This window comes from Orbicella franksi, chromosome 12, assembly GCF_964199315.1.
Source record: "Orbicella franksi chromosome 12, jaOrbFran1.1, whole genome shotgun sequence".
Taxonomy (NCBI): domain Eukaryota; kingdom Metazoa; phylum Cnidaria; class Anthozoa; order Scleractinia; family Merulinidae; genus Orbicella; species Orbicella franksi.
This window is the reverse complement of record NC_138156.1, coordinates 8,367,180-8,437,353: the sequence shown is the minus strand read 5'-3', so window position 1 is coordinate 8,437,353 and position 70,174 is coordinate 8,367,180. Positions and strand designations below refer to the sequence as shown.

The 70,174-nt window shown below is 39.3% G+C and overlaps 7 protein-coding genes across 7 annotated transcripts in view; 1 reads left to right on the top strand and 6 right to left on the bottom strand.

Moving 5' to 3' along the window:
- The window catches only part of LOC145462803 (peroxisomal acyl-coenzyme A oxidase 3-like), a 21,916-nt gene extending 16,619 nt beyond the window's left edge, over nt 1-5,297 (top strand). The window contains exon 17 of the mRNA XM_081446420.1: nt 3,703-5,297. The gene's annotated coding sequence lies outside the window, so the exon portion shown is untranslated. The remainder of the gene's footprint in view (nt 1-3,702) is intronic.
- Nucleotides 222-3,553, bottom strand: LOC145462812 (uncharacterized). The gene is made up of 2 exons (XM_081446433.1): nt 3,515-3,553; nt 222-1,162 (listed from the first exon to the last, which is right to left on the bottom strand). Exon 2 carries the CDS (start codon nt 1,131-1,133, stop codon nt 324-326), a length of 810 nt encoding a protein of 269 aa, XP_081302559.1. The 5' UTR covers nt 1,134-1,162; nt 3,515-3,553; the 3' UTR covers nt 222-323.
- A 102-nt stretch (nt 5,298-5,399) lies between the features above and the next one.
- Nucleotides 5,400-16,333, bottom strand: LOC145462804 (TNF receptor-associated factor 4-like). Its single transcript, XM_081446421.1, has 9 exons — nt 15,819-16,333; nt 12,308-12,362; nt 10,717-10,821; nt 9,802-9,963; nt 9,389-9,565; nt 8,534-8,977; nt 8,187-8,264; nt 7,665-7,742; nt 5,400-7,329 (listed from the first exon to the last, which is right to left on the bottom strand). Exons 1-9 carry the CDS (start codon nt 15,968-15,970, stop codon nt 6,712-6,714), a joined length of 1,869 nt encoding a protein of 622 aa, XP_081302547.1. The 5' UTR covers nt 15,971-16,333; the 3' UTR covers nt 5,400-6,711.
- A 5,301-nt stretch (nt 16,334-21,634) lies between these two features.
- Nucleotides 21,635-32,694, bottom strand: LOC145462806 (TNF receptor-associated factor 4-like). The gene is made up of 9 exons (XM_081446427.1): nt 32,337-32,694; nt 29,886-30,130; nt 28,958-29,006; nt 27,922-28,026; nt 25,581-25,745; nt 24,762-24,845; nt 24,344-24,421; nt 23,295-23,670; nt 21,635-22,835 (listed from the first exon to the last, which is right to left on the bottom strand). The coding sequence occupies exons 1-9, from the start codon at nt 32,436-32,438 to the stop codon at nt 22,549-22,551; spliced, it is 1,491 nt and encodes a 496-aa protein (XP_081302553.1). The 5' UTR covers nt 32,439-32,694; the 3' UTR covers nt 21,635-22,548.
- Nucleotides 32,695-35,871: 3,177 nt separating this feature from the next.
- On the bottom strand, nt 35,872-44,731 carry LOC145463850 (TNF receptor-associated factor 4-like). Its single transcript, XM_081447643.1, has 9 exons — nt 44,666-44,731; nt 43,494-43,732; nt 43,136-43,184; nt 42,312-42,416; nt 41,890-42,051; nt 41,586-41,666; nt 41,057-41,134; nt 38,810-39,185; nt 35,872-36,532 (listed from the first exon to the last, which is right to left on the bottom strand). Exons 1-9 carry the CDS (start codon nt 44,729-44,731, stop codon nt 36,246-36,248), a joined length of 1,443 nt encoding a protein of 480 aa, XP_081303769.1. The 3' UTR covers nt 35,872-36,245.
- Nucleotides 44,732-46,457: 1,726 nt separating this feature from the next.
- LOC145462813 (uncharacterized) lies at nt 46,458-51,871 on the bottom strand. Its single transcript, XM_081446434.1, has 3 exons — nt 51,360-51,871; nt 48,421-48,720; nt 46,458-47,726 (listed from the first exon to the last, which is right to left on the bottom strand). Exons 1-3 carry the CDS (start codon nt 51,486-51,488, stop codon nt 47,316-47,318), a joined length of 840 nt encoding a protein of 279 aa, XP_081302560.1. The 5' UTR covers nt 51,489-51,871; the 3' UTR covers nt 46,458-47,315.
- Nucleotides 51,872-55,924: 4,053 nt separating this feature from the next.
- Nucleotides 55,925-69,873, bottom strand: LOC145462810 (branched-chain alpha-ketoacid dehydrogenase kinase-like). The gene is made up of 10 exons (XM_081446430.1): nt 67,729-69,873; nt 67,454-67,522; nt 65,055-65,165; nt 62,974-63,021; nt 62,429-62,548; nt 60,980-61,075; nt 59,965-60,038; nt 59,063-59,191; nt 58,441-58,530; nt 55,925-57,732 (listed from the first exon to the last, which is right to left on the bottom strand). The coding sequence occupies exons 1-10, from the start codon at nt 67,897-67,899 to the stop codon at nt 57,414-57,416; spliced, it is 1,227 nt and encodes a 408-aa protein (XP_081302556.1). The 5' UTR covers nt 67,900-69,873; the 3' UTR covers nt 55,925-57,413.
- Nucleotides 69,874-70,174: the final 301 nt, after the last annotated feature.

Below are 70,174 nucleotides of genomic sequence, written 5' to 3'. Positions count from 1 at the left end.
GCTTTTTGATCTTTTAGGTATGAAAATATACTCCTCCTCTTGATTTGATCTCTGATTCCCCGAACGTTCAATGATAAGACGTCAAATTTGGACAAACTACCCGTATTCATATTACACGATAGAAAAGAAAAAAAGGAATTAAATTACGAGAAAAAAAAATACAAAAACTCACGAAAGTATAAACAATCCAGACAACGAACACAGACAAATACACACAACAATACAAAGGAGAACAACTAAACCTTTTTGCAAGTAGGGTAAAGAGATAAGTCACAGTTCCAAACAGAGTCCGTCCCCTCTCCCAAAATAATTCTAAAAGCAGGCTACAGATTCTCGAGGTCCTCTAATTCGATGATTTTGAAGGGTTTCCCGTTCGGCGAAGTCTTCACGTAAATTGTTCCGTCCATCGACCATGCGCTCAATAGCTCGCCATCTCTACGTTTCTCGTTAGCTCTCGACATGATGCGGCGACGATAGGAAGTTAAATTTTCGTTGATGAAGATCCTTGTCGACTGTACTTTCGTTGCGTAAGAGGAGTCGGGGAAGAGGTCGGCCAGTTTGACGTGTTTAAGTTTTGTTCTAGCTCTGTAGAGATTCGTCTTGGCTTTGTGACTAATAAATTTTGCAATTATTGCTTTGTTGCCCCGAGTATTTAATTTATGGGAAATTTCAATGTCATCGGAGTTGACAGGAACCTCTAGCGCTTCTGCTACTTTTAGGATGGCCTCTTCTGTGGAGTTGTACGCGCTTTCTGGAATTCCATGGAATTCAAGAGAGTTTTTCCTGGTATACTGTTCTAAACGGTCTTGGAGGTCGTAAAGCTCTGCTATTTCCTCTTGTTGTTCATTTATTCGTTTCTTCGCATCGTCGAGCTCTTTCTCCGTAGCTGCAAACTGTGTCCTGGCTTTAGTGAGTTGTTTCTTGAGGTCCACAATCTCACTTTGCTGTTTGTTTACAGTGGATTTTAGTTCTTTTACGTCTTCGCTGATTTTCTTGTTTTCCAATAGAATATTATTGACTGTGATTTGTATATCTACCAACATCTCTCTTAAGTCCGTTAGACTGGGTTCTTTGTTGTGGTTTTCGGTGGTTGGAGGTTCTGTTGCGAAGGTTTCGCCTTCGACAGCCGCCATGTTGGTTCGCTTGGAATCTGACTGTCCTTCTTCAACCAGTCCGGGATCGTTATCAGATTTGATAACCTCGACCAAAACAAACCATTAACCAATCGCTGCGCAAGTTTTCGTTCACGTGACATTATTTGGTAGCAACAGTGTATAATTCAATATGGCGGTCGACGGGGCGCTGCGATGAAAGGAGTTACTTTTTTCACAACATTACAATGCAATTTCATTTAATTGTAATTGTATGTTTTCGCAATAGGTTACTGGATTATGGAATACAAACAGAGACGTATGGAAGAAAACTGTCTTTGTCCAAAAGCTACAGCGAAAAGTTTCATTTTCAGATAGACACCGTATAATATTTGTTCCGAGTAAAAACACACGAAGGTAGACAACAGTTATTCTGTTCACAAAAGCGTTGTTTATTGATACTAATATGATAGCTTCTATTTTCACTCAGGTTTCATTTTCTTGGTAGTTGGCGAAGCTGGCTGTTCAACAGTCTGTATAAAATATAAACGAAACACTAACGGTAAATACATCTTGAGTTCACAAATTGACACTGAACAAGTTGCTTCTATATTCCAAGCGGAGAGCTGTAACTGAATTCCGTTCAATTTGCATGAGCGAAGCGTGGTTAGGACCGAAACATCTCCTACTATGATTCATTACTATGAAATGAAAATAACAGTATCGAAACAGTTCGCGACCCTCCCTCTGTCGACTCTCTGTCCAGATATACTGAAGATAGAATAGCTTACCTCGATGACCATATCCCATCCCACGCCTAATTCCATTTCTGCGATTGCTAATTCAATCCCCTTTGCCGTATTGTACATTTCGTTTCCATCTTTGATGCACTGGAGTTCTCTTTGTCGTTGTGGGCTCGCCTGATATGGTTCTGGCACAACAACAAAAATATAGCAGGTATATTTACTTTAATTCGTGATACACCTCCGTTCAGTGGAATGGGTACATGCAACACTTTATGTCGTGAGATGTGACAGTAAACTTGAAAGTCTTGGCATTTCCGGAAAAAAATTGTTTTAGTTGTAGATCAGTAGTCTTTTGTTGTGTATTCGGTGATATGGAAAAACGCTTTAAATGACCGATTCATATAAAAGAAACTATAATTCAAGTAATATGTTTTCGTACCATAGTTCACTCGCTAAATCCAACAATAAGCTTCATTATATAACGACTGGTGTGCCAGTAAACTGACCTAGTTTGGCCGGCATTTCCGGAAAATATTTCAGGACCGCGAATTGTTGAAATTGACTCTAAAATATAGGAAACTTACCCTTTAACGTGATTGTCGATTTTCCCGCAGTCCGAAAGGTGTTTTAGTTCCCTGTTTATGAAGTATTGCACCCGGCCTATCTGTCTTCCAGCAACTTCTCTCAAAGTGTAATTTTTCTTAGCGCTCTTGGATACCAGACTGTGGCACGTCTAGAAGTGTCTCGGGTATTTCTCTAATTTCCGGCAAAACAAAACGAAGTACGAACGAGTCTTTGTTTCCAATTTTCAGGAAGGACATGAAAAGGAGTTCCTTCTGGCCCCTTGATTTTGACCTCATGGTAACCCTTCAAAAGAAAATAAACAACTAATGTTAGATTCGCAAGTGGTTTCCCGACCACCTGGACTACCGTACCATGAATCGAGCGACTCACTAAGAGCTATAATTTTTCTGGAGGGGCTTAGATGATTTATGTAAGTTACTTTTACGTACCCCTTGATTTTGCCACCAGTAATTTGAATGGTGCGTGTCTGTCAGGCCTAAAAGGAACGAAAATTTTATGCTGCAAAACTCGACAACAATAAACCTACCCTATGTAATGACCAAGCTATATCCACAAAATCGACTTAAATTTGCTATTTTGATTCTATGGGTACCAGCATCCGCCATCTCAATACCTAGGAACATATCGATTACAGCTGTTAATATGGCCGCCGTTACGAACAACACATCGCAAATCAAAATACCCCCGTGCACTTTTTTCACAGATCGTGCACAACACTGAAAACAAGTTAAATCCCAAGAATATGGCGTGAAGATTAACGACATATTTTTTGTGATTTTCGCAAAAATCTCCAGGTAACTTAAATCTAATGACAAAATGAAAAACATACCTGGTTTGGATGCAAAATTGCAAGCGCTGTTTCACTTTACGAGTAGCATTTTACATCGTTTACGCTGGTCTTCAACCGCCATCTTCAAAACACGTGAGGCTCCTTCTTTTCTGGTAATTATCGAATAGAATTATGGGTAAATTACCCGAGTATAATCGAACAAATAACGAGCAAAGCGAAGTGAATACGAAAATTCCCGGTTCTCGAAATGGCCGCCATGTTGTGACGTCACATGGTTATCAAATCTGATAACGATCCCGGACTGTCAATGGAGCCACGTTCACCACGCTTATGCTTTCGACCTCTTCCAGTCATATGATTGTATCATGGGTCATTCCCTGCTCGTTAATACTAAAAAGATTGATTACTTTCACATTGAAGGGAAAAGTATTGGGGACGTAGACTGCTGCATTAAAACGCGTGCCTCGCGCTACGTCCACGCATGCCCTAGGTTGGTTATGTTTCTTACATAATCAGTGGGAAATGTGGAACAGCCAAAACAACAGTTTAAGAAATAAAGTCACTTACTATGAATATTGCATGTGGATACCTGTGATCAGGTAATATCATCTTGAATTCGTTTCCTCTGATGAATCTGGCAGCAATTTGAAACAAAAATTAGCCAGCAATTGTTAAAGAAAACTGTACATGAAACAGTAACGGCTCAGTAAAAGCGCGCTTATTTGGGGAGACTGGGTGGAGAGACAGAATCTTCAGCTCGTTCGCTATTATTTGACATAGACAAATTTTACCTCGCAAAGGAACATAATTTGATAGTGCTACATGTAGCAAAGAATTCCAAAGTAAAATTATTCTTACCTTATCTCCCTTTCGTCGATGGCTTTTGAGAGTTGTAGTTTGCATTCTTCGCTTAAGCAAAATGTACCAACCTACACATACGTTCCGCTTTTGGCAATAGTTGCGACACCACACCTGGCATCGAAAATCTTGACCGCCAAAGCACTTTAGAACAAGTTCTGCTTCAACTACAGTTTTTCAGCTACGAGAACTTTGAAAATAAAGCACACCGAAAGACGCCAACCAAGTTTGTTTGCTGCAATGTGGTGCCAGTTGAAACGTTTTGGGAATTCGATTCTTTGTTTGAGCCATTACCATATAAGAGAAATAATACTAAATGCTCAGGGGAATACCATATTATTTAAATGAGAAAAGATCAAGGCAATGTGAATTAAAGGTTCGATGTTCTCCAAGGGGTGTTAGAAAGCGTTGTTTACCGTTTGAATGTTAGCTCGTGTTATGATTCAACCGGGCATTTAATAATGAAAAAGTGTTCATATGAACCGTTCGAAATCCTTTGTCACAAGGCTTCGCCATTGATGCACACACTTCAGATGTCTCAACCATTGCGTTCTTTTCAGCATGAAACTGTACAATTATTTATTTAAGTGTTCACTATTGGCTTTAAAAGCTAATTATTTTAGACACTCAAATAAAGTTGATCTATGTATGATATGCCTATTTGCTGGTTAATTCGTTTATTATCGGAAGAAATTCGTTTCCCGATTGTGGCACGAAAGGGACAAACGGAAGCTCCCGACCTCCCACCCTCATGGATATACCATCCCCTATTCAACGAGTGAAAAAGAGGTCGGAATTAGTGTAGTTTAGAACTTGGAATGTAGCCGGAACTTCCAGTAATTCCAGTGCTCCGTAACGTAAATGAAGATATGTTACCTTAATGAACTATGTGCCTATTGTTTTTTTTTTTTTTTTTCAAGTTTACCCTCACTCTCGTACCTCAAGCTGAATGGAAATATAAAGGGGCTGCTACCTTTCAATTTTATAATCAAATGAGAAGTGGAGACAGACTTGTACTCAGTCGCTATTTACGTGTTTTGGGGGAAGAGAAGATTGGATACTTACTATGGTGATTTAAGGCGCGCGGAGTGTCATGGGAAGGGTCGATCCAGACCGCTTTCACTTTGAAACAATCCAATCTGACCCGTAAAAAGAGACTGGCTACAAGTCCAATGTGAAGATGAAATTTGAAGTAAGTTTTAACTGCGTTTTCGATTCCTTACGTGAACCACTCGTCCCTTCAATGGGAACGTGTGCTAAATGACCGTGATTTGATCTGGTGAAATCGTTGCTCTTTCTCTGAGTTGATCACCAAACTAGCAAGCCGTCAAAGGTTCAATAAACGTTTTTATTCGTATAAATCCAACATCTCGGACATCGTAGTTTACCCGCATAGCAGTGTCCAAATTCTACATTAAATTATTAAATCTTTTTGATCAAGAAAAGCGTAGTATCTGTAAAACCATTTAGAGAGAGAGAGAGTGAAATAGAATATCATGTAGAGTAAATGTTAAACTGAGAAAAAAATTCTAAAACGTTGACACGTTGAACTTTACCTTTGATCAATCGAAACCCAGTTTCTCCTTGGAATATCGGGGTAGATAGACAATAAAGAAAGTGAAGAGAATAAAGAAAATTACCGACGTGGCCATATTGTGTTGATGTACTAAAAATTTCTTGTTACTGAACTGACTAGAATGGCAATCAGCGGTACAGTACATGTATAGTTCAACGCTTTCGCTCAAAACGTGCAATAAGTCAGTGGCGGATCGGATCTAGGGGACACCGGAACTCCTCGTTTTAACCCAAGAAATCCCCCCACTTCTTCCCCCTTTCCCTACCTTCTTCGAAGAAATTCACCTCGTCCTCCCATTTTTTAGCATCTCTGTATCCGCCACTCGACTAAGCACATTTTTAGCAGCAGCATAAATTCAAATTCAACAGAACATTAAAAAGCACTTCACAGCAATCTTAATTTCAACTTGGTGCTGTTGCAAATTCAGTGATCTCTGTTTACAGCGATTCTAAAACAGTTTTTTTTTCTAACTAATAATATAGCTAGCCGCTAGCAAATGGATCCATTTCGGATCAACATTTATCCTAAACAGCGGTTTTGTCCGAGTTGACATCTTTTTAAACCGCACTCTCCAGTGTTCACGCGACTGCTAAATTTGTCAATATTGTAATAAAAGATATTAAGGGTCTTTTTTTATCTTATTAGGGATCTGCCAAACAGGGCACTCGTTCCTTGACTATAGTTGGTTCAATTCCGTGATAAACATTCATCTTAAAAACGAGCCGGAAATATGCTTAAAAATTTGCTATGTTTAAAAATTTCTTGTCTGATATTTTGGCAAGCGCAAGCGTGAGTCTGGGTTTGTACACAAAATAAGTCCTGTGATAAAAGTTTATACCTCTGAACGATACAAACAGATTATTATAATTATATACTCCTCGATTAAAAGCATACTAAAAGAAAACAGTGTCGCAACCTAGAATTTTCAATATTTTCATGTCATATTTAAGTTCGTCCGTCCTAGAATAAGAATTTATGCAATACGATCATATCCAATAAGAATATATGCAATAAGAATTTATCCATTAAGAATTTCAGCGTTAATATTAATATTAGATGTTAATATTAAAAATCAGCGGAATATTTGCAGTCTATTGTTGCTTTGATGAACAAGCAGTTGTCCTTTACATAGTTCGTGGATTCCAAGCCTCGGTGCGACACGAATTGTGGGTAACCAAATCCAAGCGTGGAGCCATTTTTACTGGGCCTCTGAAAACTCTTCCAGTTTGGGTCCGGGCTAAATGATTGGCTTATATTTCGTTGGCCCCTGATCGGGTCTCTACTTTGATCCAAAAGCGACAAAGTGATCTCTCCTTCAAAAGGCCATTTTAGAAGCGTGTCGTACTCGCCTGGGAGTAGTCGAACGTACATTGAAAGATGCGACCCCTCGCCGCTGCCATTTCCGTAGGGAAACATCACGATTTTAAACTTGTACCCATAAGGACTGGTGTAAAATGGCGGGCTGTGCAACTCCACGCCGGTTTTGTGTTTTGCGTCTTCGAATTTCTTCCAAAAGTCGTCCACTCGCCAGTAAAGCTTACTGTCGGTAAACGGTTTGTAATGTTTAACAATTTCTCGTAGTTCGTTGATCTCTTGTTGTTGATCAATAGCGAGCTGTGACACGAGTTCAAGATGTTTCTTCATGCCATCTTCAAGATGTTGTGCAAGGCTTCGTTGCGGACACTGCGAAAAAACAGACAAGGAACTTAGAATGCTGTTTCCATAATGAAACTGCAATTACCCTCGTAACATTTTTCGAACCTTTTGTGTTTTCCAAAACGCACTTCAGAAGCAATTGTGATTGTTTCCGGGTTTTTTGGAGCTTGACGTGGTTACGTCAAGGGGCCTTATATGCGCGTTCCGCTAAAGCTAAGTTACTGGGAGGTTCGAAAATAATTTACACTGTTTGATTAGCTGAAAAATTAGATAGTTGAGAGTGGCAAATCACCTGGAAAGTTTTATGAAACTAAATTTTTATTTTCACAACTAAATCGCGTGGGAAATGAATGAAGACTTACTTGGTGTTGACAGCCAACATGCTTAAACGGACAGTGAATTAGATTTGAGCGACAGTCGTGTGAAAGATGACGATCCACCTGAAATTAAAAAAAAAACCGCTAGTTGATTAATTACTTTACAAGAGCAGTGGGGTTGAGTGGCAATGTAACGACACTGCCAGGCCACAGGTATAATGCAACCTTGTTGCCAGAGAGACCCTGGGAACGAAGTTGACCGTAATAACAGGTAGTACACCCTTTACGTATTCTCTGTATTGGACTGGAACTAGCTTGCAACTGAGGCTATGCGGGGGTCTTTTCAAATGCAAATGACATTAATCTCTTTTTAATGACATTTCCCCGCATGAGCCTCCACTGCAAGCTAGTTCCAGTCCAATACCGAGAATACGAACATGGCCTATTGACGAGCATCCCGTCAGGGAGAGTACAGTGCCAATGCTTCTAGTCTCTTCATGTTACAGAAACTGGCGCTGAGGAGTGCGTCTCTGGAACAATTTTCTATTGGAATATAACGCTGCTAACCTCTTCTCGCGGTATTTGAGATACACCACAGCTGTTTGGACAGCTCAGAGGAAATCGACGGCACACTTGAAGATGGCTCTGAAAAAATTAATGAAAAACAAACTCTAAACTTCATATTCTGGTATAACACAAAGACGGGTGAGTTGCTGGGGAGGTTAGAAAGACGTCATGGATGTTAGTCGATTAACCTCAAAGACTAAAAGCGGTTTGTTTGGAGGCCCTTTATCAACACTCCAAGGGACAAATGCTGGAATAAAAGAGCTTTTACGAAACAAAAAACTGAGGAATATCTGAGAGTATAACGTACTTTCGTAAATGAACGTTAAATAAAAATTACAACAACCTACCTGCATATCTTCAAACTTGACTTGCGCGCGGCAATACTGACATTTAGTCAATCTCCTTGGACACTCCTCTGACATGTGACTTGTGATTTGACCACGTGATATTCTCTGTCCACACGTGCACGTGAAAATGTCGGTCTCTCTTTCATCCTCCATTTGACTCGTGGTGTTCGCTCTGGTTCGCTCCGAGTCGCGATACACCACCTCGCTTGCAACTTCCTCGCGGCCAACGTAATTGAGGAAGGCTGGAAACGAGGCGGAGCGCATGGGTGGCGCGGGACTGCTGGGAGCCAGGACTTCCTGCGACGTGCTGTTGCTACGGTTACCACCGCGCAGGCCTCGTGGGTCGAAGCGGACTGAATGGGGCATGCTCTGGCGCTTCCCGCCTCTTGTTATGCCTGGTTCATCAGTTTGCGACACTGAACGCCGACAACGCCTTAAGTGTTCCTATAACAGAGAGGAACTACATTGGACCCCGCTAATTCGAACTCGATTATTTTTAATTCTCCGCTATTTCGAGCTCAAAACCATTTCCTTTGGATTTGTCTTTCAGTCATCTACTATCGGTTATTTTGAACTTCCGTTATTTCGAACCATCCTTTCGTTGCCCCTGAGAGTTCGAAATAACGGGCTTCAACTATAAACGTGTCGCCGTAAAACTAAGAATATATAAACATTGCGGCCTTCTTTGCTGAGAGAAAATTTCGACGTAAAGAAAGAATCTTAAAAAAAAATACTGTGTAAAATTTTGTTTTTCTGAGGCAATTATCAAAAATCCCATCCAGGAAATTCTAAGGCTGAAACCGTTCACGAGTGATTTAAAATTCCCCAGTGTGAGTAAGAGTATCACAAACTAACCTGTTTGTCTTTGAAGACAATCTCTACCGAGCAGTATTCGCAGTAGACCCATCGATGTAAACACTCGTTCCTCAGGTGTAGCGGCATGTCCTGTCGTTTCATTCTAGCCCCGCAACCATTGCTACACGTCACCACTTCTTGATCCGGGTTCCTCCTTGTCGCTGGACAGTTATGGTTCTAAACGTAACGTAAGTGGTTTAGTACTTTATATGACTTCGCACCTGGATTGGCACGGTAGCATCAGGCTGCCGTTTACTCTTTGTTTCAGAAGGAAAAGAGGTCAGGGAGAGGGTGGGGGGGGGGTGGGGTAAAAAAGCGGGACTTAATAAATTTCAAGTAGAAAAGCGGGGGTTGGGCTTAGTGGAGAATGGAGCCAAATAGCAGAGTTACGATTAACAAGTAATTCCTCTCACCTGCAGCTTCTCAAATGTCGTTTCCTTCTTGCAGCGAGGACATTTCATCCATCGCTTGACGCAATCTTTCTTGACATGGTCCGTGATCTTTCTTCGCTGAACTTTTTGACCACACCCCGCAATGCAATCCACCATCGCGTACTTGCAATTGGCCATGTGATCCTAAAAGATGATAGAGTAACGCAATCTTGTCGCACCCCGAGAAACTCTATCTCAGTAGCTATCATTATATAAAACGGCTTTTGACGAGTGGCTTTTCTTAACGTTAAGTCCTAAAAGATTATCCGTTCGAATTCTCTCTAATCTTCTATTCTAAACCATCCGATTGTTGATTATTACCAGTTTGGCGTTTCCGTATCGAGAATGGGTTGAAGGGATTAGGCCAACTGTCCAATTATAGCAGGAAGCTCCTTTCCCGTAGCCTGTGTAACAGTCCTAAAACGTGGAAGCGATAAGAGAGGCGACCCTTACCCGCTTAGGGGACAGAGGTGTGGTGACTTAATGCTTAGCGCGCTGGACTCCACATCGAACTGTCCGGCATCAAGCTTGGGCTGGAGTAATTTAGTTGTGTTCTTGGTCAAACTAAAACACTATGCTCTCACAGTTCCTCCCTCATCGACACGGGTAGAATGGACGAATCTAATACTGGTTGGCAACCCTACGATGCATCTCATCCAGGGGGGATTAGAAATACTCCTAGTCTCGAAATGCTAATAAGACGCCTGGGGATAACCCTGCCGCCCGGACGGGCCACCAGGCTCGAACGCGGCCTTCTACCGCTTCATTTTGAGGAGAGCGCGCTCTACGCGTACTTACGAAAGTTACGCACCTAGGCGTTGGAGGGGGGGGGGGGGGGAGGACGCTAAAGTGCTTCTCCCTGTCTAATGAAAACGTTATCAATGGTTTCTAACATACCTCCAGTTTCTTCAGCTGTCCCTTCCATTTACAACCCAGTTGGTAATGATCGCAATAAACATTCAGTGAAAATATCATCTGATTTGTCACGTCATCTGCGTAAATCTGTCACACAACACAACAAGGAATCAGACAGACGCAGTATGAAAGAAAGAAAGACATATGCTTGTCTGTAACAAGCTAACTCAAAGGAGCTCAGTCACGGTATTTTGAGTTGTTTTGGCCGTGTACAAAATTACCTTTAAATTGAAGGAAAGCTGAAAATAGTAGTTTAATACGATAAAAAAAAAACACCGAAGAGAAATAATACATTAAACCATAAAGGAACAAGGATGGTTTAGGATGGAGAAGATTAACACGGATTACAAACGACAAACTTGAAAAATTTAGGCTAAACTTATCAAGATGCGCAAACCGTGACGTGGCTCCTTTGACTTTTCTTCACAGTTTTAATATTTCCCACACACTGTCTCCACTCGTTCCCTGGGATCCGTCTTCAATGAAAGAAGAAAAAGACCCGGAGAACGACTTTGAATCCATTCTAGTCTCTACGCACGTTTGCAAGATATAAACAGAACAACACAATCTTCTAATACAAAGTTACTATTATATTTCTGCTTAAACGTATCTGCGAGTGATATATAACGCGGTCTTTCATGACAAGGATGTTTAGACCGATTTTCGTAAAACCTTGGTGGGTGGCTCGGAGCCTGCGGGGAGAATAACTAAATTTGTTCTTGATCTACACGGGTGGTGCAGCCAATTTAGCATCCCGCAAATTAAAGTTGCCATGGGGTCACGATCACATCTAGTTGGCTTGAGTCGCAGAATGCTTAACTATAGCTCTCAAATTATTGGATAGTATGCGACAAGAACTGGTAAAACGCCACTAGAAATTCCGCTTTAATCTTCAGCGGGATCAATAACCAGGGCGCCAGGGCACTAAGCCCCCATAATGTACCCCATTATAAAACCCCGCAGACAGACACAAAAGCCGATACATCATTCCATAAGGAATAAATCCAGGCGAGTTGAAGCGTCGGCAAAACGACCTCTAAAACAGTGCTGTTTTCACCACTGAGATGTTTATCGAGGCGCTAACCTTTGATGTCACAAAGAAAGCTGAATCTTGATTTGCATTTCGCTCCCTCGTTCTCACGAACAGGAAAACTATTGATACAGTTGGCCAAGCTAAAATGAAATGAAATTGCCAAAGGCGAAAATCTTGCGTCCACAATTCCTCGATTTCCTTGAACTTCATGTCCTTAGTTCTCAAGGAAGTGTATGTTGTAAGTTTATTTTTTTGTTAACAACAGCACACACACGAACGACTAATGCACGCTCACAAAGCTTTGAATGTAACAGACATGTTTGTCTGTCTCCAGGAGTCCCAGCAGTGTTGTTCACGTTTGTACTTCTCGTATATCGTTGATTTTAGCGGCATACAAGTCAAAGCGGCTATCATTTAACAATCAATGCCGCCATAAACATTCCATTTACTCTAAAAACCGTCGCAACATATGCGATTTTAGCAGGCAGTAGGAAACCATTCTAAAGCAGTATACTACTATTGAAATAAGCAAGTCCTTACCTGGGACAAATCGATGCTGGAGCTATCAACCGGACATCGCAGCCGGGCCGTTTGCCTGGAAGGTGGAACGATCCAAATATAAAGACGAGGCATTTGATTAACTACGTTTGCAAAGCGATCCGTTTGCAATTAAAGGCGAGAACTTGTCGACTACTCGCCGCTTCACCAAACATCACCATTACAGCTTCTGGCTGATAAGCAGTTGACAGGCATTTTCACTCGACGCGATATTGAAGGACTTTTCAGCATATCATTTTTCTTTTGACAAATGAAAACTGGGCGTCACCAGATAATTATGAATACTTAGAAATAAAAGCAAAGAACTCAACCGTTCACCACTGATCTAATTAGCTTATTTTGTACCGCGGGATTTTGTCCCAAACCCGATCCTTGGAATGCAACGCGAAAATTTACTTTGACAACTGTTTTCCGCAAAAATGTTTCTCAGTTTGTGTACTTCCGTCAAAAGCTGACAAAGTGCCAAGACAGCGGTATAAATGTCAGAACATTATTGTTTAAAAACGAAACAACAAACACCAGCGGCTTTGCTCGATCCAATTCGAGCACAGATTCGCTTATCTTTTCCCTGTTAACCGCAAAAAGCCTAATTTCATTTCTCTTTTAAAATATTGTGTGGTGTAAATTACCATATCAATTAGCTATCACCCTGCCGAGTGTATTGTATTTTTAGTCATAACATCACTCCCATTTCAACGAGGCTTCATCATGACTCCTTAACAGAACCTATTTATTATGCCACTTCAAGTACAAGCAAAACCAAGACAAAATATAAGCAGCATTAGCATTTAAAAAAGCAATATAAAGAGACAGAAATCCTATATCGATTCAAATACTGCACTTTGGTTTTTGAGGATAAAAATACCCAACCATGTTTTTTTTTTTTAAAGTTGTTTCCCAAGGCCTTTGCAGACATGTACAATCTTCAAATTCCCTTTTAAGTATTAAGAAATATTTCTTCTTCAAACATCCCAGGACTTCAAACGTTGTTTATTCCCGTAAGCTAAAACCACAGAGGAGAAAATTAAACATGCCAAAATTAAAATTTTCCGAGATCTCTTAATGCAAATTAGCGCGGTTTTGAAAAAAGCACTGGAGCCGACAACGTCAAAAGTAAACCATTGAGCAAACAAAGCTATGTATGATTCAAGCGAAGCGGGAATTTTCCCGAAAAGGTTTTTCTCAATTTTAACAATTCAAACCCAATTTTTGGCACACACAACAATAGATCACGCAACGAAAAGCCAAGATAACCATTATCGCGAATTCCTTAAAGGTTAATCGCAGTTTTTCAGTTTAATTGCTCACGCAAGGTAAGATTCTACGAGACGACGGCACGCAAAGAAATATGCTTAATTCCGGTTGGAAGTTTTGTATTTACTCGATGCCATTTGTTCGTTTACTCTGTAAAACGCTTGTATGTGTTGAATATTGTGTAGAACAGCTAAGCATGACATTCGCAAACTCAAAGCAAGCTTCAGTGTTGATTCAACTATTAGTTTGGCACAGACTTTGTCACCGAGATATTCAAAACAGAAAAGTTGTCAATTACAGCCACAATCAAACGTCGTATCAGGTCGATTTCACACAATGTCACGCACGTTTCTCTTTCTCTCGCTTAAGTACCTCAGGCTGTATGACTCACCGCCCAAATGAAATATGACAAGATGGCATTTCTTTGTGTAAACATTGCAAAGAATTGAGGCTTTCTTGCTAATTAAAAGTTACCTTTTTTAAAATTTGTAGGATAAGGTGTGAAATACCTCGTGGCTGCGAGAGATAATTTTCCTCTTTCCGCCCGAGTGGACAACAGGTTATTTTTTTGTGTACAATATCGTTTGGTCCGACAAACCACATTTCCAAAGCGAAGCTCGTGTAATTAACATGCATATGTTATTGTAACCGTTATTGATCTCAATAATCTTTTATATTCTAGAATGTTACAATCGCCTAACTCACTCCAAGTGCTCATCCTATGAAAATCTGGTACATGTCCATGATATCTCCTCTTAGAGTCATCAGCTTTTTTTTAAAATAAATCGGGTTTTAAAAAATCCACCTTTTCGACCTGCTGGATTAGTTCCCAAATTTTTAACACACGAGTCACCAAACACATGAATCACAAAGGCTGATCGGTCCCACAGCAGATCGGAAGCAAGGGATTTTCTGTAACCCTAGACCTAACAACAAACAAAACGAAATACGTAATTTCCTGGGCAGAGGTTTCATGAAAATCCCACTATCAAAAACCTTTCGAATTCTCGTTTCTACACCAAAAATGACAATACAAAAGTTGCCAACCAGCCTACGGTGTGGAATGTAAACTTTGGAAAAACACTAATGCAAAAAAGATTAAACAATCTAAGATATTTCCCTAGTTGGTACATTCGCGAAAGGAAATTCTTCTCGACAACTATTACTGTCATAACAACAAGTACTGTTCTGTCTGTCAGAAATATTGAATGGGTAAACCTCTTACGTATTAAAAGCTTCTCAATTTCGGTACTAATTTTGTACAAAACAGGTTAAATGGAGAGTGAGAATCTCGTGACTTTGTCGGTAACAGTTCAGCTCCTTGAAGACATAATGCTTCGAAATCGAAGTTCACTGTCAAAGTTGAAGACATGGAAAATGACTTAGCTGGCGTTTCAGTTTCAAAAATATTCTAGAAACGTAAAATTGTTTACAGAAGTCTTAAAACAATCGAGAATATTTCTCGCAGCATTCCAAATCGAGGGAATATTAAATCGATTCGAGGGGATATGCGCTTGTAAAACAACATGTGAACGGTATTGTTAAAGATCGTCCCCTGCATTAATTTAACTGCTTGAAATATTCTCTCGTATATTTAGCGGTCTTTGTAAAGCAAGTTCACTAATTTTTGGTCTCTGTCTCGAAAAATTATACACAATGAATGTTTACAAGTCGTGAATAGGTCCTTTGTATTTAACGATCGCAGCTGTAACCGTCCAAAAACTGCCGATGTTCCAAGTCAACACTCGTTCAAGAAGCCACATATTGCTACTTTTCACTTCGAACTGTCGTGCAAGAACGTTCCTCGATCATCGATTCGTGTATAAATACGGGGATGTAGTTACGTGAAAAATTAAGACAAACGAGCATGTTTTACTGGGAACCCCTCTGCGAAGCCTGAGTGATATAAAATTGCTTGTAAAAATATTTGCACATTCTATCAATTTTTTTTCAAAATTCGGTTCACGAGGAAAACACAATTTCCTGTACAATGAACGAACGGCACCGAAAGTAAAAAACAGCACACTTGGCAGAAGAAACTAAGCAAAAATATGTGCCGATCGCCAAAATAAATCTCATACAAATCGACAAATTTGCTGTCGGTGGCGACATTTCAAATCTTCCAGAAGTGTCACAAAACGAGACTTCCGATCTTGCCGCAGAAGTTCACCTGCTTAAGCCTACGTTTAGTGCATCAATGAGACAAGGATCAAAAAGAAAATTAACAGTCTTTGCTTACCTCGTGTTACTGAATGCTCCATTGAGACAAGAATCGCAAAATCGATGTCCACAAACGGACACCTGAACGGCGTTTCGCACAGGCAGATGACAAATTCGGCATAATAAATTTTCGCTCACCGCTGGAACGAAAAAGGCCCGATATCCCGGCATGTCTTTGCAGTGAATCCTCTTAAGTTTGACCAAAGACGACAGTTGGTCTGATCGTCTACTGCTACAAAACTACCTGCTCTCACGACGGCTGCACTTTGTGACTGGGCTGCGAGGAGTTTTTTTGTTGTTTGAATAAATTTTGCATGGCCGGATGGCCGCGCTTGACTGGGCATGCCCAGAACAATAGTGTAACAACAAACGTGACAGGGCAAGGCAGGGAGTTTATTTGCATGACAAGATATTTGGGATAAAACATCCCTTGTATGCTTCCGGTTAAGATTTAACCCTTCTTCAAGACAAATATAAATTGTGTGTGGGAGCTTCCAGAGCGTACATTTTTGCGGTCGAAACCTTTGAACTGCCTACGGATTGTTCAAACGGACTCTGCTATTATAATAATTGTCAGAAACCTTTTCGCTCTTGCAGGTAGCATATGCGAGTGAAAATGACTACCAGTCAGTTAGATTTAAAAATCCATTATTCTTAATTGTTTATCAGATAATCTTTTCTCATGCAAAATATTTTAAGACACTAAAACAGCTGGCCTCTCGAACAAGTGTACAAAAATCTCGTGGTCTTTTGCGAGGAAACCGCAACGATGGCATCTAATGCACTGTTTAGATATTTATAGTAATTCTAATTCCACCGCAAACCTTTGTTGTTTAGATTTCCGGAAAAAACTCTCGAGGGAGATGTTGGACTAACATGACCTTGTTACTCATACGCGCCAATGTGGTTCTGATATATCCGCTTTCAAATTTTTAACAAGATGTGCATTGTTTCAGCTTTAATGAATCATTCCCTTGCAATGGTGCCAGTGAAAACCCAGAATTTATTATATTACGTCGTTACAGAAATATTTGACCTGCTGTAGAGAATAATTGGCAGAAAATATCGGATCTGGTTTTTAACGAAACCAGTTGAAACAAAATTTAATTTCACGCCTGATTGGGTAATCTTTTTCGACGCAAAAACAACAAAGTGGTACTTACACAAAATTGTTCGAATTTTCCCTCCTTGACTTCACCTTCAAATTTTGTGTTGCTTTACTTCCTTTTGTTTTGCAAACAATTCGTTACTAAGAGTGATGGGCAACTCCTTAAATTTTTTGAAATATATTGTTTTTGTTAAACAAAGTATTGGACTGAAAACTTTCGTATTGCAATCTCCAGTTTTTTTTTATTCCCTAAAAATTCCTGGTAGATCGATCACTTTCTAGTAAAGTTCCTGCGTATATAACACGCAAACGAAAACATTTTAACCAAACGCAGCCAATTGATTTTTAGTGAGGGGAAAAGGTTTACAGTTTATTCGTGAGGTGAAGCTTTCTGAAGGTTGCGCTGACAAAACAAAGTGCGGCAAATACTTTTTTCTTTTTTAAACAAAACTGCAATGTAGGCAAATCTTGAATGGAAAATCTTAATTTAGTCTTAAGTTTCGCGGAACATGCTTCCAGCTCTTCGGTTCACGAGGTGAGGTATACAGTCGGTTATAAATAGTTCAAAACACGTGTAAGAAAGTTTTGTTTTTTGTTTTTAATAAGTGAATTTTAAATAGATAAAGATCTCCTATGGAGTTCTTGTTTTAAATGGTACAATACTGAACAAATCAGTGAAATGCAGTACCAAAATGTGTACCTGAAAGAGCACATTACTTGGAGAATGTACTTTACCAGGAGCCCATGGTCATGGGCTCCTGTCTTTTACTTTATGTCGTGTTTAGAGTTTCATGTGCGAGAACAGTGTTAGAAATACTCACGATAAAAGCCACTCTTTTCCTTAAGTTTGGGCCACTGATTTCAAGCAAAATGGAGTTTCCATCATTCCCGACTAAAGTCAGGAAAACCGTGAATTTTTTAACTTGTAAAAATTTCAGTAATGTTCGAATCGTTTCCAATGCCTTCTCGGACCGTTGAAATCCAAGATGGCAACTACTCAGGTCCAAGTTGGTAGCAAAAATATCGAGTGGGGAGAGCCATCTATCCTTCATCCATCTTTCAAACTCGTCAGCAAAAGACCAAAAAAGCGATGAAGGGCTTCAACTGCTACAGACAAATAAATTGTGTAGACTTGGGATGTTAACACAACAGTGCTAACTTGAACCAAATGATGTGCAGCTAACTCAAACTTATGGAAAAATAGTATCGAAATAATTTCATACTTCCTCGTGTTACTAGCCTGCGTAGCAAGCGTTTCTGTGATGTTCGGGAGCAAAAAATATTACAGCGCGAAAAATGGAGCGAGTAAAAGAGGGGGGAGGGGGAGGGGAAGGAAGGAAGGAAACGCTTGCAGACAAACCCCTGGATTTTGAAAACCGCCCACTTGGCCTTTCATGCCTGAGCGCGCACACTGAGATTTCGTGCTGTCATCGGCTGTCATAAATTAACCAATAAAATCTTCGGCCTTCCGTAGCGGAAGTGAACTTTGAACCAAAATAAACTTTACTTGTCAAAATATGTCTGAAACAACGAGCGCACGGTGGCAACGGAGAAATCTCGATGAATTCAATTTGGTAATTTTTAATCAAGCTACTCAATCCGTCTAAAAGGAAGGACTGCAAGGGTGAAGTTTTAGCACAAATCTGCCTGAAAGTTAAACTGTGAGAAGTATTCCAGTCGCGTTAGTAATCCTTGTGCTCGCATGATTCGAAATCTTGGATCACTGTATTCATTCGTCCAGGAATCGATACAAAGTAAAATTAGCAAGTCAACTCTCACAAAGGCAATTCAAGTAAAGAAGCGTTTGCTGGAAACGCCAAATCCGCAAATCGGTTCGAATGTTATCGCTGCAACAAAAACAAACAACGGAAAGTCTTCTCGGCAAACTTTGGAATTTGGGCAGGAGAGGCTTCAAACATCTGAGAGGAGAAATAACGATAATCTTGACCAGTATCTGAATAAAGATAATCTTCCCCTAGGCGACCGCCAAGTCAAAGTTGTTTATAAAATGTCCTCGTAAGAATTCCCCGCGACGAGACGACTAAATTTTTGGTAAGGCAAATATGTGACAAAAACTGGCATGCCGCAGCTAACACTATAACAAATCATTCAGAATTGTACCCAGAGGTTCTGAATGCTGTCAACAAAAATGCTTCTAATGAAATGTCGCAGTACCTACGACAACATGTTGCCTTGTAACAAGCCAGACGAAATCACTAAGTTTTCCCACGCAGTAGTGCTAATTTTCTGTCCCGTGGTTTATTATCTTGTCCTTGGCGCATGTGGCATTCAAGAAAGTGATGTTAAAATTAAAGGAACAGCTGTAAATTGTGTCGCGCTTGCTTCTGCAATAATGTACAGGCTTCGAAAACCCAAGGCGTCGGCATTGCATTACAGGATTTCTAACGTACTGTCGAAGCCGACGACTAAATCCTCGTTCAGCGAGAATAGTTAGAACGTTTTGTAACCAAGCTTCGAACGCGTCTTCCCATTTTGTCTGGCACTCAAAGGTATTAAAATACCTTTGATCGACACATGTCAATAACATTGGACTAGCCCAGCCAATCACGAGCTCCGTTCGCTGGCGAACGGAGGTTTTCAAAATCCAGGGGTTTGTCTGCAAGCGTTTCCTTCCTTCCCCTCTCCCACCCGCCTCCTTCTTTTCTTTGGTTCTCGCCCCATTTTCCGCGCAGACAAAACACCGAAAATCCCGTTCCTCGGTCTTTCTTTGCTACCAAACCCCACGGAAACGCTTGCTACGCAGGCTATCGTGTTACACAATTAGTACCCATCATGTACTACGATCATCAGTTGAGTAAGGGGCGACGAAAGATTGGTGACCCGGTTTTAACGTTCAACTTGTGTTGTTGTCACGGGCAACCGGCTCCGTTTCCAGTGGCAACTTGCGGGCATTGACGTAATTGGCAGCAAAGCGCGCGAAATGTCCGTGGCAACATCGTGATTTTAAGTCCAAAACTTCGTCTCCTAAGCTCGTTCGTGTCTTACTCAACTGATAATCGTAGTATTCGCAACTGTTCACTGTACTGGGGAACTCATTGCTTACATTTGTCTCGTTTGCATACGTCGGTTTTGCTTTTAACCAGATACGAATTCATATGATTCCAAAAATTTAAAGAGCTTGTAAGCTTGCATATAAACGATCCAAGATACAATTAAACCTCGATTTTCACTTGCTTAATTTACGTGTATATTTGTTGTGATACCTGGTGTGACTGTCACGCCTCAAATTGTAGCTAATTGTGCCACGCCCTTTCAATATTCAAAACTCATATTTTTGTGGTTTGATTAGTGGCTGAAGCATTTTTGTCGATCACACCCTTTTTGCGATAAACGTTCTGTATAACTCTCATTACATAGGGTTTCTCTGGCGGGAATTAAACTTCCTCTACCCCGCCCAAGTGTAACACTCCACAGTGTGCTTATCACAACCGTTACGTCTTTGATATAAGATAAGCCACGTGTCTTTAGAAAGTATCAACAACTAAACTAGTTTACTGAATCAAGCTCATCAAGACTCGAAGTTTTCATTTAAAAACGTTTATCTTTATTTACAATTAAGTGCTGGAAACTTGCACGATAAAAGGTAGTTTGCTACCCTTGAAAATATCTCAAAATCTAATGAGCTAAGACTACGAAAATTAAAATGTTGTTACTTTTGAAGTCCACTGTTTTCCGTGGTGTGTAAGCAAATGAATGTACAATAAGTTACGTTTTCGCACAGATAGAAAATTAAAGTTCACATGTCTAATGAGCGTGCAGTTGCTTACCAACACTTATAGAGTTCGTCACAAGTTTCAGAAGTTTAGCCTTCTACAATGACGTACATTCGGTCTGTTTTACAATTAAGTGCTGGAAACTTGCACGGTAAAAGGTAGTTTGCTACCCTTGAAAATATCTCAAAATCTAATGAGCTAAGACTACGAAAATTGAAATGTTGTTACTTTTGAAATCCACCGTTTTCCGTGGTGTGTAAGCAGATGGATGCACAATAAGTTACGTTTTCGCACAGATAGAAAATTAAAGTTAACATGTCTAATGAGCGTGCGGTTGCTTACCAACACTTATAGAGTTCGTCACAAGTTTCAGAAGTTTAGCCTTCTACAAGGACGTACATTCGGTCTGTCACGCGTTCTTTCCTCTTGAGGGAGGAAAGATTACGTGAAGAGCCTAAAGATGCACCATAGGCTTAATTGTACTGGCTAAAAGTAATGATGCTATCTCTTAATTTTGACAGTCGAACCTTGTAGTTTTGTCAAGCTAAGCTGGGTGCTCCAGTGCAGCATGTGTCAATATATAACAGTAATTTGACTGCAGACTTAAATCTGGGGTCTTTCTCTTCTAATCTATAAATAAAGAAGTGGTTGCCTAAAGGAGGTTTGATTGTATATCAATTCAAGTTGTTCCCTGGGGTGGACTTAAAGTAGTTAACTATGTGCGTGTCTATTCATAGGTTCGATTACCAGCCGCTGTTTAGGAAAGGAGCCCGCGCTCTCCCCCGAAGACACTCCTCGGCCTCTTTATCAGGGAGAAAGAGGAGGAACATGGACTGGACTTGAGATAGCGGCGGAAATCGAGAATAGTTTATCCATTATTAGAAGCTTATCGATTATCTAAGATTATTTACTTCTTGTAGCCTATTCTTGGCTATTCATTATTTAAATTTCTGTGACAGGTTTTCAAGATTTCCCTGTTAACCCACCCCCCCCCCTCCCCTGAACTATTTAGTATTTCCAAATTATCCAATACCGTAACACTGCCTTAAAAGGTTTAAATCTAAAATCTTTGAAAGCAGATACATTTAATTGGTTATTTTAAGTGTAGCATGATATACTTTAAGCTATGAATTGCCTTAAGCGCCCGGCGAAAAACATCCCTTGTAATTGTAAACTGACCGTGAGGGGATTCATCCACGGTAAAAAAGCAACTGTCTCCAAATATTTTCTAAAAACCACACTGCTGCTTCTTGGGGACAACACCATTTTTCCTGGCCTCCGTAAAAACGGATACATGACTTCAATAATTTAAAACAAGCTCGTAGTGTTTGCACAACAAACTACTTATCTATGTCCCGCACACTGCCATTACTTCCTCGCACAGCGAGAAAGTTCTCTTATTCATAAGTGCCTTACATTGAAAGTGGAATGCATTTCGTAATACACACTGATAAAGGTACCTCCGCCCCACTCCGAGGCATAGTTTTCAAAAAAAAAAAATTTAGCAGTTAAAGATGATGATTTTAAACAACACGGATTAATACCTTAATACCGTATTAGGAACCATACAATAATTTGCGGGGGAACTGACTTGGAAAATGAAAACTTGAGTAAGGTCAAGTAACTTGCCTTCTTCTCGGCTTACTGAAATAAGTTTCCATCATTTCTGCCAAAAGTTCAACGGGTTTATCCAGTCTCCCTAAAAGCTATTGGATAATCTTAAGCGTAATTGGTCCTTCCAACAACCTGAGCTATAGGGGTTCTCTGATAATCCCTGAAACTCGTGGCAGGCTTCTTAAATTTTCGACCGCTGCGCCGCACAGTTGACTGAAAGGTACACTGCTGTATAAAGTGGCACTACACTATGGATTGTCATGCGCGGTTCTGTACTGACATTAATGCATTCTCTACGGCTCACTCAATCCGTCACAATCAACAGATATCTTGAGGAAGATCGTATCGTCCTTGCAGTAGTTTCTGGTCTCGATTTCCTCGTGTTTAGCGAACTTTGCTCCTCCGAAGCTAGCATTCTTTTCGAGCTTGGGTCGGCCAAGGAATGGTTCATTCTCTGGACACGGGTTCGGCTTGATACTGAATTTGATGTGCTTCCGTTGCGCGTGATCTTCGTCTTGATCCAGAAGGTAGAAGGTGACGCGGTAGTCAAATGGCCACTTGAGCAAACTGTCGAACGCACCTGAAACAGCACGAAAATTGTTGATATGGGTAGGTCAACCTATAGGTTTCTGGTTCAAAGATTTGGAAATCTGTACCCCTCAACCCCTCAGAATTGGGTGTTTGCCCAACAATATAAATATACCACTTTCTGAATAACGAATTTTGAGTTTGGTGCTGCATATTTTGCTCCTTGATTTTGTTGCTGTATAAGTGTGAATATGGTGTATGTATGTTGTAATGTAGTGCCGTGTGTGTAGGTCAAGCTTAGCTGAATTTTTTTCCTGCCATTTACTTGACCATGGCGGTGTCCAACCAGAAAGCTCTTGCTACTTTGGTCACCGCTCACATATAAATTTCATTTCTTTTAAAATGGCTTTTGGTTTTGCTTCTAGGACACTCAAATTGATTGAGATTGAGACTGAAAACCGCTCTAAATCCAGTCTAATATCGAGAATACATAAGACGTTCTATTTATTACCTTTTAGCACGCTGATAAACACAGACATATGCGTCCCTTTTCCTTTCCCATCGCCGTTCAAACACACCGATGCGCACAAGCGATACCCGTGTTTGCTCGTGGTAAATGTCGGACTAAACAGTGTGTCTCCATTACCCGCCTTTGCTTCCTTCATTTTGCGCGAGTAGTCTTCGATGCGCCAGATGAGCTGACTGTTGGCGATCTTCTCCAGATCTCCAACACGTTTGTCCTGGGCTTTGATGAGGTCGGCTTGTTCTTTGAGTGTGGATTCGTGTTTGCTTAGTGTCTGGTCCAGCTCTGTTATCTTCGTAAAGATCGACTTCACATGTTCGATCATGTTGCTTTTGTAATGCTTTGGCATTTTTTCTCGGCTGCACTGTAAAAGAAAGTAAAGTTCATAAGTTCAAATTACATTAAAGGAGCTCAGTTATGCCGGCATTTTGAGTTATTTTGACCGCGTACAAAATTACCTTAAAATTGAAAGAAAGATGAAAATAGTAGTTTACTAACATAGAAAAACAACAAAGAGATAATAATAAACCATTAAGGAACAAGAATGGTTAAGGATGGAGAAGATTGAAACAGACTAAAAACGACAAACTTGAACAACTTTTCAAGTTGCGCAAATCGTGATGTATAGCTCCTTTAAATGCAAAGTTTATTTGGCGAGAAAAAGAATTTCAGAATTTTCTTATTTCTCTCTATCAGGAAGCGCGCTTACAAAGTCGTCCGTGGTTGGAAATGTGAGAAAAGTTCGTTCACCGATTGGTTAAGTGTTGAGAGTAAAATCAATAACGTCACATGAAAAAGGCGGGAAATAGAGTTCCGCTCTTCAAAAGTGCGCATTAGAAATTATCAGTGATTGGACATCTCGGAAAACTTCGCGTCAGTTCTTGTTTTGCGCTTTGAGAGTAAAATTATATCACTGACAAATTTACATGGGGGAACATAGGGTTTCAGAATTTTCCTGCCATTGAAACTGACATACCCTCCTCGATTGAGGCATTTGAATAAAAAAAATCGTCAGCAACAAGGTTGTATAGACTTACCCTGTGCGTGCAACCAATGCATTCAAATTCACAGATCATCTTCGTCTTCGGACAAACCTCTTCGATATGTTGGTCCAACTGTGGAAAAGGAAAGAGTATGATTGAATCAAAGACCGCATTTATGTACGCAAGTTAAAATAGAGCCAGGAAATTATTCAGGTTTGAACGGGAATCGAGGCCTCTACCTCTGCGATACCGGTGCAGCGTTATACCAACTGAGCTATCAGGCCAACTGGGAGCTGGTCTCGTGGTGAGTTCCTAAGTATATCCGTAAATGGCGTGCACGAAGACATGCAAGTGAATATAGCACGATTGAGTCTCCACTTTAAGCATATAGGTGTCCATTTTAAGCTTGAAGGGCCTGTTAGTGGAAGTGTGTCTAACGAAGAAACTGACATGATACCATATTAAAGTTTACCTCGTCTCGAGGAATCTCCAGCTTCTTATCGCATTTGTTGGGACATGGCAGCGGCAGTTTGGGACACTCATCTGCCAGATGTGCCTGGAAAACAAATTGCATCAAACAGTCAAAAGTATTTCTTACCTCTCTCAAAAAGAGAGAGCCCGGCCCCATAAGCTTACAGCTTTAATCACTACCGTAGATAATAAAGTTTTATTGGATTTTGGTATTCAGTATTTTCACAATACTATGTGCGAAAGACGGTTTTTACTGCAAATGTTTGACAACAGTAATTCATATCACCTAACATTATTTGCCCTCAGGGCTCTAAACCTTTATACAAATTTATCCTGTTTCTTTTAACAGCACAGTTTTGGCCGAAATCTGTCAAGAAAAGCAAGAATTGAGCGATCGTGAATGATTGGTAGGTTGGCAAAATGTATCTCTACCTTTGCAACATTCCTCGCTTTACGTCTTTGATATGCTCTAGAGTCGAACAATTATTGGGCTATTAGGCGGACATCCCATAATTAAGCGGCCAGATATCGAAGTCCCGAAATCATTGCGTCTAAAATACTGTAAATAAAACCCCTAAAGGATATAATATTTCCGTGACAAGGGAATAAAAAAAAAAACAGTGACATGTAGCCTTCATCACGTGCACCAGTTTTCACAAGCCTTCATGCATTTTTGTAATTGAATAAATTGACGTTTCATCTAAGTTTTGTGCTAAATCCTAACAAACCCTACTAAGTGGCCAACCCCTGTTAAACGGCCACCTCTCATTTCCCCGGGGATGGCCGCTTAATGGGATCTAATCTGCTCTAATTTCTTTACCTTCTTGTCCTCTCTAAGATGTCTGTCATCACAGTACGGGCAAGCGATTATCTTTTTCGGACAATCTTTGTCGAGATGTTTCTGCAGAAATCTCTTCTGAAATTTAGCTCCGCAGTCGTTCATACACAGGATTTCCGCGTACTCACAATTCGAGTTTACGTGATCCTGAAACGCAAACAGAGCATTTCTGATGTCAAATATCGATCAAGACCTATTACTTCAAGGCCAAAGTAAAGTCTGCGTCGAGCCAAGTGGCCAATCAGTCTGAAGCTTATCCCGGTTTTGTGGAATAAAGCGACTAGGAGTATTTATACTTCCTCCCTCCCCGGATGAAATGCTAGTCCATCACAGGGTTGCCCCCAGCATTAAGTTGGCCGGTACCCATTTATACACCTGGGTGGAGAGAGGTACTATGAGAGTAATGTTTCTTGGCCAAGAACGCAACACAGTGTCCCCGGCCAGGGCTCGAACCCGCACCGCTCGATCTGGAGTCGACCGCAGTAACCATGAGACCACCGCACCTCTCTTTTTTACTGTAATTGTTGGTAACTGAAGGATGTGAGGGACACAAACACAAGACTGTTTTTTAAGAGGCGACATTGATATTGTTGCTTAGCAACCTCGCCAGATGTGGCCAGAGCGACAGCTGGAAACAGAAACTGCAGGCCTTTTAGGACCAACAGTCTCCGATCTCCATCACTGACTCGGTAGGAGGTGAAGGGAGGCTTAAGCTGGTGATCAGCTCCCTTGTCATCAAAGTAAACTGTCAGGTGATTATTAAACTCTGTGTACATTAAATATCAAGCAACCATGCGAGCAAAAATACTGGGATTTAAAGATACGGTAATTTCAAAAGTGTTCAAAGCCTCAAATATTAAGTTCTACCTCGGCTTTCGTAGTTTAAGTGTTAAATTACAGAAAATATTCCGGAGGAAGAGGAGAAGAGGGAGAATCTGTTATTCCTAAATGAAACCCTACATTGTGCACGCTATACTTGCCTACATTTTGAACGCCGTTATCCTGTCAAGAGCGGTATGGAATAAGAAAGTAAAGACCTTCTTTTCAAGCGTTTTAGCCGAGTAATTGTACTTGTTCTTAAAGTAAATGGCACAGAATGTAGTTTTTGAGTTTGAAAACATGTTTCTACTTTACTTTCTTTGATTGCTCTTTTGAGAATTGATGGATATTTAATTTTTCGCTCAGTCCCCCACGAATTCGCTTTTTCATTAAGCAAAATAAAGCTAAAAACATAAAAAAACGATAGCTATATATTTAGACAATGTTTTCCGGAACCGTAGAAATAAATGGCACAGAATGTAGTTTTTGAGTTTGAAAACATGTTTCTACTTTACTTTCTTTGTTTGCTCTTTTGAGAATTGATGGGTACTTGATTTTTCGCTCAGTTCCCCACGAATTCGCTTTTTCATTAAGCAAAATTAAGCTAAAAACATAAAAAAAAAACATAGCTATATATTTAGACAATGTTTTCCGGAGCCGTAGAAATAAGAGTTATGCTAAAAATACAAGCGGAGGAAAATTCTGAAAAACTTTCTATTTATAACTAACAAAAACAAAAACCTCTTCCGCCATTGCCAGTTATTTTCATAATATTTTCAATATTCCTCCTGATTTCACGGCTTCAACTGCCGAAATTTAATTGCCATCGCCGGCGCTTAGCGGCGTTCTCCGCCATTTTAAGAAAACAAAGTGTAATTTATAAATTTGGAACAATAAGAAATGAAAACCGAAAATGAAGATTATATTACAGGCTAAGTGAGTTATTTTCTTGCGAGAACAGGTGCCAGCTTTGACTTGTTTTCGTTTGGGAAAGTAGGAATCAATTTTTGTATTTCTGTAAATCTCTTTTTATCTCAGTTTTATTGGAACTGGAGAAAACAAAAAAATAGAAAATAAAAAATCGAGAGATTCGTTTCAAGATTATACAGAGAATCTCTTTTCATTCATAGGTGTTTTCTCGAACACCCCGTTGACATCTGCTATCTGCTGTTTCTAACTCACAAAGGCCCTATTTTCGTTAGTATGATAACATTTTTCTTCAGCGACGCGTCCAATCATCCCACTTTACATCATTAGGAAGGAAGCTCTCTTCAACACTTAATAAAACTCGCGAATGCTGAAACGCCGCTAGAGAGCAAGACAAACAAATCACTGTTTTTGAACAGCAAATGACAATTTACCACGCATGCAGAAAGCACTTAAATAAACGTCAACAAGACGCGTTGATTAAAACTCTTAGCCAGTGTTTATAACAAAGGCGATTCCTTGCCTTAAAATTATTTTTATTAGCTAAAATTAGTAAAACACAATCTGCATAGCTTACCTGGTAATTCTGAAATTCGCCCTCCCACTTGCAGCCCCATTCATTGTTTTTACACTTGACATCAAGAGCCAGAATCTCGTTGTTAAACGCCTTATCCACGTAGGCCTGTCAAAGTGAAGGCACAATTAACATCTGCAGTGGTAAAGTGCCAAATCAAGCTCTTTTGATCGGAAGACAGATCAAAATTTTATCTGATCGGGGGATACGTAAGGGTAGGTTTTCAGTATTTTCCATCATGAATCGCGATCCACTTTGTTTGTACACCTATTAAATCTGAAAATTCAAGCAAGAACTTCCACGTTTCACGAGGAAAGTTCCCAATCAATCGCAGTGACCGACACCGTTTTCATTTAGCATGAAACTGACCGATTCATATCTTAAGCATTGCAGTTTTTCATAAACCATTAACTCGTAAAAGAGCTCGAAACATCGCCTGATGTAACAAGATTTAAAGCAGAATTTGAAATAAAAATGAAAACACTATTTAATTCTTGATCGATACAAATAGATCAACGTTACGTTGAATATTAGATTTCCCACTCGAACAAAAGTGATTCACATGCCAGAAGAACGCGGCTTTTTCACAATATTGAAAAATGTGAATAAGGGTGTTGATTCGTCAGCGACGTTTCCGTTCAAAACAAGATTTACTTCAGTTTCCCAACAATCAGCGAAAAACCTTTGCTCGACAAACGGTGAAAAAGCCTCGTTTGGATCTATTACTGTCAAAATTTTTCGTCATAAGGAAAGTCTTGCAGTAAATAATACGCGGGAAGATTTCCTGTCCGGTCAATACATTTACAACGAAATGTTTGCGACTATTCTATCTATATTTTTGCGTCATTTCCTTTTTCATAGATTTAGCGATAAATCGGTTCTTTGTATTGGAAACGAATACAGAACTGTACAGATTGATAATGTACTATATAACAACAGCATTAAATTCACACATTCATACCAGATATTTTTAGGAAATAATACGAATGATATAACATTGCACGATATTTCGGTAAACACACTCGCTCGTTTTACATACGTCATCTTTGTTGATCGGGATCTGGTCCACTGGGCAACGGGGTTCAACCCTGGGAGAAGAGAAAAGCACAGAATAGGTATTATATTTTAAGACAAAAATTAAACCAGCTGATTAAATGAAAGGGAAACCACAATCAAAATATAATTCAAGTTTAAGCCTTCAAAGCAAATGGATGTAAAATTGCATAAATTTGAGTTTTATTTGTTTATCGAACGTCTGAGTGTTGCACGCAGTAAAGGGAATAAATTACACATTGCATGGAAAGAAGTCAATTTCTGTCAGTTCCGTTCTGTGTATACAATATTAACAAAATATTTTCCTCCCTATCCAAAAGCAAAATCAGCTCTGATGGAAAACGAAAAGCAAGAGCGTTTTCATTTTCTCGTTATTTAAATCTTTTGAATTGTATTAATTTACCATTGAATTAGGATAACGAACGCTTATGGTTTCATTCCTTGCGGCTATAAAACCCATTTAAAAGTTCCCCATACCAAATCGAAATTAACGTGCTAAAAAGAGTCCAGTATTCCTTCCAATTGTTATAAACTCTTTCGCAATTCGCAGGGTTTTTTTTGTTTTTGTAAAAATTGACGCAAATAGAATAATCTTGTAGTTTGTCCAATCCCTTGCATTTTTAATTTCTTAAAAACTGAAACGATCGTTTAAAAAGCGGTATCTAACAATAATGGAAATATTAATTATCACAAGATTTTTTAATTCTACGGGGCAAATTCAGGCCGAAAGCGGATAAAATTTGAAAACCATTCGCCCTGCGAGCAATATCTTGCCATATGTCATCCGACAAATTTCAAATACGTGTTAAAATTTAAACCGCAGCCGTGTGGTACTTTAACAAAAAGTGCATCGCTCCTCGCGAAGCCAAAACAATAATACAGCGACGAAAACCGAAACTTAGCTACGAACTTACCTTGCTAATTCGGGAAAACATGAAGAGCACACACGATGGCCGCACTCCTTAAACTGTACTGGATAACGGAGTACGCTTTCGCAAATCGGACACTGACATTTCTTTTCCAGGGGATACACGAACAATCGTAGATCAATCTTTTCTTTTTCCTGTAAGCTCGGAGCTGGACTCCCTCTGCTACTTCCTCGCGACCTGGCGCTTCCAGTTGGACTGTGATTCTGGTTTCCACCGGTCATGTTATTTTCCTGATATTTACAAGGATCAAGATGAATCCATATTCAATTTCTTTACACTTCGATGTCGCGAAAAAGGAAAACGTCAACACTCTTAAGGGGCCGGGAAGGAGGATATAAACATTTCATGTGGTAACCGGACGCCTTTATATAAAGATCGACGGAGAGTATTCGTTAAAAAGTGGAGTTTTGCTAGTCAATCAACTGTGATAAATAATTGAATAGGGACCTTTTCAGTGAACTGATATCATTGGTTACAGACCGACAGTTGTTTCTCGAGTGTCAATCAGTATCGCATACTAAATGTAAAGCTGCGGGAGCGAAAGCCATTCAAAAGCAGAGCACTTTACTATGGAAACAACTTTACCACGCACGAGTTGTCCGCTTTGACAGTTGATATTTTTTCGCCGCAAACTAACATTTTCAAATGCATGCACGCTGCCCTGGTAACTTCACGTTCGTTTTCTCTTGCAATGACGTCCAGCCTCACTTTTCATGGTAACAAATAATCTGAAAGTCTAATGAACTTTGATCGATTGTTTAAAAACTGAATAATATTTAGCGGCGGGAAACGGACGAGTGGTAAGTGGGAGATCAGGTAATTCACTGCGGAGGTAGTTAAGGACAAAAGCTGTGAGAAATGATAACATCCTGCAGAAATCTGAATGTAGTCATGATATTTGAGTTTGCTTTTCGCTTCCCGGTTTGAGGTAAAGATATATTTTTGATGGAACCCTAAAATATTAAGCGAAAACAAAGGAATTTGCTGGAATGTTGCCAGTCATAAAATCCAAATCAACAGAGTTCGCAAAAAAAACATTGTTTTAGTTAGTGCCTTTATACTATTTTAGTTTTTGTTTTTCTGGCGTATAAAGTGCGTTGTTCCAGTAAATTAGTTTATGGCTGACTTTTGGGAAAAGTTTGCGCTTTTGTGGTTCGTTCACAAAAGGATTAAATTTTGTTTTAGACCTCGAAAGTTGTTTTCTACTCCTACTGAAGATATTGGTTATGCTGCTCTCGAACACAAATATTTTTTAAAAATAACCAAGTTTGCAAAAAGTCCAACGAGGTAACTTGGCTGGAAATCAATAACGGCGACATCTTAAAACAGGAAATCTAAAACTCAAGGAAACGAATTTAAAACTCTGCGGAAACTGGATCGTTCCCATTCACAAAGTCATTCAGTTTCGCAATACATCATGAACAGAATGTTTCCATCTCCGGAAAAACTTTCGTGTTCGCAGACATCAGTCAATAATTATTTTATTATTTTGACGTCTTCAGATCAATCCGCAGAAATGAAGCTCTTACCCTAACAGTACGCAAATTGCGCAATTTGTTCAAAGGTCGACCAAGGCTGTAATAAATTGTTATGGCGACCAGGTAACGTTTAAAAATAGTCGTAACACGGTAGCCTAACATTTCAGCAACAGTTGCAATCGCAGTGGGATTAAAATGTGCTCAAGGCGAACAGTGAAATAACTTCATCTCGTCCGTGAGATGGCTTAACGACCATCCGAGAACACACAGTATGTACCATATGACAAAAAGTCGTGTACTTTTGCAAACCGTTACAAGTTATCAACTTGCTAAAACTGTGGACCTGTTGGAGAACGGAGTGTAGTACGAGGAAACAGTCACAAATCTTACCAGTCTTACCATCATCTTGTTACAATTAAATAGGCGTCTCGCAGTATCAGTCTTAACCGCCCTAGCCTATAGAACTTATACTACTCTATCGCATTTAAAAACTGCCTTTCAGTGAACTTCCACTTAACCGTGGAAAAACCCCGCGGGGATCAAACTGGTAAATATGCAGTGTTATCGCAGAAGACCATAAAAGCAAGTCGTTGTCACTCAGTGAAATTTCCAGTATCGCAAAGATTCGGCGTGAAAATTCCAGGCCAGACCAAGTACCCGCAACAAGCTACTCAACAGCTGACACATTGCGAGTCGTTTATTTGCATCTAAGTGTAAAATATAACCGACCATTTTTAGTTGCACGGGGATTTTCAAGACTTCACTATCTTAACCTGAAGTTTCCAGTTCTACGATAAAGTTCGTTTCTTGGACTTCCCCTCGTCAAAATAACCACTTTAAACTTGAATTTGATAATGAGCTATAGTTATCGGCGTCGGCTTTAAGATCTCCATGATTTTCGCAAGGGGAAAAATTTAACTGACGATGCAATAAGTCAATGATTCGAAATATCTCTTACCTCATTGTCGGGATATTTCTCACTATTTTGGCCGGCATTTCCGTTCAACTGTGGAGTTTCTTGGGCCGTCTTTACGTTTTGGCTGGATCCAATGTCCGGCATTTTGTTAAACAACTCAAAAGATCGTAACTTCAATCGTTAGATATCCGCAAGAAGCTAACCGTGAGCGCAACTTGTATAAACCAACTTAACCGCAACAGCACCTGCTTCCAGTAAAGTTTAAAATCTGACCAATCACAGCGCTGGTACCATGCGGCATTCACCTGCCCCCGTTGAACGTCAGCGGCTCGACTAATCACGTCCAGTGTTTTATGTAGAATTATGTATTTGTTGTCATGCTGAACTGACAAAATAAACTGAGAGCAGAAATTTTTACCAGCGAATAATTTAGGTTTTAATTGATGTGTATTAAATATGATTCACCCAATCTTCTTTCTCTAGCTGTACATCGAGGATAGCATTGTGTTGTAGGCTTTTTTATTGCAGTATTTCCAATTCGTGATCACAAGCGATGCCTAGCGGAAACCCGAAGTCTTTCTTCTAAGAGATAATTTTGAAAGACCTCTAAGCCGTCCATTTTTGGGATTTGCTATAAATAGAACACTCTCGAGATATAATGAAAATTCACAAACATCTACACATCACTAACATTACATAGGTGTATATTCGCAAAACAATAAAAAACGTGCTCATGGCAACTACTGCGAAGATAATTTCAAAACTTGCCTTTAGGCAACAACCATTTATGTTTCAAGTTCAAGGTCGGTATGAGCAGTGTTCCATTCTGATTCGATGCAGGACGTTTGTTTATAGCAACCTGAAGTCTTCTGTAGTACTTCTGTGTGGCTTTCAAAATAAAGACACTTTCTCATGGGGTCTACTGAACAAGTGAAAAGGCAAAGTTCAAGCTATTTTTAAACATTTTATCCTAACGAGTATCTCCCCGTTGTAACGACAAACACAAATTAAAGATTTAGATAGGCCTAAAAGATTTTATTATCATCTTTGGAGTGTTTTTAAGTGTTTTAGCTTTGAAGGATTCAGTCTGGTATCACATTTATTCTTCGTAGTTAAGAAGAATTCTGTTTATGTCTCACATGACATAGGGGACGAGCTAAACAGATAAATCGCCATATGGGAATTATATGTACGTCATCGAGGTAAATACGTGAAGGAATGTCGACCACCACAAAGGGAGCAAATTGGATTGCTTCTCGAATCGTAGAGAAGCCTCATGCGATGATTGAAAATTATCAGGAGGCGACGTTCTCTGGCACATTGGAAAAAGTAAAGAAACCTGAGTCATGCATGTCTCATTAAGTGGCTAAGATCAGCTGACGTAGCTGATGTTTCGTGTCTAATTACAACTGGAAACGAGTCAGGTGCCTTCGGCTACGTCTCGTGTCGGACGAAGATAATCCGAACCCGAAAGAGTTTACGCTATCGTTGCAAAGGTACTTTCATGTATAATTTGTCCTTCACTGCTTGTATTTCGTCGTAGTGTCTTACATCTTCGCATGACTATTGCAATGAAACAAAAGTCCGTTATATAGTAAGTTTTGACAATTTTAAGTCATCTTGATATTATAATGGAATATTTCACCAAACACGGAAAAACTGTCATTTTTCAGCAATTAACCTCATTGTTGTAATCTTGCATATTTTGTCTACTTTCACGAAAGATAGTTAAGGCTCTTTTAACTACCAAAACAGTGTTTGGATTGCGGAAAAAAAAATTATTTCTCTTTTCAAAGAAAGATATTCAAGAAGATTTTCTGTCTCTGATATTAACCATTTTTGCGCTGCACGACAGAACTCATCAATAATTGATTCTGATTTTAAAGCTCGCCTTATTAAATGTATACTGTTATCTTAGGGTGCGTTTCTTTAAGAAAATCCAGGATTGGAAATTTTTTAAAAGAAACGCACCCTTAATTGAAAGACAGGCGTAGGGCGGAAATTTCTCTGAAAAGCCTATTTTAGTAGTGCGTCTAATTATTGCTGGCGTACTATATTTGGGAAAATTCTACACTTTTTTAAGTACGCTAATTGGCAAGGCGGGCAGTTAATCAAGTTAATCAAAATCGGTTCATTTTCATTTTAACAACAGTTTTTGTTCGCCAAAATAGGATGCGTACAAAATAAATAGAGGGTGTTGACTGAAATTTTAATGGAAAAAATGTTTAAGAGATCCATTAGCTCAGTTAACGTTTAGAAAATTATACCTTTCCGAGGTTAATTTAGACGGTATCTGACTTTTCGCAAGCTTGTCAGAGATGAGAGTATGTTTTGTGAAATATGTTCCTCCGGGAATATATTTCTTATTTAAGCACTTAGCTGACAACTGGAACTTTTCAAAATAGCTAAGTAAATATATTAGCTAACTGAGTGCATGAGGTAATACGAACATCTTGGAAGCCATTCAGTTTAGCATTTTCTTTTTCAAGAGAAGGGTGAGGGATTTAATGGCCTTATTCTCATGATGTTCTATCTCAAGTTATTTTTAGACATGGCATCCAGTTTTCCGTGGATAACGTTACCACATGCGATACGTGAAGGATTAAAACGACTGTAAAGGCGCTTGTAAGGCCTTGTGCGTCCCGTGGCACGATAAGGACGGATGATGAAAGCCGCTCGTACTGTCCACGTGAGCAAAAGTCGCTTCCCAGGATTGGCTATTACCAGACCCTCTTGGGATTTCCGAAACCGGAAGTGATCTACAAATAACTGGAGAGGAATTACTTTGGGAATAAAGTCTATATGGGGAATTAACTCTCTTACTCTTTATCCGTTTTGATCCGTATAATTGGAGCGTTTTTCATTTGAGTGTTAATAAGTAATTAGTTCTGCATCAGCTACGCAACACGATTGGCTTAAAAAAACTCGCGCATCTTTTTTATCCAATCAGAAGTAAAACCAAAACCAATCGTGACTCGCCCGCACGCGTTTTCCCGCGCTTTGCGTCAGCTACATGTCATTTTTTCCAGCTTTGACTGGTTCAATGGATTTCCTGTGTCCTATCTGTAATTGGCCAGAGTGATTACTTTGGTTTTGGTTTTACGACACTCAATTGAAAACTGCTTTTCAGCTGAATGTAATGTATGGAATTCTTGAGATAAGAATGCAGTATTTATCAAGAAAATGAACTAGTTATATTCTCTTAAGAAACGATCTTTCGGTAACAATCAGTTAAGGTTTGAGAGTGTAAAAATTCATGTTGGGATAAACATTTGCCACCCGACTTACACACAACAATGTAACTTATGGCAGGGCTCTTATAACTTGTCAAGATGGTTTCCAAAAAAATGCAAGGAGCTTAAATTAGCATTCCTTAATTCCTGATTGCTGGTGGTACATCATGAGAGTGTTTCCCTAACTGATCATTTTGTTTATTCTCATCACCTCTTGCTTGACGATATATAAATATTGTAAGGAGAATTCGAATGCTCGTCACTCTTTTGTACAGTAGGATTACACGTTACACTTGCCTCAAAGGGAAAGTCTAAATTATCTTGAATTTCTCTTTTATTGACATAGCGTTTTGGAAAGAGGGACAACTTGTTAATAGCATTTGAAACGTTGTAATTAAAACATAGAGTAAATCTTATGCCAATGATCGAAGAAAGTCCATCACTTACGCAAGCGAGTTTTCGATCAGGTTAAAACAGATGACTTCCATTGAAATTTAGGTACACCCCCTTCAGCGAGAGAGAGATCTTAAAATTCTTGATTCTTTCTTTATCTTTGAAGGAGAGTGATCCAAGGCTTGCCCGAGCTGCGAGGAGAGTGGGGAGAGGTGCTGTCGCAACCGTTTTGAACTTATCAGAGATTACCCAAACAATCCCAGAAGCCCTTGCGCCTGAGTTATAGAATGACGTAAGAAAGTTCCATTCTTCCTCTGGAAGCAGATCAAGGTTCACTCATTCCATCATTTTCCACGCAAACTTTGATAAAAATAGTGTTGTCTTTGACGTACTCTCCGTTTTCGATGTCCTCGTGCGAAGCAAATTTCCCAGAGCCAAAGCTGGGGTTTTTGTTGGTCTTGGGTCGACCAAGAAACGGCTCGTTTTCAGGACAGACGTTCGGTTTTACTGAAAACGTGATGTGTTTTCTTTTGGCAAGGTCTGCGTTCTGATCCAAAAGATAAAACGTGGTACGATAACTGAACGGCCAGGTTAAGAGCGGGTCGTATATCCCTAGGACAGGAAAGAGTTTTGCGGGTGAAAAACTGCCTTCCTTATTGGATCTCCTAGTTTCGTTTCTATGCCTTGTCTACAAAGTTCGGTCAAGAGCGCATAACAAGGAGAAGTCATGAGCCATGAATTAACAGCCTTTTTTACACAGCAAGGTTATTTTTAGGTTTGTAGCTCCTTTTAATGTAAATGATCTGAAGCGCACCGGGGAACTCATCTTAGAAATATTCGAAATTATAAAATCTACAGATAAAAACGTCATTTTGAGAAATAAGACGAGTTATTTAACCTCTTTCGCGAGATATATGTGTGCTTTCAGTTTACAACGGACATGCCAAATAAGTGAAATTCTTAGTAAAACCTGCTGTTCTGACGTATCCTGCGGACAGACTATTTTACGAGCGAAGAGAAATAGCTTGTAGATGTCTGCACGCAGCAGAAATAAACATTTATTGAACCCGGTTATCACAAAATATCATGATTTGTCAATGGCAAGCAGATCAATTATTTGCCAGAGAAGAAGGCTGAGGGAAATAATTTATCTGCGAGACACTGACAAATCACGGTATTTTGTGATAACCGAGTTCACTAATTTAATGTTTTCTCTTTCGATCACCAAGTTTGTTTTCATATTTTTAAATCACTCTCTGACAACTCAGGGTAGCGATTTGCCATTTTCTACACACGTGTGTGGTTACAATTACGCATGAACAGGTATTATTTGCAGTAAAGCACATTTAGACGGTACTGCTGGTGCGCATGAGCAGACCATCATTTGTAGGCAATTATTTGCACATCACGCGGTGGGTTCCCGGCCAATGAAAAGGAGAAGAGAAAATGCATCGAATAATAACTATATTTGTTAAAAGTGCATAAAAAGTAAAAAACTCCTTGTTTCTGCCCAGACACAAGCGAATGATAAAAGCTGTGGAAAAGCAAACCTTGAGTAGTTTCCATATACCTTCATGAGTGTTTCTAAAACACTACAGTCTGAACTCGGACAAAATGTTTTCACTTTTTTAACTTACGGGAAGCTTTGCTGTGTTTCTTTACTGTAAGCTATAGAACCTTTAAGGAGACGGGACTAAGAACCTGCGGAAGAGGACAGGGTAGCCTGCAGGCGGAGTGAACAGCCCAATTCTCCTCTCGAAGAATAGATAAATGATGATGATGATGATGATGATGATGAACCTAGGCAGAGGCAGCATCGACTGCAGAGGACAGGGTAGTCTGGAGGCAGAGAACCTACAGCCCAACACTCCACGTGGAGAATGGAGAAATGAGAATGATGATGATGACGACGACGATGATGATGAAGATGATGATGATGATGATGATGATGATGATAATGATGATGATGATGATGATAGACACGCGGCAGTGAGCTCTATTTAACAAATAAAGAAGCCTCGACTGTGCTCTGTTCTGTTGTAAAGCACGCAGGAAGCGGTAGAGCACGAAAGAAGTGTAGGGGAAAACACGAGACGAAGTCGAGTGTTTTTCCCCACTTCTTGAGTGCTCTACCGCTTCCTAAGTGCTTTACAACAGAACAGAGCACACTCGAGGCTTCTTTATTTGTTTTATGATAAAGAATCTAATAATTTCCCCACGCATTTGGCTGAATTTTCAAACCAAACTTTATTTTCCAAACGAACAAAAGTGGCGTCACCCGTCACTCCGAGCACAGAAGAGAATATCAGAGCAAGCTTTGCACTGAGCACTCGTCGGTTCACTTCGCTGAGATGACCGGAGAACGAGCGTTACTACACTGCATGTAAGTGTTGTTTGAGCAATTGAGCATTTTTACAAAAATAAAGCTTCTCATCATAAACAGAGACACTTCAATTGTTGTTTTCTATCATTGTTTTACTTCTTAAGTATAATTTCTGCCTTCGTAACAAATATAATGTCTTTTATCGAAGCACTGTTTAGGTTGAGAATTTGTTTATTTCGTTACGTGTTTTGTCGGCGGGAATCTAGCAAAACTTGTTATTTTAGTACAGTTTTAACAATGGTCTCTGTGAGCCATATTTACTACAGACAAATAGCTCGTTTCCATTGCGTTTGTCTGAATCACAGGGGATGTTTAATTTGGCGCAAATTTGTCAAAATTCCGACGCAAAAATTTGAAAGCCAACTTACCGTCATCAACCCGTGCTCTGTTCTCTGATAAAGCACGCACTTTCAGCCAATCAGAGCGCGCGTTATATGGAAACTTTATTATAATTCAACCTATCAAAGCCTTCTCTAAAATGCTATTCTGTAGTAAATACCACTCACCTTGCACCACGCTGATAAACACAGATAAATGCGTGCCCTTTCCCTTACCATCCCCGTTCAAACATGCGGAGGCCATCAGCCGGTAACCATTCCTGCTTGTATAGAACTCCGGGCTAAAAATCGTGTCCATTTCCCCGCTCTTGGCCGCTTTAAACTTCCGTTGGTAGTCGTCGATTCTCCATACCAGCTGACTGTTGGTGATTCGTTCCAAGTCCTCGATTCGCTGTTCTTGTTTACTGTTCGTGTCGGTCTGTTCTTTAAGCTTGGCCTTAATATCTTGCAGTTCTGTTTTCTGGTCCATGACCACTCCGTAGAGCAACCTCACGTGATTAATCAAATCGCTCTTGTGGTGTTTGGGCAGTTTCTCTCGACTGCACTGTACAAAACGTAAAAAATGTTTATTTTCAAGATTGCTATTAATAGTAAATTTGACTGGGTAGACGCGGTTCGCGGGAAAAAAAAGGGACAAATGTATGGAAAATTCGAAAAATTATCTGAGCGTCTTCTAGCCGAGTTACATCCTTCAAACTTGGTGAATACAATCTTCTACCTAGTATTTTAACGCTGTGATTCACAAATTGTGTAAAATTCAATTTTGGAAAAAGTTATTGCCACCGGACTCCCATACAAACACTGTAATTTCTGATTGCTTCGACTACCCGTCAAGATGGCTTCGAAAACCCTGATAAGCTAAGGTCTATTCTCCTTACCGATTTTCATACATCTATTTTGATCGTTGTTTTAAGAATTCAGTGCAACATAAAAGCAACACCCTCATCAAAATGGTTGTCTTTTTTATCTGTCGCCTATTAACCTGCGAAAACAGCCGCCTCCATCGCTCGACGATGTTTGTAAGTGTACTGCGACCAAAGCGACTGGCGAAGAAGAAAAGCAGCAAAAAAGTCGGGAAGATTTAAAACCGACACAGTTTCGTTCGGAACTTCGAAGGAAAAAACGCTTTTCGGTATAAAATGAACGCTCTAAAGTTGTTACCTTTGATTTGTTTCTTGTCCTTTTATATTCTAGCGAAACTGCAGGTGAACTTGTTCGTTTCTGAACAACAAACTCTGTAGTCTTATGGTGGCGGCTGCGTAAATAAGTAAACTCTTCTTTCATTAGACTTGCACAAGGCGTTTCTTCGGATATTCCCCTAAACCTTTCTCGTTTGTCTTAATTGCTGTAATTGTAAAGAATATAGACGACCTTAGAAGAGATTGCACAGGGAATATTTCGGGATAAAACTTTGTCTCGCCGGACGCCTGCTTGCCACCCACACCTGTTTCATTCAACTCAAGAAGTGACTAACCGCGTCTAAAATTTTGCCGCCATTTTAAACAATCACTTCGTGTATATCAAAGTGAAATGCCCACATCATCCACTCCAGTGGCGAGGTGTTAACTTTTAGAGCTGAATGAAACATGTGTGGAAAGCGAGCGATCGAGACATTTAAACTACTCCTGGCACAGTCCGCTCCTCTTAAGTCGTCTATATTCTGGAAAATTATGACCATCGAGACAGTTTAGGGGAAGACACGAAGCCTCGTGCAAGTTAAATGAAGCAACTGCAAGGCCTGTACGAGTTGGCGTCTTTACTCGGCTACCATTATCATTTGTGTTGCTCAGAATCGAGCAATCAAAGGACAAGACCCTAAAATGCAAGGTAACAAATTCTACTGAAGTGCTTAGCCTTATGCCGAAAATATGTTTCCATTCAGTGAGCGAAATGCTGCTGAATTTTGCCACTTTTAGTCTACTACAATCAGTCTTACGTTTCGTATCAAACTCTAGGCAGTTGATTTTTTAACGAAATGTATCACATTCTGTGGCTTTTTTCAGTTTCCGCAGACTACGAGCAGTCTTTTCCTAGCGTGCGAGGAGTTAAGTTTCTAGCGCGCAATCATGTGAGAGCGGTCAATATTAACCAAGTTTCAGGAACTAAAACCAACTACTCGTAGTCTATAGTTCCCGGAATATTCTGGCCATTATTTTCTTGTATTTCCGCGCTATTTTTCCGATGGTTTATGCGCCTACTGAACCGCCGGAAACTTCTGACTACCTTACACAAGACATTCTATGTGAAACCTTTATAGAGGACGCGGGAGGATGCGACAGTCAATGTATCTAAAAACATAATCTGTATCCCCATAAATTACAACTATTGGTTCTAAGAATTAGAACCTGTGAATTACAACCTGTGCTTCGCCAGACCTGTTACCCGCCAGCATTTGTTCTAAGTTTGCTCACTTACTCTGTGAGAGCAGCCAATGTCTTCGTATTGACAGGTTACCTTTGTCTTAGGACATTCTTCCGCAACGTGACGATCAAGCTGAAACATTCACAATGAAGTCATTGGTAAATTTCTACATGCACAGAAAAATTACGGCATATTAAAAAAAATCGGACGACCGGAAATCATTGTTCACAGAGACAACCGTAAATCATGGCATTTTCATGGTCATCATCATCATCACATCATAATCATTATTATCATCGTCGTCGTCGCCGTTGTCGTCAAAGTTGTAGTCATCATTGTCAAAGTCGTTGTCGTCATCATCGTTATTACCGCTATAATAGTCGTCGTCGTCATCATCATCATATCATGATAATTATCATCATCGTCGTCGTTTTTGTCATCGTAAACGTTGTTGTCGTCATCATCTTCATTACTGTCATCATCGTCGTCGACCTTGTTATCAACGTCAATTTTGTAGTCATTGTCGTTGTAGCAACAACAGTAACAACAGCAACAACAGCAATGTAGCTAAAACACTCTTCACCTGATCCCTGTTGATAACAATTTTCTTTTCACATTTGTTAGGGCAGGCCACAGGCAGTTTTGGACACTCATCATGATGAGTCTGAAATAGACATCATACATCATACAAAGGCCTAATAATACTTCGCCGGGCGAGTCCTTAAAATAACGTAGGTTAGCAAAGGAGGGCTTGGTTACCAAATCGCATTACGGCAAGGTAGCCATAATTTAATGAAGCCTGCTATATAGCCTTAAATGTTGGCTTACGTTCGTAACTTCATAGCGTCATACCTTAGGATGTTCAATTAACTTGGACAATGCCCAACCTTTCTATCCTCCCTGAGATGCCGGTCGTCGCAGTAAGGACAGATGATGATCTTCTTAGGACAGTCTTTGTTAACATGCTTTTCGAAAAACCTCTTCTGGAATTTGGCCCCGCATTCATAAGAACACAGCATGTCCACGAACTCACATTCATCTTGGTGTTCCTAAGGAGCAGGAAAAAAGTATTAATCATTGGACTTCATCATTGTCATGTGACCTCTCTCCTCCGCAACAAAGGTTCCAAACGTTCGTTATAGAAAGCCGCTGTGCGAGATGACTGCAGGCGCAAAATCGAAGTAACCCTGCGCCTGCACTCATATCGTCCAGCTGATTCTCTCCACCAGAAAAAAATCCCCTTTCGCCTTTGCGGAAGAAAGAATCATGTAACAATGTATACTGAGTTCGTCGCATTCTTCTCACTCACCTTAGCATTTTGAAATTCTCCCTCCCATTTGCAGCCCCATTCGTGATTGTTACACTTCACATCAAGTTCTAAAATCTCCCGATTAAACGCCTTGTCTACGTAAGCCTGGAAAGAGAGACGAAATCATTTTATTACGTATTGTCAACCTCGTTCCCGGTGAAAAATCGTTCCCGAGCTAATTTTTCAATTAATTCTTTGCAAAATTCAACCAAATGTTTACATGAGGACGGCGAACCCGTCTCGGGGGACGGGTGGGCGAGTTGTCTCGCCTCGGCAGGTAGCCCCCTGAGAAGCGGAACAACTTTTCTTCATATAAACGTTTTGTCTCGCCTAACTGGGACAACTCTCGGCGAGGCAAGTGTCACATAGTGTCTAGATCTAGCATTTAAAGCAAAAATTTGTATCAATGAAGTAAAATTTAACTCGGCAAAACCCACTGTGATCGAATGACTGAGGGAAACTCAAAGAAAGAGGGATATTTGCACATTTGATTATTCAATAAGGGTTATGAATAATTATGCAAGATCAACTTTGACCCGGCCTAGAAGGGCAATGTTTTCGGAGTGCAAACGAAAAATTAACGATAAATCAGCCTGCCCTCAGCCAATCACAGTGAAGTAATTTAATTCATGATAAAACTAAGGAATTGCAGTTTGAAACTCAACAACTGTCATTGCATAAACTGAGACCTTCTATAACTACCTATACCTCCTATTAGCTTCGAAAGCATTAACGTACCTAAGAAACGCATCATTCAGTACTTTGATTAGAGTACCGTTCGGGTCTAACACTAAGGATATATGAAACTCAATTATATAACTCACAGCTTCTTTGTTAATCTGAATCTGATCGATTGGGCATCGCGGTTCAACTCTGTAAGCAAAACAGCAATGAAAAATAGATTGAGCATCGAAGCCAGTTGCATGTGGGCACGTATTCGACACCTGTATATCCCCCAGTTACCCAACGCTTTTGTTTGGTGTACCATGTAACATCCCACAAGTCACTCGTATTTTCTCGGTATAGATATAGCAATAGTATAGTAAAGTGGATCAAAATTGTCCCTTAACCCCTAATCGAAGTTATATTCCTGCTAGCATTGCTATTTCCGTCTCTGAAAGCACACCCTCCAACTTTCTATGTAGGTCAGCAAAGAGAATTACAAACGTGAAATAACCTCACCTCAGCAGCGAAGGAAAACATGACGAACAAACTCTGTGACCGCACTCTTCAAACTGCACGGGGTATCGGAGCACGTCTTTGCATACGGGACATTGGTATATCTCAGCCAATGGAAACACGAACGTCGCCTTTATCTTCTCTCTCGGTTGTACCTGGGCAAGAGAGGAAGGACTGGCACCATCGCGACCGCTGGTTGGACGAGAGCCAATGGGACTGTGTGCTCCTCTAGCTTTGAACTCCTACAAGTATGGCATTTTAATGTTAAAACACGTGTTTAACTGAGCCATGATCGAAAGTGCTCGTGGAATTGACTGCTCTTCCCAGCCACAACAACGATAGCAGCAGCAGCAGTAACGACAACAATAACAACAGCAACAACAACAGGGTGCAAGGAGTTGCACTGAACGGTTAAAATGGGAAACGGGAGACCCCGTTGTACAACCAAACAAGTTTTCGCATCTAACTTTCTTTTCTTTCAGTGTGGATAAACAAAAATCAATATGGAATGTTTAACAACAACAACAACAACAATCTCGCGTATTCTCTTTCTCATTTCTCTCGTTTGCTTTTCGACCTTAAAAGAAAGAGTTGGACTTCTTTAGTAATACCGACGCAAAATCTTGACGTCATGTTGTAACAAGTACATCAGATTGTTATCCAAATAAAAGTGGTTCAGATCAAAGACTTCACAATAGGACGACGTGTAAATAATTCATAGCGATATTTTTATCTTGTCGATGAAGGAGTTCTTTCAATTAGTTTCTACTTGGTGTTGTGAGGTAGTTATGTCAAGAAAGGTTCAAAAAATCCAGGTCGAGTCAAGAAGAAACAAAAAGTCGATCATTTTAGTTGAAGTTGTTCTCAGGAAGTCCCTTGTAGATATAATTGTTGACCTGGCGACTGAAAAAATAACACTAAATAGGCACTAATTGAGTAAGAAAATCACTGTTTCAAAACTGTAATAATCAGAACAAATTTCAACTACATTCTTGTTTACAAGAAGAGTGGTGGTTCAACTTAAGGTTTTTGAACGTATCTATTACCTTCACGCTAAACTTAAGACGCTTGCACTTGTAATGAGCGAACGAATCTAAGCCTCTTTTAATAAACACTTTTTAGCATTTGTTTGAAAACGTTTTGGGAAATCTTTTCAATGAAACGAAAATTCTTACCTCCTTAGTTTTTAGCTGAGTGATAATTTCATTCACCAAAATTTGCCCTTCGCTTTTACGTTCCATTTGAAATTCAAGCACAGAATGTAATCAAACACTCTCAAACGAACATAATAAGCAAAACATCGCTGAAAAAGGTACACTAATTTGACTTCTTCATCACCAGCCAATCAGAATTACTCTAGTTTTAATTATCGCGCCACCTGCCGCCCGCAGAGCTTGGCTGTTGACCAATCAACGCCTTCGACATAAATAGGATAATTGGTACTTTTTTGACGTTCACAGAATCATATTGAAGACAATGAGTACGATGAATGCTAGAAATAATGAACACTTCCAGAACAGGAATTTCTTTTCCGTGTAATTAATTGCCGATTTACAACGTGTACAAAACCGCAATCAAAGTACCTGTTAAGTTGTCTTACCCAAAAGGGTTATTTAAGGGGGTCATTTAATCTCTAAGAGTGATAAGCTTGTTATTCATAGTAAACAATCCAAGCAAGCAGGTGGCGCTAGACTCAGTCTAACTTCAGCCATCTAGTTGATTCCAACACTCCTTTTGGGAGTCTAGGAATCGATAGAAGACTAAAATTCAGGCTACTAAACTCCCAGGGCGGGCATCAAAATAACTGTAAAACAATCAGTCAAGAACTGGAAGAAATACCGTAAAGTTCCGATGGTAAGTCTTTCTCTCGCCCACCCCTACGAAAATAAGGCCGTGAGCTTATATTCAGATTTATCTTTTGAAGGATATCACTTTCGATTATAAGCTCGCCTAGATGGGCTTGGCCGTGATGTCTCTACTTGAAAGACGAAACAACCTAGCCCTTTTCTTTTTTAAAGTACCTATATTTTGGCTAATTATCCCAGATTTCATTTCTTTGAATATTGACAGACTCAGAGGCAGTTCCACATAGAAGTATTGCTCGATAGCTTTCATTAAAAGGTCAAGACTTGACCACACCACCTTGAACCACATTGTACATACTAGTTATGCAACGCTTTGGAGTGGTATACCATGAAATATCCCACGAGTCACTTGTGTTTTCTAGGCATACAAACGACCCTTTACGCGACTTTCCCCGCGGCGCATGATGGGAGGGTTGGATGTAATAATGTCGAATATACAACAGCCTTCTGATTGGCTGTATTTTCTATGGCATGGTATAAAGTATAATATACCAGTTCCACATAAAAGAACAGTGATTGATGGCTTTCATTCGAACGGCTGTATTACTCGATAGCTTTCAGTTTAGAAGGCTACTCACAAGAGTTTGGTTCCTAGAATGAAAGATTGAACTGAAAACCACATTAAATGACCGATGCACACGGATTCTAAGAGTAACAAGAGATAATCGAGCCAGATATTAGATTCCTAAACAAAAACGGTAAATTTAAAACAATTTTATTGTTTAATGTGAAAGAAGGAAACTGAAAAAAACACTAACAAGTTAACCAAACAGGGGACTTGAGACAACGGTATAGTTTCAACAACTGTTTCACTTTATTCACCATGTTAAAGTTTGCTCGAAACGAGACGCGTTTTGCAAACGTTTTAAAAAACGCGAACGAATTCAAACATCGACCAGTGGTTTGTTGGCAATGATTATCACGACTGTAGACGACTGGAGCCGAGTGCCACTCGACGATACGACGAATACAAATCGGTAATATTCGGTTGTTGTGATTTGTCGGCAGCTCTGAAGTAAAAATGCGTCGAACGCGTTGCTTTCCGGCAGTTTTTTGGCCACTGGGTTGTTAAGAGGCAAATTGTTCAAAATATTCTCAAGTGTTTTGTTAGAATAGTGGATAAACTGTTTACTTCCAAACTTGCTCATACAAATTCTACTACTATTCTCACTGAGGCCCCGTCTACACCTTTTCAAAGAAATTTGAAAACGCAGCTTAATTTCTACGGTTAGGCCTACCGTCCACACTAATCCGTTACGAAAACAGAGCTTTTCGAAAGGCTCTTCAAACCGGAAGAATTTGAAAACACCGGCTTTGCGTTTTAGCGTGGACGGAAAACATTTTGAAAACGGGGCTTTTCGAAAAGAGTGAAATCACGATAACCATGCGATTTCCCTACTCGAGTTTTCCTGAAACATAAATCCAAAATGACCGGTGATTGTTACGTTTTCAAAATTTCTCCAGCGTAGTGTGGACGGAGAACATTTGATGCGTTTTCAGAGTGAAAACCCCGTTTTCAAATTTCTCCGGCGTAGTGTGGACGGGGCGCGAGTGGATTATGTTTTGAGTCGGTATTCAGATCAAACCATCAAATATATTATAAGCAGTCTACCGGTAAGGTCAGTCCACTGATCACAACAAGATAACAATGGCTTCCGTTCTTCAAACCGGTTGTTATAAGCTTGTACATCATTTTTAAAACTCTGTCTCTTCATAATGAATAATATCACTCTGAAAAAATGGTTACAGAAACAGCAAACCTTCGATGAATTGAATGCTTTCAGTCACAACAATCCTGTACAACATAAATATGAAGTTCAATGGGTTTTCTGTGCCCGTGTGACAGTCACTTTACAAAACGTACTCGATGAAGCTTGAGGTAAATGATGTGCGAAGAAAATTGTTTGTACAAAGCTCCAGTTTGCAGGACGCTCTTTATATCTATCTACAGGGATTTCTTCTATAACACGCAGAACTGTTTCATCTCGCCATTGTTGGATATAGGAAACGTCTTCATATGATTATTCGATATTGGCATTTTGATGTTTTCCTGTCTATCGTGGTTCAATTTCAATCCATTCAAATGATGTCCATTGCGTCCCTGTGCTTTCACTAAATTAGTGAGCCTTTCCACTTCATTAGCAAGCGTCTCGATGATCTTTCTACACTTTCTTCGTTCCTTGTTGATCGTTGTGCTCAGTTCTTCGACTTTTCGTTCCAAATCTTCGTTTCGCTGTCGTTCGGAGTCGATCTGGAGATGCAATTCTCCGATCTTCATTTCAAGTTGCCGAATTTCCCACTCGGATCCAGTCTCCCGATTCGCTTCCTGTGCCGCGACCCTGGGTTCTTTAGCAGTCAACTGCTGCTTCAACTGCAAGAAATGTTATCCAACAACAATACGTTAGTGCTTTGCTGTTTTAGACGATTTGGATAACATTTCAAGATGCATATGTTAACTTCTTAGTGGTATCTGAAATTAAGCTTAAGTACCGCGAAAACCAAGAGTTGCAGACAGCGTAACCGCAGTGGCACCGGATTACAGTTCCGTCGTTTCATGATGACTTGCACTTCGAGGAACATCATCAGTAGTATCTAGAAAACCCGCATTCTGCAAATTTCGTTAATATAAAAATGAAAGTGGGTTGTAAGATAGTTACAAAGGTGAACTGTAACATCCTTACAGCTCTTTTCGTTGAGTGATTACCTAATGGCCAATTTCCTCTATGAGATATGCCCGCAGGGAATCATGGTAGTTGTATTCTTTATCTTGGACTGGACATTTGTTTTGATGAATGTAACTACCATGATTCCCTGCAGGCGCGTCTTATGGAGAGAACTGTCCATTATTGAGAGTCGGAACATTTTTCGTCAGAATGCTACACTGCAAGAAGTAGTTTTGTTTCTTCTTCCCACTAAACAGACAAAACTCAGTCTAACCTTGTGAATGCGTAACCTTGTGAATGTGACAGCTTTAAGAAAGCGAGAATTGAATTGGCAAAACGAAATGGAACTCAACGCCTGAACGAAACAACCCGACTGTCATTCGGGGTCTCCCGAGTACTTACCTTCTTGTAACTCTTCCCAGTTTTCTCAAGGGATCTGTAAGGCTTAATGTACTTCCGGTGCTGCGCTTGCGCCATTTCTATTGTCCTCATGGCAGCGACTGCGCACAGCTGACTGGCATTGCTCTTAACCACGTGATCAAACGAGGAGTCCTTACCAGACTCCCACGCTTCGAAATGTTCTTCCCAAAGTTCCTCCTCGTAGACGTTGTCTCGCCCCAGGGCTAGGACCGGGTCGTGTTGTTCTTTACGGTTTAGCTGACCCAGTTTTTCATTGAGAATATCCTGATTTTTTTCGTCTTCCTGGAGATCAAGGGACAAATAGTCGATAAATTTGCCATTAAAGATATCCTTGGCCGAGACTCCTGTCTTCGGTGCATGTTTTAAACTCGTTTGCAATGTAAACTTCCTTCTTTAATTCAAAACTAACCGAAACTCAGTACAAAAGAAAGTGTGAAGCCTTGGAGCCGAATGGCTCATAGCTGCCGGAGCTTATCCCGGTTTCTGTAGCATGAAGCGACTAGGAGTATTTCTATCCCCCCTGGACGGGATGCTAGTCCATCGCAGGTCACTCCCCCGCAATTTGTTAGGTTTCCCCAACAATTCGCCGGTACCCATTTATACTCCTGGGTGGAGAGGGGCACTGTGAGAGTTAAGTGTCTTGCCCAAGAACACAACACAATGTCCCCAGCCAGGGCTCGAACCCGGACCGCTCTCTCCGGGAACGAGCGCACTAACCACGAGGCCACCGCGCCTTCCATAGTACAGTAGGAACTAGTGATAATATTCATACAGCACAATGATTTGTGTTCGGCCTTTAAAACATTCCAGATAAAATAACTAACCAACCAAAAAGACTATACGAACTAACAAATAAAAGCAGCACCCTATACGGATAAAGAGGCCCGTTTCCAATGAGCACTCTCCCCTCCCCTTCCCTAAAGAAAGCTGTCAAAATTAATCAACGCCGTGGGACGCGAAGCACACATGTACGCAGTGCGGACCAATTTTAAATAAAGAAGTCGATGTCCTCTATTTGTCATGTGAGTTGATGGAGATTGACATTATTCACATTTCCAATCGTTAGCCATACTTCAATAATGAAACGAAAATATCTTAAATACCCACTTAAGCTGAATAAATAAAAAACGTTTTAGCATATAACCTTTGCTTGATTAGACAGATGGCGAACGCATCCAAGCGATCTGTACGATTCAATAAAAAACAGAACGCTTGAAGTCTTCAGACAAAAACGGATTAACTCTAAAGCCGCTTACTAAAATAAGAATTGTATTCAAAAAAGACAGCAACAAATGGGTCTAAACGTAGCTGAATGACTCCTAAGTGATTCACGGTTGAAAGGATCACCAAACGCACTCGAGTGAAACCAACGCAGATTTTATTTAAGGTAGCACAGTCTCTTCTCGCATGAGATGACAAGCGGGTTCTTTGCATTCTGAAAACAACAAGAAATCGATTTGATCACACGCTAGTTATGTTGGAAAACACACCGGTCCAGCACGTGATGCGTGTTTTATTTTTTCCAAACCCCCCTGCTGTCCGAATAACTCAAAGTATTCAAAACGTCATTTTCTTGATTTGATGAAGATCAAAAGTCCACTTGTCTGGAACAAAAAGGAAATAGCAAAACCGTGCCGCCACAGACGTCCTTGGGGTCAAAATATGTGTACAATTTTAAAGAATCAACGGGGATCAAAGAGTGGTTTTAAAATCTTTTGTTTCAGTAATTTTTTTGTGACCGGCAAATAAGGCTTTTCGTGTGTTGTTTAGTTCGAAATTTGTGACACAGTTATCTTTTCACGTGGAATAAAACAGAGAGAAATGAAGGCAAAATAATGACCTTTAGTCGAGAGCGCTTTGATGACACATCGGGTCAACTAATAATATCGTTGAAATAATTTCGAATACTCTCCAATATAATGGCAATTCAAGGCGATATCTAGAGCGCGTTCCTCTTTTAGAGAGACAAATATTTTTTTTGGAAACCTTAAAATCTGTGGAATTCTAAACGCAGAGCGATACACTGATCAAAGTTTTTACGGTTTTCCTGAATTGAAGATCACAAGTCATTATCTGCTCGCGGTCTAACTGAAGTAGGAACAAAAAGTATGCCCAACATTGTCTACGTTTCCTTCATCGAATATTGATTGCGTTTTAATATAGCGTGGTATTTTTATACATGAATGTTTTCGCTATCTTGAACGGAAAACTAATGTTCCCAAATCTTGTTAAAGGGAACTTCCAGGCGAACATCCGTAATTATTGACCACCCAGGGAACACGTATTTGTCCGAGTCCATCACAGTAAGTAAGCATTTGTCGTCAGATGCGAACAACTTGCGTGCGGCTTCCCGCGCTGGTGAAAAAAATAACAAATCGAATAAACCACTATCGCAAGACTAAAATTAAGATACCAACCCTCCTCGATATTTTCGACTCACTGGCGATTGATCCAATCAAGATTTTCAAGTCGATGTCGAATGATCAGATCTAAATTTCGCTGCTTTCCGCGGCGAGTACATTCAAGACAGAGTTAATAAATAAATTATGAATGCATCGGGTTGTGTGATTTCGCGAAGTTTACATAAATTCGTTCGTCTATGAGAAGCGATCATGCTACGACTTGTTGAAATAAGCTTACGTGACGAGACACCGCGTGAAAGGCGAGTGGAGTCACTTCGGAGAAGGCGATCAATTGCGGTCAGACTTCTTCTATTCAAGAAAGAATAAATGAAATTCTGATTTCCGTCCATGCAGCATGTCCATGATAATATAACATTAGAATATCATGGCTTGAGCATCGTGATACCAACAGAGAAAGGTTTTCAATGCGAACTCAATCAAACCGCATATTCGATTGTGTACTTTGGCTGCTTTTCAATAAACACGATAAAAATGCTATCAAAACTGTACAATACAAACCAGCAACAAATCTATAATCTCCTCCTTGAGCTGAAGTTCTGCTTCCAGGAATAACAACAATTTCATCATATTCTCGAATCTGGTTTGATCCCCGGGGCTGAAGAAGTCTCCGCTAGGAGAGAATGCCATGGCGAACAATACACTGGATGCGCGTGCTCGTTTCTGGAGTAGGAATGTCGAGAAGTCGGCCAGCGAAAACTGAAACAGGGAAAGCTTTCCTTGTCCACCGTCACATCTGTTGATAGTCGAGTTTTCGCACTCTAATGACGTGCAAAATTCTCTTTTGTTTGGCGGAACCGAACTTAATTGTCATTCAATTGAATTCAAACATTTGTTGTTACGTCAGCGCAAATAGGCGTAAATTGTTATTTATGGCTCACTAGAGGTCTTGGCCTTTGTCTGGAACGTCCCAAACTTTCTCAACGGAAAAATGTGGAATGTTTCATCAAACGCCAGCCGGTATCATGAAATTTTCAAGTGCTGAATTGTAATTTAGCTATCGCTTCCAAAACACTTTCGGCTTCGTATGACAAAAGAAGTTTTCTCTTCAATTATGTTAGACAATGGAGCCGCAAAATTCAACCATTCAGCGCTTTGTGTGTTATGAATCGATATCTGCATGTCAAAATTTTTGAAAGACATTTCGAGAGTATGAGAATAAAGAACAATATTTAATTTCTTATCAGTTGGTTTTGGCGCTTATTGCTTCTAGCTTTACTGATAGCTACACCCCAATGATAAGGCAGCTAATATTTTACGTCATATCATTTCGTATCATAAACGTTGAGTAATCGCGAAAATTGGTCGTCGAAAGCTGACAAGGAACCGGATATCGAGGGGTCTGGAAAGAGATAAGAGACCAGGCACCTGAGTTTCGTAGCCTTCAAAGAAAACAATATATGTTTTTAGCAAAGTGGTTAATAAGCAGACTTTGTCCTTTGGATAAGATATTAGTAACCTTCTACTGACTGAAAAGGAAGCTAATGGACCTAATTGTTACAAAGGTTCAACAACAGCGAAAACAGCTTGCAGTAGGTGTAAAGAGGACCGGAAGAAGTAAGAAACAGGAAGAAGATTTTGAGGGATTTCCAATTTGAAACATTTATTTACGCCATATATTTGGCAGGATGCCGCAAAAAGTTTCTTTACTTTTGGTTCTTTTGAATAGATTGACCAAAGGATAAAAGAAGGGAGAAGATTTTTCAGCTAAGACATAAACCTGAAAAGGGAAAGTTCTGATTAGCAGGATGATAAAAAAAAAAATAATAATGTGAGCTTGACTGAAAGATGGAGTAGTTAATGATGTCGCTTTCAGCATGGCAAAATTTCGCTTGACTGCTATTTCGGGTGATCACTGTATTCGAGAAAGTTCTTTCAGCGCGAAAACTCCTTTAAAATTTAACAGCTCTTTTCTACAAGGTGGAAGGCCAAATCGAAAACGGTCAGAACTGAGAACCGTGGCTGTCATTAACTGAAGATATCATTATAAACGTAAAGAGTGTCGCCCCATCCACACTACGCCGGAGGAATTTGAAAACGCAGTTTTCTTCGGTTAGGCATACCGTCCACACTAATATGAAAACGCAGCTTTTCGAAAGCGCTCTTCAAACCGGAGGAATTTGAAAACGCCGGCTTTTCGTTTTCTTGTGGACGGCTTTTAGGAAATGATGGCGTCACGATGGTCATGTGATTTCACTGACAGAGTTTTCCTCAAACACACTGCTCCAAAATGAACGGTGATAGTTGCGTTTTTAAATTCCTCCGGCGTAGAGTGAAACCTCGGTTTTCAAATTCCTCCAGCGTAATGTGGACGGGGCTTTAAGTTCAGTTTTAAAGAAGTATTATTGATTCTAAAAGAGCAGGAAATGTTTTCTCAATACCGCACGTTTTCAAATTAGAGTTGTCCAGTGTCCGAACCATTTCTATCCTCGCGTTCGTTAGTCATATTTTCACTATCAAGGGAGGATGATCTATCGCTACCTAACGGGTCCTATTTTGCCTTCACTACACACCGAACACACTCAAAGGTAGAGGCATAGGCGCGTTGGTCAGCCAGGCCCAAGATATGTTTTAATTGTGACAGTAAGCTTGCAACAAAGTGAATAACAGATACATCAAGTAACGTCCTACATGCGCCAAAGCCGGACACGTAAAACCCAAAACCTCTCGTTAGGAAAAATAGGGATCGTGTACCAATTATACCTACCCAATTACAATTTTTTCATGCTGGTTCACCAACCCTTGCAGGAGGCACAGTTATTTATACTAAAGATACTCCTAAAACCATTCCCAGGCCTGAACTGAAAATAGATCTCCCATCAGTTGAATCATGTTGGACTGAAATTGACCCTTGTAATAATAAGAAGTATACCGTAAATCCTCGAATTAGCGCCCCCTTCGAATAAGCGCCCCTCCTATCGGCCGAAATTTAAAATAAGTTCCCCCCTCCTCTTCCCCACCCCCCATTCTGTGGACGAGTAACGAGACAACAAAGGATGTATAGTTTTCGTCATGTAGATTTGTACATTGTTTCAGTTTGTGAACTCGTTAAGTAAACACGTTGAACACGTTAAGTAATAACGGTGCCGCGATGTCAACTTTAGGATCAGCTTGTTATGTCATTAAGCAGCTTAGGTTGTTGTTTAAGCGCAGATGATGTCATAAAAAATGACCATGTCAGGCCACGATTTGGGATAAATTAAATAAGCGCCCCTCGATTAAGCGCCCCTCGTCTTCTCCTAAATTTGAAATAAGCACCCCGGGCGCTAATTCGAGGATTTTTACGGTATTATGATTGGCTGCATTTATAAGCACCCATCTACAAATGTGGATGAATTTACAATGATACTTGACGAATTCCTTGAACAATTAAATATGATCAAATATGAAGTATATATATTGGGGGATATGAATATTGATGTTTTAAAACATCACACACACACCTGCAAACAGGTAGATACCCTGACATACTTTGCTCCCATAATCTGTTACCACGGATAACAAAACCTACTAGAATCACTAGTCATCATATCTATACCGATAAAGTTAATAGGCCGATCTCTGGGGTTATAGATCATTTACCAATTTTCTGCACAGTTGAAACATCACTTAAAAAACAAAATGGGCAATTTTACTTCAGAGACTACAGCAAGTTTAACCCTGAAACATATCTTCAGGATATCCGTGTTGTTGATTGGGATGTCATCTTTGGTCAAATTAATAATTTGCATGAAGCAACAGCTAGAACTATTGATACACTTAAATCAATTGCAAATAAGCATGCACGCCTAAAACAAGCGTCTAGAAGCAAACAAAAGCAGTCACAAAAACCTTGGATCTCAATGGGAATACTGAAATCCATGAAAACTAAACATGCTATGTACAAGGCCCACTACCTATCTAAAGACCCAGTCAAAATTGGTGAATTTAAAAACTATTCACTGCAAATAGATTAAACCATCTCAAAAACATTAATAAGAAAGCCTACTTCTGTAAAAAAATTTGACTTGTGTGAAAATAACTTGAAGGCTACATGGAAGATAATTGATAATTTAATTAAGAGGAAGGCAAAGGGACATACCACACCTCAAAGAATAGTAAGGAATAACAAGACTGATAGACCTGGTGATGATGACATCGCCGATCAGTTTTTTTTTTGTTAATGTTGGCCCAAGCTTGGCCAGCAAAATTAAAAACAGCTATGGAAACTCTGCGCAATATATCTGATCTCCAGCTAATAGTTTTGTTATGTCCACTGCTACAGAAACCCAGGTTTTAAGGCATTTGTTTAAGCTAAGTTCCCAGAACTCTGTTCAGCGAAACGGTATAAATGCATTTTAAGGGAGTGGTTAAGCGGCTGTTTAATTCATTAATCAACACCATGCATAAGAATTTAAATGAAACAGACACGCCCTTAAAAATGATGAAATGCTATGTCGTCGCGCAATTTATTAGTTTATTTTAAACTGCGAGTAGTCAGTCTCTTTCTATTACTAGCGTGGAACGCGAATACATAAATATAAATGTACATAAATGCGAAGCAAAAGAACGATTAAGCAGCGAGAAGCGCTGACATGGAAAGAAGGAAAAAGAAAGTTTCTTTTCCTTCTTTACATAAATTTCATTGTTTAAATGGCGCGGGGGAATTTACGAACAAAACCAGAGTGCTCGTAGTCAAATATATTTAGGATGGTTCGTTTCGGCTTGGTGCGGGAGGGGGCATGGGAACAACTCCCTCTGCATAACAAACATATCGCGCATTGGTGCCCTGTTTCTTCTTCACTTTAATTTCTTTTTCGGATCTCTGTAATTTATAGCAACGAGGACAGTGCGTGGGAAAGCAACCAAGAAGAACTTCTCTTAGCCTTAAAGAGAGGTTTGTACCCTAATCTCTCTTGCCATGGGCGACGTTAGAGTCGAGGACGCCTAGAGCCTAGGCTGGTATTAAGACAACCTGACATTGGTCACGGACGCCGGACATATCTTTCTTGACCGTCAAGTACTTCACGTGACTATCACGCGCATGTCGCTTGAATGACACTTCTCGAAACATTACACATCGTAAATAAAATTATTGAAAATTATCTTTAATTAATAGTGTCTCAATTCTTTTAGTTAATAAATTAAGAGTAAACTGTAGTTTAACTTTCCATTTGAGGTTAAAATATAACTATTAGTATGGAGCTCGCTTAACCTTTTACCTAATTTTCTTGGAATTAAATAATTACTCACTTAAGCCAGACGATTAAATACTCTTTAAAAATTGATTAACATTACAATTTGCAATACTTTCCCCTATCGGTTACGAATTATCATGTTCCCAATATAAGTTTTCCTCAGGTTTCTATTTGCATTAGGCGAGAAATCAACAAACTTTTAAAAATAACGATCAGCATATATGGCTAAATGGTTTAGCATTGTTTGCACTTTTCAAAACGTAGTTCCTTCCGTTTGGGACAAAATAATTTCAAGTATCTTTGAGCAGGAACTTCAATATTTACTGACCTTGGTTTCGTTTTTATCAAAATAAAATCACCTTATTATTTTTATTTCATATTTTAACTTTGTTATTAGTATTATCAAATGCCGGCCCACTACGTCCAGAGGGTCTATGGCAAAAGTGAAACATTTTGTTCATTGAGGGCCACGAGTTTATCAGTGGCAAGTCTGTTTACCCCTAAAGTGTCAATCTAGTGAAATTAAACCTTTGCTTTACTTACTATACTGTTGTTTCCAATTTAGTTTCTTCGCTTGTTCTGGTGACCCCCACCACCTTCAAATACCTGAAGGAAGTCCTCGCCCCCTCCCCTCCTAAAAAAAACACATTTTCAGCAGATGTTGCTAAGCAACATGACGTAACACAAAGCCACGTGACAACTTTCGCTTCTGATTGAACAATAAGAAAAGAAAACTGCTCGGATGCTTTGACAACTGTTTTGTTCCCCAAACTGCGAATACGTACTTTTGTATAATTATTAAAAATAACCCGGTACTTATTTCCCTCAGTTAGCTAAGTCCTTCTTCAAAACGGAAGGAGTTACAAGTTGCAACTTTTTTAAAATTATCAACCACGATTTGCGAGAGCCAGAGACAGCTCAAGACGTTTAACAGTAGCCTTACAATCAACATCACAATTCTATTTCCCGAAACGGACAGAACTGAACCCTTTCACTCCAAAGGGTGACACAATGGGCTCAAAATTTAAAAAAATTCCCAAATTCTAATTTGTACAATGTTAAAACATGAGCAGCACCACGAAAGTACTGCTCAGTAGCTTTTCATTTGAATGGTCACACACTAGGATCCTAATAGTTAAAAGTTAACAAACTATTCTGACTGTCAAACAACTAAATTGACAGACTGTAATTATTTCTAATCTTCCCGATATACAACCATCCCAATTGGTTTATATTATAATAATCTGCTTTAGGTTTTTTTTTTTTGGAAAAGAAATTTCTTAGCTTTGCAAAACTAATTTTTAACTGAAACACAGCCCCTTTGAAGCAGTAACAGCCGACTCCCTTGGATCAAATCACATTCACTGAACTTCTGATATCAAATTCGAAAGCTCTCTTTCTTCCCATCAATGTGCCTCAGTCGCAAATACACGTCCGTACCCAGGCCCTCCATGGAGTGCAGCTGAAGGGACCCTCCGAGGTACGTGGCATACGCCCGTGACGTAGGAAGGCCAAAGCCCCAGCCTGCCATGGGACCCCCGCTGGGTGAATTGTTTGGGTGCCCAGCGCACATTTCGGAAAACATATTTTCACTGTCCGAGGGTCTTATAGTGCTACGGTCTCCCATGGTGGTAAATGAATACTTAAAGATGTCCTGGAGCTTGGATTCAGGAATGCCTCCTCCACGATCAGACACCCTGCGATGAAAAGCATTAAAAAAAATACTCATTTGTATTCACACAGAAAAAAAGTTTCTAGTTTAAGGAACAGTGTCATCTGTTTTTCAAGGAGCTCAGTCGCGATATTTTCAGTTATTTTGTCCCTGCACAAAATTACCTTTAAATTAAAGGAAACCTGAAAATAATAGTCTACAAAGATCGAAAAACACCAAAGAGAAAATAATAAGCTATAAAAGAACAAAGATGGTTGAGGATGGAGATGACTGACACGGATTACAAAAGACAAGCTTGAAAAATTCACGAACATGACTTCCAAAAGCTCAAAAACCAAGAAAAATTAGGAAACCAACATTCAACGATGGTTTGAATGTGAAATACAGTACTTAATAACAGTTTAGGACGTAAGGATAAAAATTAATGTTAATGTAACGATGGTAGGGATGGTTAATGGATTAAAATATGGACAAAGGTCAAGGTGAAACCAGAGTTTCGTGTTACAAAATACAAGTTTTGCTCACTTTCTTTATTTAGCTGAAGTTCATAAAGACGTCATTTCATAAACTCTGGAAATATATTTTTTTTTGTGCCTTTTCTCATTTTTCAAAAAAAAAAAAACTAGCTGGTGTTCATTTGCCTTATGTGCTGCAAAGACTAGGCAAGGTTGAGTGACTGAGTGCATGTGAGTTTGTTGTGTAAGAAGATGTAGTCCACTATAGTTGTTGTTACCTGACAAAGAATTCTGTGTCATTACTGCACAAGGTGACCACAATATTTGGCACCTCGAGAGGCGTGTCAAGGTGGTGTTCCACACTGGCTCTGAAATGAAAAACATTTTGCATGAGAATACAGCAAACAACCACATATCACAAATAAGAACCTATGATTTCGGAGTTCAGGCTGATCAAGTTCTCATTTACCAGGTGCTTAGTGCAATATCAGCCTGAAAATGTTCTTAAAATTTGTTTCAGAAATACTACTCTTCATACATTGCTAAAGATGTCATTAACATACAATGTTAAATTACTTAAAAACACACTAAAAAATAAATTTTAAATACCATAATACTTTAATATGAGTGGTTTCTTATTCAGTCATCCTCTTTCTTTTCATATAAGACCATGTTTTATTTATCAGGCTGAATTGGTTCTTAATTATATGGTGCTTTATTGGCCAAGTCTTTCAGCCTGATGTTCTAATTCCACTTGTTCTTATATATGGGTGTTTACTGGATCTTTCCATTTTACTCTTTCCACTCGGTCATGAGAGAGTGGTAGAAAGCAATGTTTCATGCACCTGAATGGACAAGGTTGGGAAAATGTCTTTAGAAGTCAAAGATTCATTAATTTACCTCATGGCATTTTTCAGAAGTTCCTGGAGAATGTACTCCAGTGGCGCAGGAATGTAAGGGAAGACTGCTTTTGTGTGGCCATTAACAATAAGGCCTGGAGCTACACCATATGTGTGTTCACAGACTTGCCTGAAAAAGAGAAATTAACTCCTTTGAAGATGCATACTACAATAATTACCATAGTATTCTGCCACTTAACCATAGGGTATTAAATAATAAGTTAAATTATTCTCACTTTACGATTGGAGGACAGACACATAGATGATGTCATTAGCATTCTTTGTGTTTCTTTATTATAAAAAAACAAGTAGATTCCAGTTGTTACCATGCATCTGTTCTGTAACAGATCACAGAAGAGGTCATATCGTAGTAAGAACATCAGTGACACACTTGGCTATTGCCTCGTGTGCCACTTTTGTGTTGACCACATTTTGATGTCCTCTGTGATCTGTTACTGAACAGATGCCAAGCAACATGCAATCTATTTGTTAAATATACTACTTCCGCAAAGTCTCACTCCTACCAGTTTTCTTTCTACTGATGAGGAGAAAAAGATACAAAAGTACCTAATATTAACTTAGTATTACTATATGGTAAGGTAGTCTTAAGGTAAATCCAAGCATTGTGATTGATTCTTTCTTAGTCAGGATTTTGCTATGCAGATTGTTTTCATGGAAATGGTCATAAGCCCTGTATTGTTTGTTTGTTTGTTTGTTTGTTTTTGGAAAGCCAGCACTGAAATTCAAAATTTGCAACTTCTGTAGAGTGCCAAGGCAAAGTACATGTATATGCCAGCACAAAAAGAAATACTTGCCCATTGACCCAAAAGACATAGACATCGGGCAGTGATAGCGTCACCACAAAAATTAACAAAGAAAATGACAGTTACAAATTAATTTTACCTGGCAAAATCAGCAGATCTCTCAACAATTTGTCTAAGGTTAAGGTGAGTACAAATAATCCCAATGTAGTTTGGCTGTAAATGAAAATGAAAATAGTTATTTGGCATTCAAGTTTGATTAATAGAGAGGACATGTTTACTTTGACCAGGATAATTTTCTAAATTAAATCAAGAGCTGAGATTTTCCTGGACATTGGAAATGGTCATATACAAACTACATGTAAGTTGTCTCTTGAGCTTGGAATGGCTTCTGCTGTAAATACTGATCACATGAAAACTCTCTAATGTCTGCTTACTCAATATAACACCACCAGCTATTTTGTCAAGATTGTTAAAAATGCATGGAAATTATTTTATGACATATGTAGGAATGGTAAATTACATGGAGGGCAACATAAAGAACTGTAAAATATTGCAATTAACATATCAGCAATTTTGAATAAAAAATATTGTGTTCCTACTCTGGAATCATGAATAAAATATAAAAAGAAAAAATTCCTGTTCTCAGAGCGCAATCAAAAATGTTATTAAAAGTGGAATATTTCATTCAGTTCCAGCAAACTTCATCAGCCACAATAAGTGTGAAGAAGGGTTACATGATGTTCATTATGGTCTTGAAGGGGCTAAAATGGTGTCACAGATGTTGGCTAATTCAAAGCCATTGTCTCTGTTCAAAGAGGGCTTTCATAATCAGATCTCAATTGTCTCCCTTATGTGACGTTTGAACATGTTGCTTTCCGCGGCAAGAACTTTTGTTTTGCTAGAATCCACTGAATGTTCTGTGAGCTAGCAATGTTCATGAACAGCTGACAAATTCCTTGACAGATGTTCCTTCACTTTAGTTTCTAATACACTAGAAGTTTTGCCAACATATTCTACATTAAGTTTGTCACATTGTTTGCGATGGATGTAATAGACTGTTCCACACTTTTTAAGGTTTTCTGTTTATCCTTAACACCTACTAGTTAATAGTTTAATGGATGCATTTCTAAAAGATAAAATTTTCACCAGTTTACCTTATCAATGCTCAGAGCGAGGTGATGTTCAGCCAACATGCGGATTCCAAGTCGGGATGTCAATGTACGATTGAGAAAAGCATCTATAATTTCATACTGCAAAAACAAAAATACTCATAACTCAAATTCGCATCTATAAGTTTACATTTCAATGGGATTACCAGGTGTAGATCCAGGAATTGGTCAGATTTTTCAGAATGACACAGAAACCTAGGAAAGGGGACTTGACAGAGTTAAAATCCAAAACATTTCCTGTGGGAGTATTGCTCCAAGACCCCTCTAGAAGTCTGTGCGTTCAACGCTGGTTGTTTCAGACATCGTCACCATTTATCCCAGATCCCCACCTGATAATTGCCAAGGTCGTTTTCATCCTTCCCTAAAAAGTTCCACCCCTCAAATGAAGAATCTAGTATTCGAAATGAAACTCAATACAAAATTCAAATTTCACTAGATTAATGATCTCTAGGTCAACTTATTATGCACATAAAAATAGAAACAAAACATCTTGCCTCTCTTTTCATGCTGTACCAGGAAAGTGAATAGGTATGAACAGTGACAAATAGTGTGAACAGTTACATCAATGGTACAATGTGGAATAGTCATGATTAGTGGCAACTAGTCAAGGTTAGCATGGGTAGTACTACTGTACATTTAGCCTGAACAGCACTCCAGTTATCCCATAGTACCTTGGTGGCCTCAATATCACTGACTCGACAGTATCTTATTATTGTAAGTCTGATTATTTTTAGTAATAGCGACAAATTGCCACCATTTGTGTCAGACTATTCATCACTTCTGCAACATTTGTGACCTTCACTAGTCTTCATTGGCCATTTGCTATTCAAGTTTTCCACACAACCATAGACAACATTATGTAATTTCTAGGCAACATGCCAATTTTTTTTGCAAACTCTTACTACATACATGTATCTGCATCGTGGTAAACAAAAATTCCACTGTGATATGACGACAAACAAGGAAGTCAAAAGAACAGCAGGATAGGGAGTCAGATGTGGTTGTGTTATGTCATTGGAATGAACCATCATGCACACCTCCACGTTACAATACAGCTGTAAGTGCCATAAGGCAGAAGGAGAAGAGGCTGTCCACCAGAAACCTGGAGGATGTTCCAGATGGAGATGGATTGAAATATCTTGGCAGACATGGCAGCTGTTAGTAGCAGCAGACAGAGCAGTTTGAAGATGCTTTGTTGTAGCCGAATAGGCCATTTCTGAGCTACTTTGTACTTCTGTTTTAAATCATGTCCTCAAGAAAAACCTTTCATATGAAAATGAGTTTGATTTGCATGAAAATGAACCTGCAGGCAGAATGCATTTTCATAAGACCAATTTTACACAGAGGCAAAAGACAACTTGGAAATTATTCTAGCCCATTCCCCATATCATTGTCATGTAGAAGGAATGGTCAATGATGATGATATTGACTTACCGGTACGTTCTTCTGACATTCATGGAATCCCTCAGCCAGATGAGTCACAACACTTTGATGATCGTCCAAGAGCTGTCTGATTGTTCGATTGTATCTTTCCTCTCCTTCAAGAGTTTCCACCTGTAAAATACAGTAGAGCAAACTATTACCATTCAACTATCCAAGCGAAAATGTTTTATAGACTACAAGTACTGTATTTTCAGAGGCTACAGTGTAATCTTGGATACACCTACTTTATTTAACTGATAAAGCAGGATATCTGCATTACATCCATGCTCACTATGTACATGTATGCATATGGATAGAGCATAAAAGTATGAACCACCACCCATCTCCCACTAGCTGACTATACCTCAGTGATACAGTGTCAAATTGGTCATACATGTAGGTTTGAATTATGATAGGAGATTCTGGAATATTTCGGTTAAAGTACTGTCAGATAGTAACACCTTGCCAATATTCCTACAAAGGTTACAAAAACCGTCGCTTCTACAGGTATACATATAAGTATCTACACATTTAAGAAGTTAGTTTTTAAGACATACCTTTGGAAATTTGTACACCAAACTGAAGGCCCTAAGGTATAACTCATACTACAAAATACAAAAAATACAAAATAAAATAAAAGACAAAACAAAGCCAGTAGTTATAAAAACACAGTGGTTTTAAACAAAAATGATGATGCAAAAATAATTTTAGCCAGACATGAATGAAGTTTAAAGATCCCTGATTTTTCCAGTTTTCCTTCCTCCAGAAAACCAAACACTTCTAAATTTTAGTTTGATATAGAAGCATTGGATGAGGAGCTTCTCCATGGGATATGCAGCCACCAGTGGATCTTTTTACTGATGTCACACTTTGATCTTTTTTCATGCAAACAAACATAAAGCCAAACCACCCAATTTATCATATGAGCAAAGTTGCGTAATACCCCAAACCTGCCAATTTTAACAAAGAAATTTATGCTGGGAGGCAAGTTTCCTTTTTATGAGGTTACAAAGGATTCTTATCAGCTATTCTGATAGGGTGTGATTAAAACCAGAAATTATGCGAAATTTTTGGGGCAGATTATGAGATAGGAACAGGTTATTATGCATTAAATTATGCAAATTATGTGATTTTTTCCTGAGCTATCTTAAGCATATTTTAATAGGTTTCATAAGAAGAAAACCACGTTTGGGCTGCTCCAAAGACAAATTGATCATAAAGGAACAAAATTAAACATCAATGCATAAATTGCAATAAAAAGACTCAATGCAAAGTGCTTGTTCACCAGGGACTTCCAAAGATGATTGATCACAATGTTGCATTCTTCATCCTATTATCCATGTGGAAGAGATATTTTCTTGCTTACTTTTTCACAATTAAGTTTGGCAGAAAGTGTGATTTAGTCTTTTCAGTCAAAGAATAAGCAGGCGATTAAAATTACCCACAAGGGACGTTTATTTCGAATTATACAAAAGAAACTACATTTTGCTGTCGAAATAAAAATCACTTGGATCATATGTTGTCGATATATACAGGCAATTTTGATTGGCCCAAGCAAAGAAAGGGATTGTTTGCGTTGCACCAATAGGCATTTCTTTGAGACTGAAAACTAGCTCCAGTCCCTGGACATCCAAGAAACAACTTACACTTTGATTGTTTACAAAATCAAAGGTTGTAGGAGGTTTTCGAGACTTTTTCAAAGGCAAATCATCTTGAAACAATGTGTAGATGCGGCATTTTTCCAGATAAAGCATTAACTAATGGTTTATTTTTTAAAATGAGCAATTTTTCGTGAATGGTGCAATCAGATACAATTTGAGGTCGATTGTGCGAAATTGCACCGTCACGTTATGAGAAGGCCTGTCTTATGAAACTTTGCATACATGTACAATGTATGTATTCACTAAATTTGGTGCGATAAACTGATCTATAGATTGAGGTGGTTTCTTGCTTAGATAAAAAAATAAGAAACATAGTTGATATTGTGTAGCATGGGTAAAAGGGTGTATTCCTATTCACTTTAAATTCAATTAATTTGATAAAAAAATCCTGCCCTTCTTTCAGTCTCTTGGACTTCAGACTCTGGTGTTATTTACATGTCTGACAAAATATAAAATTATATATATCCTATGAAAGCAATGTACAGAAACTTTGAATATATGTATTTGCAACTAAATTTGGCAAGATGAATTGACCAGTTCAGGTGTTTTTTTGTTTATATAAAAAATAAGAAACAAAATTGATATTGTGTCAGACATCAGTAAAAAGGTTCATTCCTATTTACTTTTATTCTACATATTTGATAGAACACCTGCCCTTCTTTCAGTCCCTTGGACTTTGGACTGGTATAATTTATGGTAAAAAAAAAATTACCAAGGCTTCTAATAGTAGTATAAAGTATGATAATGCTTTCACAAGCCACACATGTACAATGAATTTGAAATTCACAATGACATCTTATATTAAATAACAAGACATGTTTCCAATGAAACAACATCCATCATCAGTTGTACGAGAATACCAATTGAAAATAAGCAATAAAGTGCAAATAGCAAATGCATCCTGTGGTTTGTGAAAGCATCAAAATATAAAATTGCGTATCATAATTATATGAAAGTAATGTACAGAGTTCACTCACCACATCATGAATTACTGGATTGCACAGTGCAATGTGCGGAAGTTTCTGAAAATCAACAACTCGACGAGCTATACGTATGGGCAATTCCTTTTGAAGAAACTGGGCACTTTTCTGAAATGCAAAGGAGATATTAAAGACAATCAACTACGAATGCACACAATGAATATTATTAATTTTTACTCTTTTTATAATGTTGTGAAAAGGGAAAGCTACAAGTGTTATAGCCAAACAGAATTATAGCGTAGCCTGGCATAACAATGTGCCAAGGTATCAGAAATGTGTTTTTATCATATGGCTCGTATTTGTAGCCGATATAACCCATGTTCTGACTGTTACAGGTCTGCACAAACCAAAAAGCGATGTAACAAACAACTTATTACCCACAAACGTTCAATCTTTCAGGTGAGTAATGTCAAAATCGGACAAGCCCATAGTTCTACGTCAATTTGACATAATGAGTACGATTATTCCCTGAATTATACAACACGACGTCCAATTACTAATTTTTTGTATTTATAACAAATTCGAAATTAAAAAAGTCATTGGAAAACTTTTTTTGAGCAAAAAAGTCAGTAGCGTTTTCAATAAGTTTTAAATTCCCCTGAACATTTTTAGGGGCAAAATATATAGCTTTGAATACTTGTAAAGTTGTCAATTCCCACCCTTAAGGGACTCACAAGTGGACACAAGTTGAGAACTTGGGTCTACTTGCAAGTCTGTTTGGCCTGGCCTTGCGTGCACTTGCGTTGACTTGCGATGACTTGCACTCACTTTGGTCAAGATCAAAGTTTTACAGAAGTCAATGCAACTTTCTCACCGTTTGGCCACCCAACCCAAGTCAACGCAAGATGAGTGATGCCTTTTTGTTGTTACAGTAACCTATTAGCCAATGAAATACAGGATATGTATGTAGCCCCTAGCCTTTGATGTTTTTTTTGCCACTTGCATGTACTTGCAAGTCTCTACACAAGTTCAACTCGCGGCTACTTGCAACTACTTGCGAGACCTTTTGGCCAGGGCTTAAAAGCATAGGCGTACGGGCACCTTCGGACTTGGGGGGCCAGTGACCTTCTTGCCCGAAAAATTTACACAATGCCCGAACGTGGGTGTGTTGAAATCAGGATGCAAATGCACTCAAATGCTCAAAACAAAAATGTTCACAATTCCCACATCCAATGAAAAAGCGATAATTACAAAAATAATTATATTGAAAGCTTGCATACTCAATCTGTCAACAGTCTCAATCCAAGTAAAATCTAAGACTTATTAAAAGAAAAAGTTCTAAAAAAATTAAAAGTAACTAACTGGAAACTTTATTTAAGAGTTTTGGAAATCATGCCAACAGCATTATTTTGTAATGTTTTCTCTCAAGTGTCGTTGCCCGAATAATTTAGCATTTCACCCGAAAAATCACATAATTTCCGTACCTGGGGGTGCTGCAGCCCCCCTCGCCTTCCCAGCCAATGCTTAAAAGTCTAAAACTTTGGAATTGTGTGTAACTATTTTATAAATATTTAAAAATTAACTATTTTTACTGCATATGCAATTTAAGGACGGCGTTTCAGTTAAGAAGAATGTTAAAGATTTATATTCCATGTACACGTGGTTGCGATTCACCTGATTGCGCTACCGGTTTGAAAAGCTCTATTAAACAAATTGACGTCAGTTTTTTATGCGTCTGTCCTCTTACTGATGATAAATTGTGTTATAACATTGTCAAAGTGGTTCCACAATAAACTTTGACAATATTATGACAAAATTTATCATCAATAAGAGGACAGACGCCTAAAAAAACTGATGTCAATTTGTTTTTTACAATAACAAGACCCCAAAATGGTCAAATGCTGGGAATAAATGAGGGGAAAAAACGCCGCAAACTTGCCGTAAACAAAGATAAGTGAGTTCTATTCAAAATGACATGAACATTGTCGATAGCTTTTCTCACTTTTTCATTGGCTACTTAAAAAAGTCCCTAAAATCTCATTGGTTTAAAAGTTGACAGTTTAACAGCTGAGAGTTGAACTTGAAAGCTTGCATAAATTAAAATTTTATCTGTCTGCACTCTTATTGATGATAAAAATGAGCCAATCAGCATGCAAGAAATTAGACAGTTATTGTAAAAAACCTGTTGTGCTGAAAATAAGGGAGAACACTGTCTATGACAAAAATAGAACTCTCGTCACGCCAAATAAAACTAATCACCCTTTGCAAAAGCAATTATTTTTTAATATCTAGAGATCAAGGTGTAATGCAAAGGTGAAACTTGCTACAGTCGATGTAGACGCCACGGTCTACAGCAAATTGATAAATGTAGTTGCGACTGAACTAAATTAAAACGAAACCAAGCGTATTGTTTGCGTTTGTAATTTCTATATCTGTCTACGGGAATTCTCTCTTACCAGTAAATGGGTTCCATCTTTAAATCTGCCGGCCCATAGCATTTGGAAAGGCGTTAGCCGAATCGAAGGCTACAAGACAAAAATTTTGAGAGCATATCAAGTGTCAACAAAGCCACAGAAACATCTTCTCAGCGAAAGCATCAGTTCATTCCAAAATTATAAGCTTATCTTTGACAAAAACAATCGATGAGAGAGCTACAATAGAAGATGTACAATACTAAACTAGGGTGGGTTTACTGGAAACATTTTTACAGCAAGTTAAAAATTAAACAAACCTTAGAGGAAGCTTCGTCCAGGGTCTGTTGTTTCACGTATGACCATGCTTGTGTTTGAGAGCCAAATAGGGAAGTGTTGCACCTTATTTGCGTCACACTGCTCAGGCAAATCAAGCGACAGTTTGGAAACCTCCACGATCCGATGAATGTCCTCGTAAATAAACGACTCATGGCCAAGAAAAGATCTCTTGGTAGTGGTAGAAAGCTAAAAGACTACACCGATTGAAAACAGTCTAATGGGCAGGCGGGTTACTTGTAAGCCTGTGAAAACAAACAGCCCAACCGGTGAGAGATGCCGCCAAGGCCAAGACGAATCCTCTGAACGATCGCGAACAGAATAAAACGTTATTTATCCATTCTTCACCGATGCAGGTATTAAACCGTCCGGCTAAAGTCTTACAAATTCAAGAGAGGCAGACAAAAACCATCAGTCGCCTACATTTTCGCATTTCTATATGCGTGTCCTGAAAAGTCGTCTTATTTCACGCCGGGAACATGTCCGCGCGCTATGGCCAACTGCGTTAGCCAATCATATTGACGCAACTGAAAGGCAATGTATTGGTTTGCTCATGTGAAGTGCACGTGTTTAGCGTGACCCTACCAAATGCTCTAATAAGCAGAAGCCAAAACCACAAATTATTTTAACCACAATCTGCAATCTGTCGTTCATTTTTTGCTGGGGCGAAACAAAAGAAAGCCTGGTCGCAGATTATTTTGACCCATAGACGAGAAATGGATAGAGCATAGGTTCCTTTCTAACTTCCGGCCGAAAATTATGAACAGGCCTGGACGCGTTACAAACAGGAAGTGAATAGTAGTCACGTAAGTGTTTTTGACAGTTATTTTACTCGTTCAATTTGACGACGTTTGGAAGAATTCGAAATCTAACTGACACTCGAGCCTTTGCTAAATTTCCCAGCTATGGAAACAGTAAGGAGCATTTAATTAATAGAGCAATCACATTGGACAGATCTGAAGAAAAGTTAAAGCCGAAGTGGTGGTAGGGGAGGGGGAACAACTGAACTGCAGCTGAATCGTAGGAAGGAGAAAGACGCGAGACAAATTGCCACTTAGCAAGCAACCCCCTTCCCCGCCCAATTTCGCCAGAAACGAAAAACAATTCTGCTTTGCAAAGATTTGCGGATGGGACATTTGACCAAACAAAATCTTGAGAATGGACCTTTTGGGCGACACGGCGGACATTTTAATTCTGTTGTTTCAAATAGCTAGTGCAAATTATACTTATTTGCCCCTAGCCTGCAAGCAGTCTCTCTTTTCCTCGAAAATCCGTTGGGAAGAACGCAAAACACGTAGTAAGCTTACCGGCGTGACTGAAAGCGTGACGTGCGATTGTTGACCAGAGGGAGGTTAGAGACTTACAATTTCTGACAAGCCGGGAGCATATTAGGGCATGTCGACGCATTTCTGTCCAATAAAAACCATGAAACAAAATTCGATTCTAATAATAATCTGATAATAATATTCCTTAGTGGTTTCTAGTGCTTTCAAGTTCGGAAAAATGTAATACAGTGTTCTTCAAGGGTGTTTACACTTCAATAAACCTTCAATGAAGAAAAATCCTTTTTTGAAAAACAAACAACAGATGAGCTCAATGAATAATCTTTAGGGGTTAAGGTGGGTGGGAGAAAAACAGCAATTCGACAGTTGATCGGGGGAAAACATTTGTTGTTTGGGGCGTAGCAAAAATTGCGACAAGGATTAACACTAAAAAAGAGCGATATAAGCGATAATTGAATAGGACCAGAATCGCTTTTAAGTTCTGACGTTCACTGCTTTTCTCGTTCTCGCCTGAAAAGACCAACTCGTCTTCCTTTCGTTGTTTAATAATACTGAACTGATTTAGTGTCAAACAATCATCAGTGTATTATTAAGTGCAGTATGCATCTTGAAGTTATTTTAGGACATTGTTCCGCAGAGAACGTAGGAAAAAACTGTTCCGAGACTAACTGATTTCAAAATGCCCGGCAGACCCACCTGGAAACAAGCTCCTCCCGCGCTAGAGATGGTGTGCGTACCTCTGAAAATACACTGGCTACGCCCCTGATTTCCCCACTTCGAGAGTTCAGGATATTTAGAGTAGTTTTCAACTGAGTGTCGTAAAGTTACCGATTAGACTACTCAGCCAATCTCAAAACGTAGTAAAACCAAAACCAAATCCAAAGTAACAGCCTGATTAATTTCGAAATGAATTAAAAACCGCTCTAAGCGAAGAAAACACATTAAAAGGAATTGCAATATATTAAAGGACAACTGGAAATAATTTGCTCGTAATTGGTCTGCCTATTGTTTTAGTGAATCTGTGACAGTACTTGTTATGAGGTATAAATAAATGACTACCTCATTTAAACGAAGTCGGTTTCAACACTGTGAAGACACAGGCGAAACCTGTTGGTTCCTTGATAATTTGTAAACTTACCCGTTAAAG

What these genes read in the sequence shown, in the direction of transcription:
- LOC145462810 (XM_081446430.1), bottom strand. Translation starts at nt 67,899, where the DNA reads ATGAGTCGTTTATTTACGAGGACATTCATCGGATCGTGGAGGTTTCCA. An exon ending in TGGTGTACAAATTTCCAAAG is followed by an intron (nt 62,549 to 62,973) that starts GTATGTCTTAAA and finishes TGTATTTTACAG; the next exon opens with GTGGAAACTCTTGAAGGAGA. An exon ending in TCGCTCTGAGCATTGATAAG is followed by an intron (nt 60,039 to 60,979) that starts GTAAACTGGTGA and finishes TTTCATTTACAG; the next exon opens with CCAAACTACATTGGGATTAT.
- LOC145462813 (XM_081446434.1), bottom strand. Translation starts at nt 51,488, where the DNA reads ATGGCATTCTCTCCTAGCGGAGACTTCTTCAGCCCCGGGGATCAAACC. An exon ending in AGATTATAGATTTGTTGCTG is followed by an intron (nt 48,721 to 51,359) that starts GTTTGTATTGTA and finishes CTTGATCTCCAG; the next exon opens with GAAGACGAAAAAAATCAGGA. An exon ending in CTGGGAAGAGTTACAAGAAG is followed by an intron (nt 47,727 to 48,420) that starts GTAAGTACTCGG and finishes CATTTCTTGCAG; the next exon opens with TTGAAGCAGCAGTTGACTGC.
- LOC145462804 (XM_081446421.1), bottom strand. Translation starts at nt 15,970, where the DNA reads ATGCCGGGATATCGGGCCTTTTTCGTTCCAGCGGTGAGCGAAAATTTA. An exon ending in CCAGCATCGATTTGTCCCAG is followed by an intron (nt 10,822 to 12,307) that starts GTAAGGACTTGC and finishes GTTGTGTGACAG; the next exon opens with ATTTACGCAGATGACGTGAC. An exon ending in TCAAGTTTGAAGATATGCAG is followed by an intron (nt 8,265 to 8,533) that starts GTAGGTTGTTGT and finishes TAATTTTTTCAG; the next exon opens with AGCCATCTTCAAGTGTGCCG.
- LOC145463850 (XM_081447643.1), bottom strand. Translation starts at nt 44,731, where the DNA reads ATGGAACGTAAAAGCGAAGGGCAAATTTTGGTGAATGAAATTATCACT. An exon ending in TTGTTATCAACAGGGATCAG is followed by an intron (nt 41,135 to 41,585) that starts GTGAAGAGTGTT and finishes TGAATGTTTCAG; the next exon opens with CTTGATCGTCACGTTGCGGA. An exon ending in GTTTATCAGCGTGGTGCAAG is followed by an intron (nt 36,533 to 38,809) that starts GTGAGTGGTATT and finishes TTCCTGTCCTAG; the next exon opens with GGATATACGACCCGCTCTTA.
- LOC145462812 (XM_081446433.1), bottom strand. Translation starts at nt 1,133, where the DNA reads ATGGCGGCTGTCGAAGGCGAAACCTTCGCAACAGAACCTCCAACCACC.
- LOC145462806 (XM_081446427.1), bottom strand. Translation starts at nt 32,438, where the DNA reads ATGCCGGACATTGGATCCAGCCAAAACGTAAAGACGGCCCAAGAAACT. An exon ending in TCCCGATCAACAAAGATGAC is followed by an intron (nt 28,027 to 28,957) that starts GTATGTAAAACG and finishes TCACTTTGACAG; the next exon opens with GCCTACGTGGATAAGGCGTT. An exon ending in GCGAATTTCAGAATTACCAG is followed by an intron (nt 25,746 to 27,921) that starts GTAAGCTATGCA and finishes TTTGCGTTTCAG; the next exon opens with GATCACGTAAACTCGAATTG.